The sequence below is a fragment of the Lactuca saligna genome, chromosome 5 (genome assembly GCF_052625555.1).
Source record: "Lactuca saligna cultivar CGN05327 chromosome 5, ASM5262555v1, whole genome shotgun sequence".
Taxonomy (NCBI): Eukaryota; Viridiplantae; Streptophyta; class Magnoliopsida; order Asterales; family Asteraceae; genus Lactuca; species Lactuca saligna.
In genome coordinates, this window is record NC_136421.1 from 67805855 (window position 1) to 67877943 (window position 72089).

The 72089-nt window shown below is 35.0% G+C and overlaps 2 protein-coding genes across 3 annotated transcripts; both read right to left on the minus strand.

Annotated features, from left to right (window-relative positions):
• Positions 1–10045: 10045 nt before the first annotated feature.
• LOC144997015 (receptor-like cytosolic serine/threonine-protein kinase RBK2) lies at positions 10046–14217 on the minus strand. 2 transcript variants are annotated; one of them, XM_078956830.1, is made up of 9 exons: positions 13903–14217; positions 12962–13059; positions 12515–12865; positions 11476–11730; positions 11235–11389; positions 11074–11153; positions 10831–10966; positions 10585–10734; positions 10046–10462 (listed from the first exon to the last, which is right to left on the minus strand). In XM_078956830.1, the coding sequence occupies exons 1-9, from the start codon at positions 13917–13919 to the stop codon at positions 10313–10315; spliced, it is 1392 nt and encodes a 463-aa protein (XP_078812956.1). In that variant the 5' UTR covers positions 13920–14217; the 3' UTR covers positions 10046–10312. The 2 variants fall into 2 exon arrangements, with proteins under 2 accessions (XP_078812956.1, XP_078812957.1); XM_078956831.1 differs by lacking the exon at positions 13903–14217 and having other exon boundaries at positions 12515–12869.
• Positions 14218–34678: 20461 nt separating this feature from the next.
• On the minus strand, positions 34679–42656 carry LOC144997529 (very-long-chain aldehyde decarbonylase CER3-like). Its single transcript, XM_078957427.1, has 11 exons — positions 42464–42656; positions 42124–42347; positions 41301–41533; positions 40983–41202; positions 40699–40826; positions 39361–39617; positions 38645–38752; positions 35555–35761; positions 35326–35436; positions 35025–35198; positions 34679–34890 (listed from the first exon to the last, which is right to left on the minus strand). The coding sequence occupies exons 1-11, from the start codon at positions 42593–42595 to the stop codon at positions 34735–34737; spliced, it is 1950 nt and encodes a 649-aa protein (XP_078813553.1). The 5' UTR covers positions 42596–42656; the 3' UTR covers positions 34679–34734.
• Positions 42657–72089: the final 29433 nt, after the last annotated feature.

Here is a 72089-nt window from a genome sequence, read left to right on the forward strand (position 1 = left end):
CTATGTCTAAAACCATTTAGACACTCTACACACTTATTCATGACAATCTTCATTCATACCTACTTCCAACATATGAACGATTGTGGACAATTTGAATAATTCGATTATTCCTAATAAACTCAATTATTCTGGAAGTCAAAACATGCAAAGTGAAACAATAGTTAAACAATTAACATAAGACAGTAACATTACTTATAAATAAAACTCCTTTATTTAATAATCAAATGTTAATTACATTTATCTATTACACGTTTCTAATACTATCTAATCTATGATAACATCATCCTTCAGCCTGATGCTCCTAGCATGCTGCAAGTGCTTAACCCTACTCAGTCCCTTCGTAAGCGGATCTGCTGGGTTATCTTCCGATGATATCCTCTTTACTACGAGTTGTCCTTCTTCTACATGATGTCTAATAAAGTGATATTTTATGCCGATATGTCTTGATCTACCATGATCCCTCAGTTGCTTGGTCAAGGCAACCGCTCCTTCGTTATCACAGAAAATCTCCATGGGCTCCTTTATGGCAGGTACAACTCCAAGATCTCCAATGAAGTTCTTTAGCCATATTGCCTCTTTCGACGCTTCGCTTTCTGCGATGTACTCTGATTCGCACGTTGAATCAGCTACGGTTTCCTGCTTAGAACTCTTCCATGTCACTGCTCCTCCATTTAGGGTAAAGACCCAGCCCGACTGCGAACGGTAGTTGTCCCTGTCGGTCTGAAAACTGGCGTCACTATACCCTCCCACCTTCAAGTCATCACTCCCTCCAAGGACTAAGAACCATTCCTTCGTCATCCGAAGGTACTTAAGGATATTCTTCACCGCAACCCAATGGGCTTTGCCAGGGTTCCCTTGATATCTACTAACCATGCTCAAAGCAAAGGCTACATCTAGGCGAGTACAAGTCATAGCGTACATGATTGAGCCAACTGCGGAAGCGTATGGAACTCAGCTCATATCAGCTATCTCAGCTTCGGTACTCGGACTTTGAGTCTTACTCAACTTGGCATTGCCTTGTATCGGTAATTCTCCCTTTTTCGAGTTTTCCATACTAAAACATTTTAGTACCTTCTCTAAGTAAGTGTTCTGACTAAGTCCTATCAGTCTCTTACTTCTTTCTCTTACTATCCTTATTCCCAAAATATAGGAAGCCTCTTCGAGGTCCTTCATAGTGAAGCACTTCTCGAGCCAGGACTTAACCTCCTACAGAGTTGGGACGTCATTTCCTATGAGTAATATGTCATCGACATATAGAACGAGAAAGCTTACTACACTCCCACTGGCTTTGACATATACACATGATTCATCTTCCCTTCGTACAAATCCAAACTCTTTGACTTTCTCATCGAAGCAAAGATTCCATCTGCGAGACGCTTGCTTAAGTCCATAAATGGACTTGTCAAGCTTACACACTCTATTCGGATGCTTCGGATCCACAAACCCCTCTGGCTGAGCCATGTAAACATCCTCAACCAACTTTCCGTTAAGGAAAGCGGTCTTGACATCCATTTGCCAAATCTCATAATCATGAAACGCGGCAATAGCTAGCATCACTCTAATAGATTTTATCTTCCAACTGGTGAGAAGGTCTCTTCATAGTCAACTCCGGGAGTTTGAGTAAAGCCCTTCGCAACTAGTCACGCTTTAAACATGTGTACCTTTCCATCCACGTCAGTCTTCTTCTTGAAGATCCATTTGCACCCAACGGTCTTACGTCCAGGCACATTATCAACCAAATTCCAAACTTGGTTATCATACATGGATTGGATCTCGCTATCCATTGCCTCCTTCCATTTTGCAGACTTCGGGCCTGCCATGGCTTCCTTATAGCTATTAGGTTCATCAAGATTTATTAGTGTACTATCACTAATATACGTGTCCCCTTCGGTAGTAATATGAAAACCATATAACTGGGGTTGAAACCTAACTCTCTCGGAACGTCTAAGAGGTAATGATATGTCAATTGGTTCAACCGGAGTTTCCTCCTCGGGTTGAGTGTCAGCGGTAGAGGTTCCTTCATTTATCGACTCTTGAATCTCTTCAAGATTGATTTGCCTCCCACTGTCTCCTTGGCCTATGAGTTCTCGTTCTCGGAAAACTCCTCTTCTCGCAACAAAGACAACATTGTCCTTCGGTCTATAGAAGAGATATCCAAAGGATTTCTGCGGGTAGCCGATGAAAATACATCGCTCACTACGAGGTTTGAGCTTGTCGTGAGTATCTCGTCTTACGAAAGCCTCGCAACCCCAAACCTTGATATGTGCTAACGAAGGAGCTTTCCCCGTCCACATCTCGCGAGGTGTTTTGGCAACCTTCTTAGTAGGGACTCGGTTAAGGATATGGGCGGCAGTCTCTAAGGCATACCCCCAAAAAGAGATAGATAGCGAAGCACGACTCATCATAGAGCGAACCATGTCCAACAAGGTTCGATTACGCCTTTCTGCCACACCATTCAATTGTGGTGTCCTAGGTGGCGTCAATTGTGAAACTATTCCACACTCCTTGAGATAACCGTAGAATTCAAGACTTAGGTACTCTCCTCCTCGATCGAATCGAAGCATCTTGATCTTCTTGCCCAATTGATTCTCCACTTCATTCTTAAATTCTTTGAACTTTTCAAAAGTTTCTGACTTTTGCTTGATTAAGTAGATATACCCATATCTACTATAGTCATCGGTAAAAGTCACGTAGAAGCGGTTTCCATCCTTCGTGGTAGATCTAAACGGCCCACATACATCGGTATGTATGAGATCCAATAGACCCTCACCCCTTTCGCACGAACCAGCGAAGGGTGACTTAGTCATCTTTCCAAGTAAACAAGACTCACATGTGTCATCTTCCCTAAGGTCGAATGACTCCAACACTCCATCCTTTTGGAGTTGGGCTATGCGTTTCTTGTTGACGTGTCCAAGACGACATTATATTAGTATAGGGTTGTATTTTAAACTTGTAAAATTCTAGGGTTTGAAATTTAAATTGTCTAAATAAAACTTTTAATCACAAAACATAAATTTCAAAACTTTGAGGACTAGTTTTAAACATTTAAAACATAAAGGATCAAATAACAAATAATCTAAATCACATAATTATCCATATTTAATTAATAATTATCATATAAGGAAATCAAATATTTTATTAGTTGATAATTATCTTCAATTAGATCAAAAATATAGTCATATATATCACAAAATCGGATTAGGGTTGATCTAATATGATTAGGGTAAGTTTCCACAAGATAAATATGAAAAAATCCCGTTTTTGGCTAATCCTGACGCTCGGACTCGCCGAGTACCCATACTGGACTCATCGAATCAGGTCAACTCGCCGAGTCCACTATGGGACTCGCCGAGTCCATAACTCAGAAACATAAAAAATCGAATTTTTCAGATTAGTTTCATACAAGCAACAATTCAATGAAAACCAAGCTAGGCTCTGATAACACTGATGGGTTTTAGCCATAAGAACTTTCCTATGTGCGCATGCAAAACCCTATTGCTCAGATCTAGGATTTCTAATCAAACATGCTTTGAATCCAAGACTTCTAATGACTATTTATATGTAAAAACAATATTGAAACAGATCTAGAATCATACCTCTTGATTCCTTGTTGATCTTGTTGTCATGGAGCTTCTAGAGTCACAATTATCACTCCTCTAATGGCTTACAAACACCAATAGCAAGGAGGATGATTTGGGAGAAAGGAGAGGGGAGGAATTCGGCCAGAGTGTCTCTACTTTAGATGGGATGTCGAATTCCCTCACCCATAGGGTCTATTTATACTTGTAGACTCCTTAAGGGTTACAGCTTAAACCCTAATTGGATAACTTAGACTTTAAGTTAATCCATATCCTTACCTTGATAACCCTATGGACGATTTTTGGCTTATCCAAGCCCTAGAAATCGTCCAACCTATCTTGGATAAGGATTTATAGTCTAAAGTGTAACTATCAAACAATTGACAGTTTATACCCTCTTATTTAATTAATCTCCTTAAGTCACCAAATTAATTCCAATTAATTCTATGACTTATATTAATCAAATAACTATATATTATTCTTTATATTATTCCCATAATATACGAATAATATTTACTCTCTCTTAATAAATCACCCTATCAAGTTGCTATGGTGAAGGCAACCCAAAAGGACCATGCACAACTGGGTCAAATACTTGCCTAATATAGTTGCAGCCTTAGACACTATTCCAACAGTCTCCCACTTGGATAAGTCTAGTAACTATAAGCGCAAGTACAATTCGGTTTGCTCGTATGTTCTTCAAATTCAGGCTCGGTATCGTATTCAGATTCGGTTTGGATGGATATTTGATCCAAGTGTTCAAGCTTGCTCTTGTTCTTTGAGGATGAACTTGACTCCCCCGATTTCTTTGAAAACACTAAGTTGAATTCTTGTAAGGGCGTCTTCTTCTTATGAATTGCAGACTCGGGATCTTCAAGTGGTATTACCAAAGGGGTGTTAGAGCCTCTAGTCATGGACTCTAGCAAATTAAACAACAAGGATAAAAACGTAAAACCGTACTAAGAAAATAAACTTAAAAAAAAAACCTAAAAATCACAGTTCTCACGTCGTGAATCTATATACTCACGTCGTGAGTTCTGTAAAAAAAACTAAGCAAATTAAAAATCGAAGACAGAGAATAAAAACTAATGCTAAAAAACTTTTGCTGGAAAATTAACTTTTTGCAGGTTTTGCCCACAAAAAAGGATCGATTAACCTAAAGCAAATAAATAATAAACTAAGTCGTTCCCCGACAACGGCGCCAAAAACTTGATGTGCATGGAAGTACCCATTAATTTTAATATTTATAACCTAACAAACTTAGACTAACTATGCACTTATATGCAGTGTACCTAGTCAGATTACAATATAGCTTAGGTAAGTCGGGTGTCGATCACAGGGAACGATGTTACTTTATTTACTACCAAATTAATCTAATTATTAACAAGCTAAAAGGGTTTTTATCTAATTTTGTAAGTTTAGATGAACTTAATTCTTTAACAATAACTTAATCAATAAACAAAACACTTCTATTAGTTCGAATCCACTTTCACTCAATGGTTATACATTAGCTATAACTATTACTGTTGGTGACCAATTAAGATAGTATTAGTAATTTAGTTCTAAATCTACTAATTATTAATCAATTCATGTAATTCTATCTATGTTCATACAATAGTTAACACAAAATCAATTATTAAATAAGATTGGAGCCATGAAAGATTGATTAATCAAAACACAATTACAGTCATAATATGAGTTCTCTAACACAGCTTAATTTAATTATTCAATTACTAATCTAAGATTGGTTTGATCTTAGCTCCAATAACTAGTGTTCACTATATTATTAGGTATTCAAGTTCATGCAGAATTGTGTTCACTAACTACACAGAACAAGGATTCAAAGCAATTAAATAACTAATTCAAGCATGCTAGATAAAAATCAATCAACACAAGCATATCACCAACAATTAAGGTTAAATCTAATGCATTAAAACCATGAGTTTCAGCTTCATCTAGCTAACAAAAGCAGCTAGGTTTAGTTGGACATCCTAGCAGCTAAACAAATAAAATCTATAATCAAAGCCATGGTTAAGTGTACCAAACTATGAATCAATTTATGTACTTCTACTTCCTTGGTGTTAAAATCAGCTTCCAGGTCTTCTTCCTCTCTGAATTTTCGTCTTCAGGAACCCCTATTAGCCACCAAAAGTCTTCCAAGTCGTAGGGTACATGGATATATATATATATATATATATATATATATATATATATATATATATATATATATATATATATATATATTCTGGAAAATCACGTTCCACATTGTGGCAGGAAGCTCCACGACGTGTCTTCAGGAACTATCCGTATTTGCCAAGGATTCTTTCTTCGCGTACTTATCTTCTGGAAGGATCGAGTCCACATCGTGGCCTTTACTCTCATGTCGTGGCTTCAGAATATTCTGTGAATTTCTTCATCTTTTGTGCTTCAAGTCTCCAATGTTCCATATATTGTCACTTTGACCCCTCTCTTCGAAAATGCTTTGTTTTGGCTGCAAATAACATTTTATCCTTTTAAGTATCATAATTCTATATAAATAACCAAAATAATAATAAAATGTAGATCAATATTGCCTAAAAATCTATATGAGTATGATAATATTATCTGCGTGACTCTGGCATGTGTTATGTACTTGTATGGCAGGGCCCAATGACCATATTTTATGATATGTATCTTTGTGATTATTGCATGTGTATGTGTTTATTTGATATAGTTATATGTATGCTGGACGGGGCCCGATCTGTATACCAAGTGGGCTTGATACCGGGCGGGCGGAGCCCATTATGATTTTATTATGTATGGTATGTGGCATTTTGGGAACTCACTAAGCTTTGTGTGCTTACGATTTTCAGTTCATGTTTTAGGTACTTCCAGTTCCAAAGGGAAGGGCTCGCGATAATTGCAGATCACACACCACCTCGTTCCGCGTTTTGTGATTACTTTGATTTGATATGATGTTTGCTACACTTGTTTTACCTCGATTGGATTGATGATGTTTTTGGAATACTAATTAAAAATAAAATTTTTGGGTCTTATTTTTGGGATGTTACACGTGCAACCTAATAAGGATCTAAGTCTTTTACATATTGGCAACATACTATGAACTATCATCCTATAAAGCTTTTCCTATGAAAATTGAATTCAAATGAATAAGAAACTTACCTTGAAGATTGTTATTGCAAACAACCTTGTATCATTCTTCAAATCTTTTGGTAGCTAGCACCACAAGCGCCGTGCCTTTGATGGCTCACACCCAAAACTAGGAACTAAGGATTATGGAGAGAGGAGGCAAATTCTAGAATTCTGTTAGGGTTCAAGTGGCCGAAATTTTCAATGCATAGGATCCTTTATATTGTGCAAGTAGGAAACCTTAGATAAGCCCCAAACCAATAAAATACCATTATCTTATTTTGGTAACTATCAAACTTCCTAATTATCCTCCAAGTATAATTCTTGATCTCCAAGAAACCCCTAGAAACCGTCCAAGCTTATAAGGAGGTTCTAGAATCCCTCTTGCTCAACTACTTGATAATTGTACTTTAGTCCCTGCACTTTTAATTAATTCTATTAATCCTAAAATTAATTCCAATCAATTTCTGATTAATTATTAATTAAATATTACTATTTATAATTATTATATTATTCTCATAATATATAAACAAATTATTTATTATAATTTATTATTCAAATAATAACTTAACTTTCTCTCCAAAATCATCCTGTCCAATTGTTAGGTTTGAGGGCAATCCAAAAAAACTGTGCTACCATCAATTCAAGTTTATACCATTTATAGTTATGGGTTTAGATACCTAATCCAACACCAAGTACCAAGGTCCTAGCATGAGACCACTAGGGCAATGGCCCGGGTCAGACACTAGGTCGGGTAGCAACAGTTAACTAGGTCGTCCTAAAGATAGCAGTTATGTTATCTTTAACATATTCCTAGAGGGATATATTAATAGCAACATTGATTATGCATAAGGTGGAATGAGAATCCGAGTCTTGGGTTAATTTTGGTGAAGATAAAGGAAAGAGTTAATGGGTGTGTTAATATGTCCAAAATACATATAAAAATGGTATTGGATGTGTATAAAAACCGATTCATATAAATAATAATTAGACCTAGTGTTCCAATTTCATTTTTTTTATGATAACACCAAATTGTACAAAAATTACTATATTTTGGATAACTATCACAAAGTCACCACATTTGTTATTTTAATTTCAACACCCATTGTCATCACTATCAAAGAATGTCATGTCTTTTCAATTTCAAAATCTATTGTCAAAGTCATCAAAGACTACCACGTCATCGTCACACCGTCATGTCACGTCGGTCGGCAACCGGGTAAGTGGTTAAACTTCAAAAGAAATTTACAAAACATAATGTTCCATTTATAGAATAAGCTCAAAATATTTTAAAAAGTATGAATGTCCACAATGTTTAAGTGGTTGAAACTTTGTAACCTTAAAAGACATTAGTTTAATGAAACAAAGAAAAACAGAAAGCCCAAAAAACATTAGTTTAATGAAAGCCCAATTTTATTGTTTTGCAATAAATTAGAAGTACCAAACTTGTTGTCACTGTTTATTCTTCCCAAGTCCCATTCCTTATTGTTCACAACTTCACGCAAATGTCTATTATTGTTGCTGAAGATATGCTGCTATCGATGGTTTTTTTCCGATGAACTCCCTCCTTTGGTCGTCTTGCACAATGAAACATGTAAGTTAATAAAAAAAAAACTTTATCCTATTATTTATCGTTAGGTTATTTTAAATTTTCATTTTGTCATTGTGTTGAAAAATTAGAAATTGACAATTACGTTTATTTAATTAGGGAGTTAGGGTTAATAATTAGTGATTATCTGTTGTTAAAATTGCGGGTTTTTTATTATATATTACATGAATTTTTTTGTGCTACCCTTTTACTTTGATACCGACTCTGCTACTATATTAACATGTTATACATTTATGTGACCTACTAATAGAAATATACACTGCTACAAATTTGTGTAATAGGCACTCATTTTTTTTTTTGTCACTTATTGAAACGTTTGATCTTTTTGTCAAGGGAAAATGGCTATTGAGAGTAACTAATTGTTGTGTTTGTTCTAATTTGATTTATTTCCTTTTTTTATACTCAATGTATCATCGAACTTGTTACTTGTGTTCATCATAATAACCCATCAAAGGGTTATGGTGAACACAAATAACAAGTTCGATGATATATTGAGTACAAAAAAAAAAGAAAAGGGACCAAAATGAGAACAAATGCAACAGTTGGTTATCCTCCTGATTCCTTTTCCCTTTACTCATTTACAACAAATCTCATATCATCTCCCGCTGATATTAATGACATTATGAGATTCATTATTGCTTCTCTTTAAAACATAACACGTGAAAGAACATTATTCATACATGTACAACTTTGTAATGCACTTTAATATTTATTAGGGGAATCTTGATTAAACATGTGCATTTCATGACTACATTTACAATTCCAATCAAATGATTTATCGTATCATGGATTCTAGACAAGTTTACAAACGAGTGGAATCACAAGTGCAATGATTTTCAGTTTACTTAGCTTTAAGATCAAATTCATGGGATAAGATACAACAACAATATGTACAATATCATGCAGCTTTTGCAAACACATCATAATATATATTGAGGTAAACGTTTATGCTGATAAATATACACATTCATATCCTTTTGCAGAGAGGTGTTGATAGCTAACCACAATAAACATAACATATACCATGTTTTAACGAAGTTACCCATCCGAAACACTTTTCATATACGTTATGGCTAAAGAAGGTTGCAGTCTTTGATAATTTTACAACTTTAATTTCATTTAACTTTCTGGGAAAAATGACTCAAGAGGGTACCAACTATTGAGTTTGTTCTCATTTGGTCCCTTTTTTTGTACTCAATATATCATCGAACTTGTTGTTTGTGTTCACCATAACCCTTTGATCAACTATCACAGGTCAAAAGGGTTATGGTGAACACAAACAACAAGTTCAATGGTATATTGAGTACAAAAAAAGGAAGGGACCAAATGAAAACAAACGCAACAGTTAGTTATCCTAAAGAGTCATTTTCCCTTTTGTCAATTACTAAAGGCGTTGTAAACGACAATTTACAATCGTGAAAAACTTATGTGTAATCATACAAAATTTGCACTTATAATTATTGGGAAAAAATGTACTTATATTTGCCGAAAATATAAAGTGTTATCCACACATCGATATGTAGACATCATTTTGTTACAACTGATTTCTTGATTCACAAGGATCACAACGCAAGGATCACAACAGTATTTTTGATTTTTCAAACACATATGTATTATCATGTACATCTAGATAACGATTTTATTTAGTTAAAGAATATCTTAGATTATAAATACTGTGTAATTAGTTTTTCATGGAAACTGTGCATGACAGAGGTTACACAATATTACAAAAAGAAAACAAATTAATAATATATGTTAACCTTCTGACGAATCATATCGTTTATATAAAGTAACTGAAATAATGTGTTTCCTATACAATGAGCAATAATAATAAGATGTACATATGTAACATGTTTACATTAGTAAACGCCCAAGATACTAGACTTAAGTTAAAAAAAATAATAATAATAATAACAAGAATCCGTATGTACAACTAAAGTCCCTAAAGATTATATGTTTTTCTTTCGTAAACCTCTTAAAATGAATATTTTTTTCTTCATATTCGAGGCATATTGTTAAGATGCTTTGTTACATTGTACTCTTGAGCATCCATGTGCTCTTCTGAATATGTTCTTTGAAATGCTCGTTTTTTCTGTTGTGGTGTTGAACCCTTGGGATTACAATCGTTTCTCAATAGCATCACAACCTAAATTAAAACATAACACCTCCATCGTTTAACATATAAATGTGTGTAAATGTCTTAAATACCCAAAGAGATACAACATGACAATACTTTTAATTTTAAAAAAAAAATTCAAAAAGACTTGCCTGACTCATACGAGGGCGAAGAACCGGAGTTAATTCAATACACAACGAAGCTGCTATAATTGCACGCTCCAATTCTTGTGGGTTGTAATCATCACCAAGACACGGATCAACTAATTCTCTAATTACATTATTTTCCATCAAAGGTTTTGCCTTCAAAAAAATTAATTTGTATCATAAATTAATAACTCAATTACACAAACATAATATATGAATCTATATTTAAAAATATGTTTATATATGTCTTACCCAAAGTACAAGACTTCTTTGTGAATCATCTAAAGCTTGTCGTCCTGTTATGATCTCCAAAACTAACACCCCAAAAGAAAACACATCGATTTTTTCATCCACTATGCCATGCATGAAATACTCGGGTGCAAAATAACTTCGTTCAAGAAAAAAAAAATGTTTAATTAATATAAAAGTTAAAACCTCCTCATTGTAATTTTCATAGATAGTAATACTAGAATTTTGATTTTACGTTTTGCATACCCAAATGTTCCTTCAAACTTTGATACATTATGGTGAGTCCATTCTTTTGGAAGCCATGTTGCAAGACCAAAATCACATATCTGAAAATTCAAAATTGAATTTTAGTCACGAAACGTGACTAACATCAACGAAACATAAATAATTTTTATTTTTTTAAGTACTTGTGGCTCAAAATTTTCTGTAAGAAGAATGTTATCGGCCTTGATATCTCTATGAATGATTCGTCTTTGACAATCCTCATGAAGATACAATAAACCATTTGCTGTTCCATGTATAATCTTGTATCTTGCATTCCAATCTAGTTTCTCCTTTGGACCTAAAAGCAGAAAATAATCATTGGTTTATGTTAAATGAAAAGAGAAGAAAGAAAAAAGAAAATTATGGGATGTTGAAAGTAGTTACCACTACGCAACAATGATCCTAAGCTTCCATGAGGAGATAACTCCATAACAAGATGTGTTCCACCTTCGATTCCATATCCAATCAATTTAGCAGTGTTTGGATGATCAACATGTGCTATGGTTCCAATTTCAGATAAAAATCCTATTATTTGCTCCTCCATTGTTCCTTTGTTGAGTCGTTTGATTGCCACTAGCTTCCCATCACATAAACAACCCTTGTACACATCCGCGTAACCACCTTTTCCAATCACATTCTCTAAAATTTAAGAAAATATAATCTTTAAGTAAACAAACCAACTTTATGTGCACAAATGAAATCTATCATCGTGGGAGGGAGCAAAATGTAATTTACTCTAAGACTATGTTTGGCGTGCTATAACTAACTTATTTTTCGAGTTTTTTTTTTTTTAATTGTTATATTTGGCGAACCAAAAAGTAGCTGATAAACCAGTTTTTTAAAAAGCTACTTTGAGTAGCTTTTTGAAAATTTCCCAATTATACTTTTAATTATTAAAAAATATATATATTCTTCTAAATGTCTTTTTATATCTTTTTGCTTGTTTATCGGCTAGTTTTTATCAAAGGTCTTTTTTGTCGGCTAGCTTATAAGCTACCAGCTATCTTTTCAGCTATCAGCTAGCTTTTCAGTTACCAGTTAGTTTTTTGATGCAGTCTTTCAAACATAGCCTAAAACTATGTTTGATTTTCTAGCTGAAAAGTTGGTTGTTAAATAATAAACTAGCTGATAAAAAATGGTGTTTGGTAAAAGTAACTGAAAAGCTAGCCGAAGGACATAAAATTACATAAAAGGGGATATAAAAGAATGTGTTTTTATAATTAATTAAGGACTATATTTGGAAATTTTTGAAAAAACTCCTTAAAAGCAGTCTAAGTGGCTTCTTAAAAAGCTAGCTTATAAGCTACTTTTTGGTTTGCCAAACATAACAACATAAAAAAGCTCGAAAATAAGCTAGCTGTGGTGCGCCAAACATAGCCTAAATATCAAAATATGAAAGATTCAAAGAGAATTAATTGCATACCTTCGCTAAAATTGTTGGTTGCAGCATTAAGTTCTGCAATGGATAGAACTTTCCATGAGGATTTGAAATGGCATAAATTAACATCCGGATGACTCTCTCTAACACTCATGGATTTTCTTCTAGAAGTTTTTGGTGCAGTGGGGGGTAAAGATGGAACTTTTTTAGAAAATCCTTTTTTCCACTTATTGAAGAATCTTAACCACCTTGAACGTGGGGGTGATACGCTTTCATTTATTTGGTTTTCTTCAGATGAATTTGAAGGGTCTTCAAAGCTTCTTACACATGCTTCCAAAACTCCTCTAGGAGAAGTTACATCTTCTTTCTCTTTTTCCATCTCAAAGAATCTCAAATCTGGCTAAAATTAATCATTTACTTATAAATAAAACACATTTAAATCAACAACACTAAATTGTATTTTTAGAAGTAATTGTAATTACTAATTAGTACCTTGTGCAGAAGCAGAAGACCAAAGTGTTTTATGTTCTGCGTGAGATTTACTTTCCAAGATTTTCTTTAGGACACGAGATAGGTGATGACCTTTTCTCCTGTAAAAAATAATTAATGAATACAAAGTATTTATACCTTATGAGAATATGAGAAGCCTAAATTGGCATTTGGAAAGAAACCACAAGTCAAACAAGTGATAAAATTTTCAAAGATAAAACAGTCAACACATAAGACACTAAACAACATAATCTAGCATAATATTCTTAATTTGAAATTTGAAATACATCTTGAATTTGATAAATTATTATAATCATACAACCAAACAACGTAATGGTATATCTTGAAAACTAATATACTAACTTTTATATAGGGAATAAAAGGAGAAAGAATCAAACAAAAATGTAACATTTGTCACATAATAACGAACAAGATATATTCCAAAACATGGCCTACAATCAATCATCATCAAACTTGAAGTAAAAAATCCGGAATGAACAGTGGACATCGAAGATGCTAAATGCTAGAAATTGATTCTATAATAAACAAATCAATATAAGAATGCCACAGAAACTAAACTCCTTTTTTTATAAAAAGTTTTGATCACACTTCGACTTTTTGGTCTACCTAAATTGGAGATGCAGAATCGAATGAATTCATGTATATTTTTAGGTCAGAAAACGTTGGTTCTAATGACGATAAAGCTCCAAATTTCCTTGAGAAAGTGATAATTACTCTAAGTATTAACCAAATTTCCTCAAAATCAACGAATAAAATAACATGCACAGCGTAATCATTAGGCCAAAATCTAGACTCTAGAGGAAGACCACATAATTCACATGATGAAGTCGTTATAGATTGAAACAAACTCGTAGGAAGTCGAAATTTCCGAAAAAAAAAATAGAAAGAAAAAAAAAAATAAAGCTCGAAAAGAAGAACGTTACGGTTCTTGACTAGCCATGAAGAAGACGATGATGGAGCTCCGTCTGTTATTCTAGAAAACAGCCCGATACCATAGAGTAACTGATTCAAAACCTCCTTTAATCGATAATATGATCAGAAACCTAAAGGCGCACTAAAGATTGGGGAAATTTTTTGCTATCGATTTGAGAATTCTTCCTTGAATTCAAATTTCATTTGTTTTCGCTGCAAATTCTCTCAATTTTTGGGAAAATTCTGCAACATTATTGAATCGCGTTTGAGAAATTTTTTGTAATTTTGAAATTCTTATGATTTTGTCCACGATGTCGAGCGGGAGCGTTTCGTTGCAAAAGCAAAATATGCTCAACTCCGACTTCTCCTCTCAGCCATAAACCTCCGTCGACTAGTTTCACATTATACTTTAGTCCCTAGACTATTAGCCCATTGTCACGTTTACCCCGTAACTAGACATTATATATGGTATATGTATGTATATTTGTTTTACCGGAACTGGAACCCAATGGAATCGGTCGGGCCGGGATCAGGACGATATTTTTGTGGATTTTTGGAACCGGTATAACCGGTAAAAAACCGAAACCGTATGTTGCTATTTCTTGAGGACCGGTTCTAACATTTGAAGACACGACAAGAATCTGTAGAATTCGGAACCGGTACAACCGTCTGTCCGGTTCGGTTCCTATTTTCCACCAAGTTCGGTTCCCGAGCCGGTTCCGGTTCGGACCGGTTCCAGCCTGGTCGGTTCATTTGCTCATCCCTAGCGTCATAAGTTACATGTCTATACATATTTATACATTTATACATGTCGTGTGTATCGTGTCTATACATCTATACGTGTATAAACATAAACAGGTTAGTTTGCATTTAGTTTGTATTTAATAGGTGTAAGACACGAAAACACGAATTTAGAATTTGTGTCAAAATGAAAAGACACGAAACACAAATTTCTAATATCCATATATGGAAAACTCATGTTGTGTCGATCATGGCGTATCTCAAATTGTCAGATGTATATTGTCTATCATGCTATGTAGATATAAGTGCTTATTTCCACTTAGGATGTGTTTCGTTCACTTAAAATTAAAGTGAATTGAGTTTCTCGCATTTTAAATGAAAATAAAAAATCATGATGAAAGATATAAAATTCAAATCAAATTATTTTTAAGTGGATGAATAAAAAACCTAAATGAAAATATCACCTCCCATTCATATATGTTTTTTGTGGTTAATTGCTAAAATGACAGTAAGAATTGGGTCTCAATCTGTTTTATCTCAAAATATCATTAATTAATTTCACAAAAAAACTAAAAAATATCATTTTATAAAGAAAAGAAGTTTAGCTTGTTTTATAGTGAATACCATTAATTGCTCAATATTATGAAAAGAATGTTTTTTTTATGATATTTAGATAATAAAATATAATAAAATTTAATGAATGATAGATATTATAAAAATCACATTATGTTATAAGACTACAGTTATACCATTTATACCTCCTACTTTGAGGACGTGAGGTTGATGTAACATTGGCATAGACCTCCCTTTGTGCGTGGTTGGTGTTTGGTGTGCCAAGATATGTCTTTCAAAAAGCTTGACCGATGGAAGCCTAAATGCTCTTGTTACTTTTTCAAAATTAACCTTGTACATAATATACATGTGAGGTGTTGAGAGGGGGGGGGGGGGATAGGGAAGGGGAAGGGGAAGTTTGTATAGGACCAAATTTTTTAGGGCCCTCATTTTTTATTATGTATTATATATATATATATATATATATATATATATATATATATATATATATATATATATATATATATATATATATATATATATATATAAGCGGAGCCGGAATTTTATAATAAGGGAGGCTTACATTATAATTAAATATGATGCAGTTCTAACCGGTAAAACTAAATCAATACAACTAAAAACAAACAAAATCAAAAACTAAAAGTGAAATTTGTACTAACTGTTACCTTTTGGTTTCTGAAGATCACAAGCAGGTTGTCCCACCTTGCTCTTACCCGACAACAGCTCTAAGCCCACATATGGGTCTTCTTGGTCCAGCTCCACGAGCCCAACAACACAATGCATCCCAAACTCATTTCTCGTCTGAGTACGGTCAAACTATGACCCCTACTCAACTCAATGCAGCTTTCCACACCATGCAAGTACACCCTCTAGACAATTCTTGGTACATAGACACTGGGTCCACTTCTCATCTCACTAATGAATCAGGTACTCTCTCCCACACTAACAAATTAAGTAAACCACATTCTATTCTATTCGGTAATGGTACTAATATTCCTATCTGCAGTCAAGGTTCCACCATTCTTTTGTTTCCTAATCGTTCTTACTCTCTCAAAAATGCCTATCATATTCCTCAATTTATCATGTTTGCTATAAGTTTTGTATTCAGGGGGTTAAGGCATGTAACATATGGCGATTAGGAAAAGTCCTGAAAAACCCTTTAGCGGAAATCTTTTAGTAATGGTTCGGTTAAAATGGTTTGGTTATATTGGTTAATTTGGTTATGGTTCGGTTTTTCAATTAATATGCTCACCCCTAATTAGAGGGATTCGATTATACATGTATATACATACAAATACAGAATGAATGAGAAGGCAAGGAAAATTCATATTATTTTATGGTATCAGAGCCATAAAGTTGTAGTCTTCTTCCATACGGTTCCTTCTTCCAGCCATACCCTACTCTTCTCATTCAATCTTTTTCATTCATGATGCCTACGACTAATGACTCTTCTTCTTCCAAAATCCTTCTTTCTTTTTGCCCTACTTTTGGTGTGAATAATATCAAAAATTTCATCCTAATCCGTTTGGATCACAATGATGGCCATTACACATCATGGATATAACTTTTTAAGATCCACGTGTGTGCATACAATGTCAGTGACCATATCAACCCCAGATCTCCAAAACCTACTGACATCGATGAATCTACTTGGCTTCATCTAGATGCCACTGTGAAACATTGGATTTTCGCTACCATCTATATTGAATTAACCCAAACAATAATGAAAACTGATGCCAGGGCTCAAGATCTTTGGGATCGTCTTGAACAGATCTTTCAAGACAACAAAGCCACAAGGGTTGTCTACCTCGAGGAGTAGTTTAATTCCACACGTTTGGCTTCCTTCTCAAATCTCAATACCTACTATAATCGTCTCAAAAGTCTCTCAGATCAATTGGCCAACGTAGGTAACCCTATCTCAGAAGTTAAAATGGTTATTCATTTAATCTATGGTCTCAAAAAAGGAGAATATGATATTGTTGCCACTCTTATCCAACAAACTGAGCCTCTACTTTCCTTCAACAAAGCGTGCTCTCAACTTCTCCTTGAAGAAAAATGCCAGACCAATCAGTCCGCTCATATACCCCAAGCTCTAGTCACTCAAAAAGCTTCAGACACCACTGCTGTCACCACCTCCCAACCATCTGATCTCACAAACACCAACTACACATTTCGTGGTAGTGGTCGGGGAGGCTATCAGGGTTCAAACTGTGGTTGAGGCAGTCGAGGACGGGGCTAAGGCCGTGGGCATCACAACAATTGTCGCAACAATACCTATCAATGGCCTTTTCCTTGGTATCAATCATCATAGTAGGTTGTCCCACCTTGCCCTTACCTGACAACAACTCTAAGCCCACATATGGGTCTTTTCGGTCCAGCTCCACGAGCCCAACAACAACACAATGCATCCCAAACTCATTTCTCGTCTGAGTACGGTCACTATGACCCCTACTCAACTTGATGCAGCTTTCTACGCCATGCAAGTACGTTACACCCCAAAACCAAGAACGGCGGAAATATTCTGGGGCGGAGGACGTCATGTACAGTATCACAACAACGAAAAGTAGTAAACAAGCAACAACATCATCCATTGCATTAATAATATAATTATTATACAAGTGTTCTGTCAAATTTTGATAAACACTAAATCATAAATCAAAATGAAAGATGAGTCTTGAACGAGCTCCATCTTCCTTTCTCCTTGCATCGGTACCTGTCTATGATGACCTGAGGATACAAGTAATTTTGAAAGCGAGTATTAGCTTTGAAGCTGGTGAGATCATAAGTATTTTAGTGTCTTAATTTGTATATAAGAATTTGTAAGTTTATGAAGTGTAAGTATAAAAATGTTTGTAAAACAACTGTAAACGTTTGAAAAACTCTAGAAATCCCTATGATTCCTACTATTATATAAGGGTGTCTTTTACCAAGACCTAACTGTTCTCAATGTAGTCTTCTACCAAGACTTAACTGTTCTAAATGTTCGTTTCATGTAAAAGTGTGTAATTTTCCCAAGTGTAACTATTATTAACAAAATATAGTTTTTACATTTAAAGTTTAAGTGAAAAGATCACTAAATATATGTACAGGGAAAATTAATGTAGTACTAAAATGTAGCGCTATAAGAACTACTGCTGTACTAACTACCTTAAACCGGATTTATATTAAGGCATCATGTGATTAATTGTACCATACTATTGACTGGTAATAACGATATAAGAATGGTCATAAAAAGAAATGACGCTTGGCACCCGCAAACCTGCAGGTCCGGCTGTAGCTAGCAGCAAGGTGTAGGATAGTCAATCCAGTATAGATCTATACGCAAACTCACGTTCTCCCTCCAAGAGACTCTGGCTACAACTCGGGCCATGACATTGAAGGCATGCTCCGATACAGTGGATCACAATTATTAACGTATTCATATATATGTAATGTAATGAACTGTTCTAGCAGTAATGTACGTGCTCTCTACCTAGCAAGTATAGTAATGTACTCGTTCTAGTATCGTTGTATATTTTCTCTTTCTAGTATAGTTGTATATGTTCTCTTTCTATTATAGTTGTATATGTTCTCTTTCTAGTATAGTTGTATATGTTATCTCCTAGTATAGTTGTATATGTTCTCTTTCTAGTATAGTTGTATATGTTATCTCCTAGTATAGTTGTATATGTTATCTTTCTAGTATGTTTTGACTCATGAATGAACTGACTCATGGTATGATATCACGTTCTAGTAATAGTTCTAGTATCTTCCTAAACTACCAAAATGGTAGTTTACTAGTAATCTATCTGGTACACATGGACATGGATGTATACCCTTTATACCCAAGGGCATGGGATGAACTGGTAGGGCCTTTATGACTATATATGTACATATGTTATATAACTAATATTTAAACGACCTTCGGATGAGTACCCGATATCCCACCTAGACCACATCTCAAGCGTGAAAAGGAAATAGGGTGGATAGCCTTCCTAAGTCTTTTAAACATTTCTTATATAACTATACATATAGAGGCATGCAATTTATAATATAAAAGCATAAATAAGTTTTGTAAAACCCTTGAACATAATTATTATCTTAAGAAAAGATCGACTTGATGTCAATCTATAAAACGGTTTGAAGGCATGGGTTTGATAGAACAACTTAGTATAAGGAAACATTTGTTTGAATCACAATTGTAAATAAGTTTGAAATGTAACATACAGAGTAAAATGAACAGATTAATAAGGAGTTTTAAACATATAAAATGTTTATGAAAACATTTGAAGGAAACTGTTTGGTAAAACGGATAATGAGTAGTAAATCGTTTAAATGCTCCTTATTAATCACATGTGATTGATATAATAAGTAGCATGATTCTACTTGTATCCCCCATAAAACATTTAAAATAGTTAAAACATTGATTAAGGGGTATGAACTCACCTGTAGATGGTGGTTTGGACACACTGAACGGTGTCGGATTGTTAGGTGTCAAGTGAGGACTTGTACACACACTATGATCGTAATGAACATATAATCATACATATATGCACCCAATTAGTATTAAATTACTAATTGTAAATGTTAAGACATCCTAGAACATGATAAACACTTTATATAAGTGTTATAAGCCCTAAGGATTGCATCTAAGTTGTTGTAGGACAAGGCAAATGGGTTTAGGGTTCCAAAGGACCTCATACTTGAGTTTACTCTCCATATAGTCCCACACATGGAGTTTACGGTCATAAACTCTTGAGTTTACGGTCGTGAACTCCTAAACTTGGTGTTATTTTGTGTTTTGAGGTTCTAAATGATCCCTAGAAGTATTCCAACTTGGTGGTTTAATTCTTGGAAGACTTTAGGGCATAGATACACTCCTTTGAGGAGTTTACGGCCCAAAGGCCAAATCCCTTTGAGTTTACTGCCGTAAACTCTTATGGAAGGGTGTTTTTGATGCTTCCAATTCTCATACACATGTAGGATAGGTTCTAGACTTTTACCTAAAGCAAATGAAGGCCTTAGGCACACTTTGGTGCCTTGATTTGATGTTCATGGCCCAAGCACAATCATACGGCCGTAAACTCTCAAAAGATGGGTTTTTGGATGTGTTTAAGTCCTTAATTTATGTAGGAGTAAACCTAGGTAATCGTCCAAAGGTTTAGGAGTGTTAAAATCACACTTTGGTCCAAGTTTTTGGAGTTCACAGTACAAGATCTTCTTGGTCCGTGAACACCCAATCTTTGGTGTTTCTTTGTTGTTTTCTTGTCCCAATTACACCTATACACGAGCCTATGGTAGTAACATATGACGGGGAAGGGCTAGGCATCATTTTGGGGAGTTTACCGCCCAAGAACACCTTGGGGAGTAAACTCCTAAATCTAGTTGTTTAGCTATCTAATCTATGTTATAAACACATTAAGAGCTATATAACACTACTAGAGAGAGGTACTCACGATTTGGGATGAAAACCCGAAGATCCGTGAGAGAGAAAATGGCTTTTCTCTAGTTGTAAAAGTGAATAATGAATGAAATTGGTTCAGAATTCTATTTATAGTCCTGAGATTTTTGGCAGAAAATATTTTATTCCTGGAATGAACTCTAATATAATAGAGTGTTGGAATAACAGAGTTGCACAAAACCCTAGTGCATCTACTCTCCTGATATCTCCTGATGTGTAAACCTTGAATTATTCAAACTTATACGGAAAAGTCTGGAATTTCACTGTAACTGTTCTAACTTCTATTGGCTTGATATTGTTTGTTCAGAATGGAAATTTCGGGTTGTCACAAAGTACACCCTCTAGAAAATTCTTGGTACATGGACACTAGGTCCACTTCTCATCTCACTAATGAATCAGGTACTCTCTCCCACACCAACAAATTAAGTAAACCGCATTCTATTCTATTCGGTAATGGTACTAATATTCCTACCTGCAGACAAGTTTCCACCATTCTTTTTTTTCCTAATCGTTCTTACTCTCTCAAAAATGTCTATCATGTTCCTCAATTTATTAAGAATTTGGTTTCTGAAGATCACAAGCAGGCTTGTGGTGTTTTCTCCCTAACCATAAACCAACAAAATCGATATTATTACTATAGCAAAAAATGCAGAAAACAACTTATAAAAAGAGATATTGATCTCTTCCTCTCTGTCGCAAAAGAAGAAAACCATATTTCTTCTTTTTCTCTTATATGTAAACGAAACGAAAGTAGCAAACGTTTATGGTGGAGTAGGTTGTGGAGAGTGAATGAGACCGGGAGAAAGAACAACTTTACTGAACAGTTCGATGGTGGGCAACGGCTGGGTATGCCGGTAATTATTTAGGGTTCTAACTTTTTACAGAATTAAGTTATCAAGATGTATAATAATATTTAGTTTGGGTTTTTGGATTTGTTTGCAAAAATTAATTAGTTTCCAAAAAAGTCTACGTGATTCAAAATTTCAAGGATTATATTGGTATTATTATATAACTATACCAATAAGAAGCCAAAAATAGGTAAAAATTAAAAGTTAACAAACTTGAGATGGGTTGTGGGCTTTAGTGATTTTCTTTGTGCTTGATATAAAGTATGTGCAATACACATATTAAGAGGGATAGGGGGCCGAACACCCGCCTGCCCCTCTACTGATATATATATATATATATATATATATATATATATATATATATATATATATATATATATATATATATATATATATATATATATATATATATATATATATATATATATATATATATATATATATATATATTCAATAGACAACCATAATTAACCAAAGAACCAATATTTTTTTCAACTTTTAGAGCTTAGTTTTTATCAAAAAAAAAAACTAAAATTACAGAAATTCATAACTTTTTATCATTTTTCCAATGATATCAAATTCGAAAAGAAAAAAAATCGTCAAATTCACAATATGAATCTTTGAAAATTCACAATATGAATCTAAATTCACACGGTGATCCGAAAAATATATTTAACATTTACAATGTTATGTTATAAATTTAGATATTTTTTGTTTTTTTTTTTTGGATAAAGAATAAGCTATAGAACTTGAAAAAAAAATTTAGTTCCTTGGAGAACCAATAAATATGGTTCTCTATTGAACTTTTCTATATATATATATAAAATAGCGATAAAGAATTTTTTTTTATAATTTATCCTGAGCATTTAAATCTTCAGGACCGGTCAATTTATATAACTTCCATGCAACCATTTTACATTTCTATTCTCATAAGTATTCTACAAAAACACTAATGAATTTTCTTTGGTTCATCTTCGTCTTTATTAAAAAATGAAATGTTTTTCCAAAATATTTATTTAAGTGGTAGGCACGAAGTTCAATCAAAAAGTAGAAAGTTTGCAACTACTAACAAATTTATTGTCTCTGATTACTTTGTGGATGGTTTCTTGTACAACCACGAGTCATTTACAAGAAACCATGAGTCATTTAAATGAAAGTTCCATCTCATTAGACAATTATTCCAACTTATAGCTAAAGATTTGGAAGGGAATTAGAAATTCTTTCAATTGAGATGTTATGCTAAATGTAGACGGGGTTTTACTACACTACAAAGTACACGACCACCATTCGGATTTTAACTACAACTTCACTACCGACGCATCAGATGAACACCTAAAGATATTTTAGAGAATAGGATGAGAATGTATGTATTTATTTTGTGAATATGTTATAAAGAGTAGTAATGTTGAATTTTTTTTTGATGGACATAAAGCAAACGGTTTCCCAAGATTGTTAGGAAGAATTGATTGTACTCATTAGACGTTTGTAATTGTCCCAATGTGTAACGTGGTCAATTCACACAAAATCATCACGGAATCTCGACGATAATACTAGAATTGGTGTTCTTAAAAGATTTATGGTTTAGATTTTAGATAATTATGGGACCACTTCATATATATGTAATGTTATCATTAAATCCGGTTATTATGGTAAAAATATAAATTGTTGATGAACCGATTTGTAGAATATTTACTTACTTTGTGGCTTGAGTTCCCGGTTTGACTCAAGACTCTCAAGATCCTCCCATCTATCACATCAGGGTATATCTCCATCTATATATACATGTGATGAGGAGTATATCATGACATACAAAATTACACTAAGAAATCCTCAGGTCTCAATAACATGGGATTTCAGAGAGAGTTTTGAGATCAACTGGGAAACCAACCCTAGTTCTTCAGATCCGAAGATCATAATGAAATCAGGTATGTAATCGTTCTTTAATGTGTAAGTTTTCTTTTAATAATATTTGAGATTAAGGATTCAAAGTTTATGCTTCCGCATTTATGTTTTGGTTATCAAAATAACCAACAATTGGTATCAGAGACAAATCGTATCTGTTACTAGAATATTATTATTATTATTATTATTATTATTATTATTAAAAATGTCCTAAGTTAGCAACAATAAACTTCATTTTTTTTTGTTAACTTTGCCCTTAATTTTCCAAATTGACAATTTGGTCCATTTACTTTCCATATTGTTATGTTTTTGGCATTGAGTATATTTTTCGTTCCTTGAAACTATTACCCTTCCGATTGTACGTATGTCGGTTGTCTTCCATGATAGTCCCTGGTCTCTTCCCAAGTCAATGCATGTTCCATTTACTTTCCACGTGTTCTTTGCCTCTGTTATGGATTTTTCCATTTTGACATGTTGTGCTCCTCCCACCGACTCACTGCCTCATCTTCCAATCAAACGCGGCCTATTCATCTTCCAATATCCCACCTCCTTCCTTCTTACTCCGATTTCCATCTGATCCTTTTTCTATCTACTCCCTTTTCCCAATGCATTCCATTCGGATTGCTCCAATGCCAGCTTCCAATAAAAAAAAATAGACGAAACTGGTGTAGAGCATCGATTCAGTCAAGTGAAGCCACACATATACCCCTTCAGTATCTCAATCCCCCACCGCCATTATTCCGTTTCCACTTGCTATTCCCACCGGTTTTTTTCTCTTTCTATTTGTTCCGATCCCGGTTCCAACCCGTGACGTTGACACAGGTGGAGAAGAACTAGGTACCTGCTCCACTTCCTTCCTGATTGTCGGTGCGACTACTCTACTTGATTAACTTCTTTCCCTTCCGATTATTGTTCTGTTTCATCGATCGATTGAATCGTTAAATAAAAGTTCTTCTTCGTCTGTTTGTGTCTTTAACTATATGTGTGTAATCTCCACCGGAAGTAAAAGCATTACCCACCCACGTGTTCAATTCTAATTAGCTTCAGTTGTAACGGTTAAGGTATCATCCCCGTTTTTTTTCATCTTTCTCTGCCTTTCCATGAGGATATGTTTGTAAACTTTGGTGGTTCTCATTTAAAGCTCACAAAGTTTAGGATTGGAGTTTGTTCATGGAGCGATACCAGGTATTGGAACAATTTGGAATGGTATGATAACTTTGATTACATGTTCAAACATTTTCCCTCCTGTTGTTTGATATAAGTTTTGTATTCAGGGGGTTAAGGCATGTAACATATGGCGATTAGGAAAAGTCTGAAAAACCCTTTAGCGGAAATCTTTTAGTAATGTTTCGGTTAAAATGGTTTGGTTATATTGATTAATTTGGTTATGGTTCGGTTTTTCGGTTATTATGCTCACCCCTAATTATAGGGATTCGATTGTACCTGTATATACATACAAATACAGAATGAATGAGAAGGCAAGGAAAATTCATATTATTTTATAGTATCAGAGCCATAAAACCGTAGTCTTCTTCCATACGGTTCCTTCTTCTAGCCATACCCTACTCTTCTCATTCAATCTTTTTCATTCACGATGCCTACGACTAATGACTCTTCTTCTTCCAAAATCCTTCTTTCTTTTTGCCCTGCTTTTGGTGTGAATAATATCAAAAATTTCATCCTAATCCGTTTGGATCACAATGATGGCCATTACACATCATGGATATAACTTTTTAAGATCCACGTGTGTGCATACAATGTCAGTGACCATATCAACCCCAGATCTCCAAAACCTACTGACATCGATGAATCTACTTGGCTTCATCTAGATGCCACTGTGAAACATTGGATTTTCGCTACCATCTCTATTGAATTAACCCAAACAATAATGAAAACTGATGCCAGGGCTCAAGATCTCTGGGATCGTCTTGAACAGATCTTTCAAGACAACAAAGCCACAAGGGTTGTCTACCTCGAGGAGTAGTTTAATTCCACACGTTTGGCTTCCTTCTCAAATCTCAATACCTACTGTAATCGTCTCAAAAGTCTCTCAGATCAATTGGCCAACATAGGTAACCTATCTCAAAAGTTAAAATGGTTCTTCATTTAAGCTCTGGTCTCACAAAAGGAGAATATGATATTGTTGCCACTCTTATCCAACAAACCGAGCCTCTACTTTCCTTCAACAAAGCGTTCTCTCAACTTCTCCTTGAAGAAAAATGCCAGACCAATCAGTCCGCTCATATACCCCAAGCTCTAGTCACTCAAAAAGCTTCAGACACCACTACTGTCATCACCTCCCAACCATCTGATCTCACAAACACCAACTACACATTTCGTGGTAGTGGTCGGGGAGGCTATCAGGGTTCAAACTGTGGTTGAGGCAGTCGAGGACGGGGCTAAGGCCGTGGGCATCACAACAATTGTCGCAACAATACCTATCAATGGCCTTTTCCTTGGTATCAATCATCATAGTAGGTTGTCCCACCTTGTCCTTACCCAACAACAGCTCTAAGCCCACATATGGGTCCTCTCGGTCCAGCTCCACGAGCCCAACAACAACACAATGCATCCCAAACTCATTTCTCGTCTAAGTACGGTCAAACTATGACCCCTACTCAACTCGATGCAGCTTTCCACACCATGCAAGTACACCCTCTAGACAATTCTTGGTACATGGACACTAGGTCCACTTCTCATCTCACCAATGAATCAGGTACTCTCTCCCACACTAGTAAACCGCATTCTATTCTATTCGGTAATGGTACTAATATTCCTACCTGCAGTCAAGGTTCCACCATTCTTTTTTTTCCTAATCGTTCTTACTCTCTCAAAAATGTCTATCATGTTCCTCAATTTATTAAGAATTTGGTTTCTGTTTGAAAATTTAGTTTGGATAATTGGGTATTAGTTGAATTTGACCCTTTCAGTTTCTTTGTGAAGGATTTTATAACGAAGATGATTCCTATTCGTCACAACAGTACCGGTGATCTCGACCCTTTCACTTCCACCCAAGACAAGTCTTACTCTATTGCACTCTATGCTACTTCATCGACAATTTAGCCCAACCGTTTTGGTCACCCTGGGTCTTTTGATTTTCAGTTACTTAAGTCTAGTTTACCAACTTCTAGTTTAAAATTCAATAATTTTTATAATGCCTATTCTTTAGGTAAACATTGTCATCTTCCATTTTCTTTATCTCAAACATTTACTAGTGCTCCTTTTGATATAATACATGCTGATTTATGGACTTCACTACTCGAATCTAAACTTGGTCATAAGTATTATTTAGTTTTGCTTGATGATTTCTCACAATTTATCTGGACATATCCATTACAAACCAAATCTCAAGTTTTTACAATATATCAACAATTTCACACTATCATTCAAACACAGTTCCAAAGGTTTATCAAAACACTCCAATGTGATAACAATCGATAATTTAATAATTCTATGTTTCACCAACTTTTCAACAACACCGATACACAATTCCGATTTACATATCCTTATACCTCACCCCAAAACGGTAAAACCGAAAGAATCATTTGTACCATTAATAACATGATTCATACAAAACATTCTTCATGCCTCTCTTCCACCCTCATATTGGCATCATGCATTAGCCTTTAATACTTACATGCTTAATATCTTACCATCTATCGCCATTAAAAACAAAACCCTAACCGGAATCCTCTACCTTTATAAACCCACCAACTCTCATCTAAGAACCTTTGGGTGCTTAGGTTATCGTAGCATATCTGCCATTACTCCAGACAAATTAACACCTTATTCCATACCTTCTATCTTTCTAGGATATCCACCTAACCATCATGGATATTTATGCCATACCATCTCAAATGAAAAACCTATAAATTCTCGTCATGTAACCTTCGACAAGCATACCTTCCAATATCAAAATCGCTTCTCTTATCCACCTTCTTCTCATGGATTTCTTGAAGATATTCCAATCCCCATATAACTCTTACCACTCATAAAACCCATGTATCACCAGTACCACCGGTTCCAATAACTCCTCGAACCCCTCCTTGCGAGTTCTCCACCGTCGCAACCTACCAGTCCTTGCCCTCCAACACCCCCTATCATCCCTCAAGTTTAAACTCCTCCAGACAGCCCTATCATCGTCAAACATCCAACTCCTCAACCGGTTATCATCCCACCTCCTCATCACCTGATGCATACTCGATCTCACAGTGACATTCATAAACCTAATCCAAATTATACACTACATTATGTTTCTATCTCTCCCCTAACTCACCAAAGTCAGCCCTCCTTGACCCCAATTGGAATACTTCTATGACAGCTGAATTTAATGCATTACTTAAACAGAACATGTGTGATTTGGTACCTAGGCCCATGGATACTAATATTTTTTGGTGTCATTGGATTTTTCGACATAAGTTTCATGTAGATGGGTCTCTTGACAGATATAAAGCACACCTGGTAGTTAATGGAAAATCTCAAGAAGTGGGAGTTGATTGTGATGAAACATTCAATCCAATGGTTAAACCTACCACTATACGTATAGTTCTCAATCTTGTGTTAAGTAAAAGGTGGTCGATTCAACAACTTGGTGTCAAAAATGCATTTCTCCATGAGAATCTTAAAGAAACTATATATATGCATCAACCACTAGGATTTGCAAACTCTTCTTGCCGCGTTTATGTTTGCAAGTTAAGAAAATCACTATATGGTTTGAAACAAGCCCCACGCGCTTAGTACCAAATGTTTTTTTCAATTCCTTCTTAGCATTAGGTTCGTCTGTAGCAAGAGTTATAATTCTCTATTTACCTTTCATTTAAATAACCAATATCCTTATCTACTTGTCTACGTCAACGATATTATTCTTACCGCTTTTTCTCCCCAACTCAAAGCTGAAATCATATCTTCACTTAAGACAAAATTTTATATGAATTACCTTGGGAAACTCACATATTTATTGGGTATTTCTATCATTTACTCATCGTGTGGTATGTTCCTATCTCAACAAAAATATACTACTGAAATCCTCAAAAGGGCTAAAATGGAGAATTACAAAACCGTTGCTACACCTACTGATACTAATCCCAAACTCAGAGTAACTGACGGTGATCTCGTTCAATGTGCATCATCTTATCGTCAATTGCTTGTTCAGTATTTAAATTTCACTCAACCTGATATAGCCTATGTTGTTTAATAAATTTGTTTGTTCATGCATGCACCCTGGGAACCACATTTGAATTCCTTAAAAATGATTATTTGGTATTTGAAAGGCACTCCAAATCGTGGTTTACACTTAAACAGATCCACACCTTCTCAACTCATTGCTTATACAGATGTCGATTGGGGTGGCTGTCCACACACACGTCATTCTACTTCAGGATATTATGTATTTTTAGGAGACAATTTGATCTCTTGGTCCGCTAAGCAACAACCAACTCTTTCTCGATCCGACGCTAAAGCAGAGTATCGGGGTGTGGCAAATGTTGTTGTTGAGGCTTGATGGTTGCATAATCTTCTTCTTGAGCTACATACTCCTTTTAAGACTGCTACATTGGTGTATTGTGACAATGTTTCAGTAGTCTATCTTTCGGTCAACACTGTTCAACATCAACGCACAAAATCTATTGAGATAGACATTGATTTTCTAAGAGACAAGGTGGATCTCGATCATGTTCAAGTTCTTCATGTTCCGTCCACCTATCAGTTCGTCGATATTTTCACTAAAGGGTTGCCTCGCCCACTGTTCTTGGATTTTAGATCCAGTTTGAGCATCTGTCCTCTTCGTGCTCTAACCGAGGGAGGCTATTAATTGATATTGTATAAATATTATTTGTATTTATCTTTGGAAGTTATTCTTCCCTTTCATTATAGGGATTCGATTGTACATGTATATATACAGATACAAAATGAATGAGAAGGAAAGGAAAATTCATATTATTTTATATAGCCCAACCAACTTACATGTTTTGGGGCTTAAATTTTATATTAACATGTTTATTAAGCATTATATCCGACTTTTGTTCAAAACTAATAAAAAAAGTCATTTTCATTAAATGATATGGCTGCCACATATCATTAGGCCTATATTACCAGTTTGGGGAGCAAATTGGTACTCTTGCTGCCCTTCTCCATATATCATGCTCTAGAATTCTATATCCCCCTCCACCCGATTTGGATTCAACTTATGTTTCTCAACCTTGGTAGATAAATAGGATCCATATACAATTGAGACGATGATGACTACGCCTAGGTCAATTGCCGACATTACTGCCCCATGGAGATAATCGGACCCAAGAGTGGCAGCGGAAGTGGGGAGGTTTTTAGTGGAGTTTCATGAGTTTCAAGCCAAGTCGAGGGGATCGGATATGAGAAGAAAAGGAAATGCCCTAAGCAACAAAGACATCAAGAAGATCAACCCGAGCAGTTTTATTGAGACATATGTGACTAAATATTTTTTCTTCTTCGTTTGCAAAAGATACATTCTTAGGATTTGGATTCATAACTGAAGTTGAATTGAAATTTGTGTGGTCTAGTTTTCTTAATACCCATATAAAGGTGGAAACACCGAATTAATCAATTTTTGGAACTACAGTAATCAATTTGTTGATTCTACTTTCATTTTGTTTGATTGTCATACGTCTTAATATTTGATTTGATCCTATTTTTATTTCATTTATTCTTATAAAGTTCATATATTGTAACATCATTCAAACCGAAATCAATTTGATTTTATTTCTTCAATTCATCATACTTGGTTTACCGATGTTGGTTGCTCGATTGGTTCTTATCATGAATTCTTGATTTATTTTATTGATAAAGAACAAGATGAATTTTTGATTGAATAATGTTGATTTGATCTAAAAAGATTTTAACTTGAAAATTTTGATGCTTGTTGAAGAATTGGAAAAGGATTAATTCCAAATTGGATATTATTGTTTTGATATGTTTAGTGATTACAAATGGGTCAGCGAGATCGAAACGATATGAAAGTCATTTTTCGTATTGTTGATAGTTAATTCAATTGAAAGTCAAACAATATTTAGCAAAATTTATGTTCCTTTAATTATGATACTAAAGTAGATGGTGAAATTCATATGGATTTGGAATCAAATATCCTAAATGATGAGGATTTAAAGTAAGGGTGGCAAATCGTGATATTGTTTCATGTTGACACGACATGATACGACAATGTTTTATGTAACACGAACACGACACGACACAAAGTTGTGTTTTTTTCTAACTAACACGAAAACGAACGAATTAGAAAAACGATAAACACGACATGACACGACACGAAAAATATAACATATACTAAAAACTAGTTTATTTAATGAATACTTTATCAAGTATAACATGACAAACATGAAAAACAAGATAAAGAACTACTAAATCATGTCAATTTCGTGTCGAATTTTGAACACGAACACGAATTCAAATTTCAGTTTCGTCCCAATTTCGTTTCGTTTCATGTATTTTTGTCGTGTCATGTTGTCACACCCCAAAACCAAGAACGGCGGAATCGTTCTGGGGCGGAGGACGTCATGTACAGTATCACAAAAATGAAAACTAGTAAACAAGCAACAACATCATCCATTGCATTAATAATATAATTTTAATACAAGTGTTCTGACAAATTATGATAGATACCAAAGTATAATCAAAATGAAAGATGAGTCTTGAACGAGCTCCATCTTCTCTAAACCTTGCGTCGGTACCTGTCTATTGATGACCTGAGGATACAAGTAATTTTGAAAGCGAGTATCAACTTTAAAGCTGGTGAGATCATAAGTATTTTAGTGTCTTAATTTGTATGTAAGTATTTGTATGTCTACGAATTGTAAGAATTGAAAATGTATATGAACTGTAAGTATAAAAATGTTTTGTAAAACAACTGTAAATGTTTGAAAAACCCTAGAAATCCCTATGATTCCTACTAGTATATAAGGGTGTATTCTACCAAGACCTAACTGCTCTGAATGTAGCCTTCTACCAAGACTTAACTGTTCTAAATGTCCGTTTCTTGTAAAAGTGTGTAATTTTCCCAAGTGTAACTATCATTAACAAAAATATAGTTTTTACATTTAATGTTTAAGTGAAAAGATCACTAAATATATGTAAAGGGGAAATTAATGTAGTATTGTAGCGTAGTGCTATAGGAACTACTGCTGTACTAACTACCTTAAACCGGATTTATATTAAGGCATCATGTGATTAATTGTACCATACTATTGACTGGGTAACAACGATAAATGTAGGTCGTAAAAAGGTATGACGATTGGCACCTGCAGACCTTAGGTCCAGCTGTAGCTAGCAGCAAGGTGTAGGATACTCAATCCAGTATAGATCTATATGCAAACTCACGCTCTCCCTCCAAGAGACTCTGGCTACAACTTGGGCCATGACATTGAAGGCATGCTCCGATACAGTGGATCATAATTATGTCAACGTATTCATGTATATGTAATGTACTGAAATGTTTTACGTGTGCTAGCTGTAATGTGTGTTCTCTCTCTATCTAGCAAGAATAGTAATGTACTATAATGTTCTAGCTGTAATGTATGTTCTCTCTATCTAGCACGTATTTACTCGTGAATGAATTGACTCATTGTATGTTATCGCGTTCTAGTAATAGTTCTAGTATCTTCCTAAACTACCCATATGGTAGTTTACTAATAATCTAACTGGTACATATGGAAATGGATGTATACCCTTGCTACCCAAGGGCATTGGATGAACTGGAAGGACCTTTATGACTATATATGTACATATGATATATAACTAATATTTAAACAACCTTCGGACGGATACCCGATGTCCCACCAGACCACATCTCAAGCACGAAAAGGAAATAGGGTGGATAGCCTTCCTAAGTCTTTTAAACATTTCTTATATAACTATACATATATAGGCATGCAATTTATAATATAAAATCATAAAATAAGTTTTGTAAAACCTTTGAACATAATTAATATCTAAGAAAAGATCGACTTGATGTCAATCTATAAAACGGGTTGGAAACATGGGTTTGATAAAACAGTTTAAGTATAAGGAAACATTTGTTTGAAACATAATTGTAAATGAGTTTGAAATGAAACATACAGAGTAAAATGTATAGTTTAATAAGGAGTTTTAAACATATAAAGTGTTTATGAAAAACACTTGAAGGAAACTGTTTGGTAAAACGGCTAATGAGTAGCCAATCATTTGAATGCTACTTACTAATCACATGTGATTGATATAGTAACTAACATGATTCTACTTGTATCCCCCCACAAAACATTTAAAAATAGTTAAAATGTTGATTAAGGGGTATGAACTCACCTGTTGTGAGTGGCACAGATAAACTGAAGAGGTAGGACTGCTAGGTGTCAAGTGAAGACTTTAGACACACACAATGGTCCTAATTACATATGAAGACATATGTATATAAACAATTAGTGATTATAACACTAATTAAACATGTATAAACATCCTAATGCAAGGAAAACACTTTGGTCAAGCGCTAGGAGGCTATTAGGTTGCAACAAAGTAGCGCAAGACCTCATACGGAATTTTATGGTACAAAGACCATGTGTGTTGGAGTTTACAGCCCAGGGGAGTAAACTCCTGGCCGTAAAATCTCTATTGAGTCACTAAATGAAGCTTAAAGATATTACAACTTAAGTGGTGAAGTGCTTCAAGACTTACTAGAGTGTTAGGGCTTCCTTTTAACTCATTTGAGGAGTTCACGGCCTTGGGACCATATCCCTTGGAGATTACGGCCGTAATCTCCCTTGGGAGGGTGTTTGTGGTGTTTTCAAGTCCCTAATATATCTAAGAATAAATCAAGGAAATTGTCCAAGGCTTTAGGAGTGATTAAAGCACCTTTTGGCCCTATTGTTTGGAGTTTTTGAGGAGTTCACGACCCTGAAGAGTTTACTGTCGTAAACTCATAGCCATTTATGTTTATGAGGGTCTTAAGGTCATAAGGAAGTATTCTAAATTCAAGCCTAAGCCTTAGGAAGTGTTTGTGGCATCAAAACACCCCTAACTTGAGTTTTCAGCCCATGTACCATTTAGTCATGTGTTTGCGGCCATGAACACCTATGGGTGTTGGTATTTTGATTGTTTTGGGTCCTAGACACATCAGGGTAATGTGCTATGCTAGTCTCTTGGCTCAATGAAGGCATTTAGGGCATTTTGGCACCTAAAAATGGAGTTCACGGCCCAAGAACTTCCTTGGCCGTGAACTCACTTTCAACCCTTGATTCTTAATGTTTTGGATGTCTAAACCAGTTATGGGTAGTCTCAAAGTTCATTTCCAAGGTTTGGAGGGACATTGGGCACACTTTGGCCCTTATAAAAGAGTTTACTCTCCAAGTGTTCTTGGGCGGTAAACTCTCAAATCTTGGGGTTTTGATCCGATTTTGATGTTATTAGGCACAATCTAAGCTATATATTACAACTAGATAGAAGTACTCACGATTTGGGATGAAAACCCGAAGATCCATGAGAGAGAAAATGGCTTTTCTCTAGTTGGAAATGTGACTAATGAATAAATATGGCTCATATTTCTATATATATAGTCCTGGGATTTTTGGCAGAAAATATTTTATTCCCGTAATGAACTCTAATATCACAGAGTTTTGGAATAACCGTGTTGCACAAAACCCTAGTGCATCCACTCTCCTGATATCTCCTTAAGTGTAAATCTTGAAAAACTGTCAAACTTATACCCAAGAGTCTGGAACTTAACTGTAACTATTCTATCTTCTATTGACTTGATATGGTTTGTACAGAATGTAAATTTCGAGTTGTCACACATGTCATAAATTGCCACCCCTAATTTAAAGTACTAGGCATTTTGTTGTGGTTCCAATTTACTCAAGAAATTAAATGATGTTGTTAGGAACTTGCTGAAATCAATGAATTGAAAAAAAAAAAGTCAATGATGGAAGTCAAATTGTACGAATTCGAGTATATGTGTTTGTTGTAGACCACGAGAGCTTGGACGACACTTTCTTTTTTGAGTATCTAAATTTATACTTCTGTATTCATGGAGCGTAATGAATCTAGTTATTCCAATCTTCATAACCAACACTAATTATTAAACTTGTGTGTTAGGAAGGGGTTTATCGGGTAACCCCTTCACAATTATCAAAGAGATCTTTTAAACAATAAAAACATAATTTGTATCCTTAGAATGCAGAAAAAACATGAGGGACTTATTAAACCAAAATATATAAATTGGTTGGGATACATTGACAATAAGCATACAATCAAAGATGCATATTTTTTGGGGGTTTGAATCACTTATTCTTAAGTCATAAGAAGACAACGATGGTTTTATAACATGACTTTCATACTGGCTTAAAACCATGTTTTAAAGCAGCTTCCCAAGCCAAATCAATATGGTCTACGTCAATCTCACCAACTTCATTGTGTTCCCAACCTTCAAGAAGATGAACAATCCCACCCGCATGACAAGCATGAACCACACCTCTTTCTAATGTGTACTGCTCAAACAATATGTATAAAACAAAAAATAAATGTCAATTTAAACTCCAAAACCCTCTAAATAAGCAATCATCAATTGATCAAAGAGAAGTTATCAGATGTGATAAGGCTAGATTTGTCTTTTTTACATTACCTCGCATATGCCTAGTCCCTGGACACCATCAGGAAGCTTCATAGCTGCAAGCTTACTATACTTGCAATCTCTTCGGAATTCACTTATAGGTGGAACCACAAACTGATGGAAATGTGTTCCTGGTGGTGCCCAATTTTGCTCAATTGGAGTGATCCATTTTCCCATAATCCAAGTCTAGTTAGTTTCACCAAAACATTACATTAGTAAATTACCTTTAATTAACACTTGACTACAAATTAACAATATATATATATATATATATATATATATATATATATATATATATATATATATATCTTACCTTGCACTGTTTAGCTGCTTGATAAGTTGTCACTTGAATCAAAAGGTTTTGATTAGCTAATGGAATTTCATTCTTAATGCTTATAAATCTTTCAGTGGATTGAGTAAGCATCTGCGCAAATATTTAGTTTCCTAAATCAATATCCAAGCAGACGAAATGAAAGAAATAAACAATAAGTTAAAGATCAACTTTCACAAAAAAAAAAAAAAAAAAAAAAAAAAGAAGTTACCAAGACTCTAACTTTACGACGAGCTAAGTAAATTGCAATGGCCCTTCCAAGCTTAGAAGTAGATGCTGTTAAGAACACTTCCTCAACATCTTGAGGAATTTCATTCAGAATAACAGCAGCAGTCAATGTGTTTCCATGAACTACTCGGACTTTAAGATCCGGATGTTTCATGACAAAAAGTTTCCCACCTCCATTCAACGCTTCATTCTGTCAATAAACAACAACAAATTCACTCAAAACTCTTCTTTTATTCTTCCGTTAACAAGGACAAATATATAAAAAGTTTAGGACTTGAAGAAACCCTTGTTTACAATATAAATATTTGACCTCTTCCATCAAATAAAAATTAAATAAAACCCTAGTTTTTAATATAAATAGTATAAAATGAGAAACTGAGAACACCAATTTATGTTATTAATCTACTTAGAATTTAGTATTTTACTAATAATATTATGAATATATATATATATATATATATATATATATATATATATATATATATATATATATATATATATATATATATATATATAGTTGGATTAAGGTGTCTAAGCCGGTAATTTAATTGATATATTTTTGCAATTAGAAATAAAGTCATTCTTTTGTTGCGCGATCAAAACTAGAACTTAGATAGAATGACAATTATAAAAAAATGATAATTTATTAGATTATTATATGATTAAAAAACTAATTGGAAATTGTAAGTAAATGATTTCTTAATATATTATACGATTAATATATAGATTGAAAATAGATAGTTGATTTATTAAATTATTATGGGATTAATAAACTAATATAAGATCAATTGTTAAAATAATTGATTTGTTAATTTATATGGTTAATAAATTAATATGACATCAATTAGAATTATTTAATTATTAATCAAAATTAATTTGAAATTAATTGATTAACTGGAACTAATTAATATGCAAGGGTTGAATTATAATTATTCAATAGTTAAATAAAAAGGCAATTCTAGAACCATCCTAGGGTAGACAGTTTTGAGAGCCTTTCTAAGGTTTCTAGAAGCCTCTTGGATATTAATAAGAAAATGATTTAAATTGGAATTAAATTCATTATTTAATTATTCAAATCTTACTTTGTGCCTAAGTTACCTAAACTATAAATAAGACTCATTGAACACTCAAATTCGTTGATACACTTACCTTAGAGGTGACAAATGAAATTTATACATCTTTCCTATCTCCTTAAGTGTCTTTTAGTTCTAGGGTTTGAGTATGAGCCTTTAGAAGCATAATCCTTTTGGTGCTAACTTTCCAAGCACTTCAAAGGAAGGATTGAAGTAACTTGTTTGTTACAACAATTTTGAGGTATGTAAACCCTTAATCTTAATTTATAGACTTCATAATTGCTAGAGTTGATGCTAGTTTTGTAATTCAAAGTATCTTGCCTTCAAAGTGAAAGACATAGATCCTTTTAAGTTGCATGTGCCCTTCTTAATTGTTAAGTGTTTTTTGGCATTATTCATATTGTTATAACCTAATAAACCCATATATATATATATATATATATATATATATATATATATATATATTCATTTTTATGTTATTATCCTACTATAAATTTTTATATGTATTGTACTTTAGTTGATTTTAGTGTGGATATTAAAGTGGGGTTATTCATATTTTCCTTGATGAATAATGACATAAAGTTGCATATACAAAATTCATAGTAGAACTATAACATAAAACTAGTGTTCTCATGTTATCACTTTATTTACTGTTCTAATTTGAATCATCCTTGATATATATATATATATATATATATATATATATATATATATATATATATATATATATATATATATATATATATATATATATAATATCTTAGATCTGACAAATATGTTCCACAAAATACCAATCAAATGAAATATATTGGTAACCAATATATTTTGTAGTTAACATCTTTGGTTGGTAGTACCATACCAATTGGGTTAATGTCACTGTTGGGTAACAAACTTTTATGAATTGGTTCAAATGGCCCCTTAGGTTTTTTCTTGCGTTTTAGGGGCACAAAGTGCATTTTGTCAGGTTTAAAAAGTCATTTTTTGTCGGGTAACCCAGTAACTCAAATGATGTGGTAGTTTAATTGGCAATATGGTCAACATATTGTTTATGTGGCAGTATGGTCAACACTCATTTGACTTTTCAAGACTTCACAAACCCTCATCCTATCATCATCTTCAAGAGTTCACTATGCTTCTTCTTCAGCAAATCCCAAACCCAAATCTTCATGTGCTTGTACTGGTCTTGCTTTGATATAGTTTTGGGTATTGGATTAAGCAATAAACATATCCATCTTGCTTATTGTGGAATCTAGTAATGGATTTTGAGTTCGATTTATGCATGAATTCATCGATTCTTATTTTCCGATATTATTTTAAGCTTTCAATATCTTCAACTTCTAAATCTTTTTTTTTTTGAATTAGAACTCGGTGCAATAAATATCTTCAACTTCTTCGTCTTACTTTGAATTGGAGGTTAGAGATCTATTTTATCATCTTCGAAAAGGGGTGGTGGTGTGGTGCAATAGTGGAGTGGTGGTTATGAAGATCTATTTTGAAATCGAACCCATATGCAATTGGAGGTGGTGTGGTGCAATAGTGGAGTGGTGGTTATGAAAGGCATTCTAAAGGGGTGATGGTGTGGTGTAATAGTGGAGTGGTGGTTATGAAAGGGCATTCTAAAGGGGCTTCAAAGATGATGATGAGAGGCCACGTCAATAGCTAGTTTTTAAGGGGATTTGGAGATGATGACTCAAAAAAATGTTATTGAAGCGCACGCATACGTGGTGGTATATACCATTATCAACAACCAAAATTATTGCTTGTCAAACAAGTTGCTACCAATTATACTTGGTATAATGGTTGTATAAAAAATTTGTAAAAACTATAATTGATAGGGTACACGGTTTTAAATCAAAAGTAACTGAAATAGTACCAATCCCACCACTAAGATATCTATTATATTCCTCTCAAAACGTGTATTGTTCTAATAGTTTGATAGAAAGTATCGAACATGCTTCCTTAATTCTAGTGCTATTATAAAAAACAGACATTCAACTCACCTTGTTCAAGGCAGCAAGGCTAAGGACCTTGACACCAATTCTATCGGCCTTCAGTATAGCTTCTTCGATTTGGCTATTTATGCCATCTTTTGCAGACGGTATAAAATACTGAAATAAAAAACCACTATATAACAAAACACACACACTCACACACTCACACACACACACACACACACACATATATATATATATATATATATATATATATATATATATATATATATATATATATATATATATATATAGACCTTAAAAACATTTTTAAAGTTTTTTTTCTTTTATTTAAACACTTTTGTATATATATTTAATACTGCATATAAGTTCATTTAAATGAAAAAGAACTTTAACGGTATTCTTTAAAGTATCAAAATATATTGAGACAATGAATAAATACATTTTAATATATATATATATATATATATATATATATATATATATATATATATATATATATATATATATATATATATATATAATAAGGTTTTTGTTTGTAGAAAAGTCTGAATATTTTGATTTAGTTTATAAAATAGTTATAAATTAATTTGTTATCGGTTATCCATAGAAAAAAGTCATAATGCAATATTTTGCTGGTTTTCAGGATTTTTTTTTTTTAAAATAACTTTAATTTTGTATTAAAAAGTTAACCACTAAAAAATTTGATGGAAGATTCCCATCCGGTTTTAGTTTATACTCTTTGAAAAGAAGATGCATAGTACCATGAACCCAAATCGTGGCACGACCCAATAATGAAACAACCGTCCTCTAAGATACCAGAAAGTGAACAAGAAAGTTTTAGATTTAGCCCACATCATCAGCATCACCAAGAAAGCTAACGGCCAATTTAGATAGAAGATAATATTTCTGGCAAATGGTAAAGAGCTGCACGATCTCAAAAAAAATGGAGCATGAATTATTGACATGATATCAACCATATGTGCAAGAAACACAAATTCTGGTGCTTTTTCTTTCGTTCCTACAAGAGCAAGAGAAACATGGTTCAGTTAGGAAATTAATGAATTCTTTTATATTGGTCCGAATGGATCTTGACCCGACCCTGTATTTGAGAGCACTATCCAAGATAGACATTCAACCAGCCAATAGAACCTTTGTTCAATAGAACCTTTGTGCCATATAAGCCAATAGAACCTTTGTTCAATAGGTTTGACTGTTTGACTTTTGAGGAAAAATGATAAATTTTCAAGATTTTTAAGTAATTGGTGATGTGGCTCGTTTATGCCATGACCCATGAGTGAGGAAAAAATGTTTTTTTTGGGGGTTAATGACAACAAATAGGAGGGTAATATATATATATATATATATATATATATATATATATATATATATATATATATATATATATATATATATATATATATATATATATATATATTTGAAATCGAACGAAAAATTATTCAAAGTACAGAAAAGTACAAAATAAAAAATATCATATTTTTTAGTAACACCCTCTCATGTAAACATATTATTTTTAATTTATTTCTAATGAATTTAATTTCTAATGTGTATATGTATTTGATTTTAATAAAATAAAATTTGTTTTCATATTTTTGCAAATTATTTATATTTTCGCATGAACCTACTTGTGTGTGTGTATATATATATATATATATATATATATATATATATATATATATATATATATATATATATATTTGTTTGTGCTTGTTAGTTTTTTCGACGTTTTTGACATGCGTTTATTTTAGACGGTGACTTTTAGGTCCAGTGGTATTGTTGGTTTGGAAAAAGTTTGGTGACTAATCATTTTTGTGACTAATCAAGTCATGGCTTCCTTTTTTATGAAACATATAGACTATGTGAAATTATTTTTGGAAATAGAACTCCCTAACAAGGGTTTCGGGGCCATGTTTCACTTACCGACTAATCCCCGGTGTTAAAATATTATTTGCCTCACAGTCACTACAACTTCCTAGGGCATATATAGGGGTTTATTTAATGTTAGGATTTGAACAAATGTTAATAAGTTACCCATCCAAGTCCCAACAACTCTTTAAAAGGATTAAAAGAATGGTATGTACCTTCATTTGAACTTATTTCTCTATGAAGATCCCATGAAATTTCGTTCATTGTCTTTCCAAAAACATCAAAAAGAGGCATAAAAAGGCAAAAATTCGTCTTCATGTCTTTGTGATGTAGAAAATGGTACCTAAATACAGCCATAAATACAAATAAACCATAATCATGCGTAAGTTCTTAAGACTTTCCTGATTCCAGAGTTCAAAATCTAACAGAACATAGCACAACGAAAACATAATGCATGGTCTTATACCGGGTTTGGTATGTATTACAGTACGAAACTTACGTTGGTGTATAAATAATGTATTTGACCATAGGCATGGTATCGAAGATGTGATGAGGAACAACTTCAATGTTACTATGCCCCATACATCTTAGGAAATCAAACACCAAAACATAGCCATAGAACATAATGATCGAACCATGTCCTATCAAAGTACTCCCAAGAATTGGAACTCCCATAATTACACAAAGTAATAAATGCTCCAAAAATGTCGCATGACCGGCTGCACCAAAAATGGTAAAAAAAAGAAAGATCAAATAGCTAGAGGGTGATGTTTTATAAATAAATGAATTTTGTGGGGTCGGTTTCATTATTTTTTACCTGTAAATGGATTGTTCACTGTAGAACTGTGGTGTAACCAATGATATCGTTGGAAGAAATATTCGGAATGTAATAATCTATGAAGCCAATAATATAGAGGTTCTGAGAGGCCAATATGGAAAATTACACAAGAAATAATCCCACTGGTTTTCCATACAGGCAGATTGGTCACTGATGGATTGATCAATAAGATTATTGAGGCTACAGATGCTTCAAGTATGATGAAATTATCCCTGTTAGTCAACGAGAAAAAGATGCATGAGTTTCATCAAAACATTGTAAATTAAGATAATCATATAAACGGGTGTTTGAACGTACTTTTAATCATAATCATGTTACAAGATATATAGACATATAGTGATATCATTTTTTATGGTGTTGACTGTTGAGTGGTTTGAAAAATATATTTTGTAATTAATTAAAATTATAACTAAAAAAAAGATTTGTGTAATTAAAAATTACGTGATATATAAATATTGGTTTTATTGCGATTTTTTATGTCATTCGTTATCTAAATTAATAAAATAAACTAAAAAATTAATAAAATGGAAAACAATCGATTTCAACAAAAATCATGGACGTGACAAATAACTTTTTTGTTATTTCAATGGAACGAACTTCATTTTTACCTATAGCATAGTACAAAAACAGTACCGATATACAAGTAATTTTATAAACAGATTATCCAAAACTAATTATCCATAAATCAGTAGATATTGGGTCGTTATCGAAACATCATAATCACTTTCAAAAGTCAATTCAAACACCAGAATATAATCATATAATCATGATATTATAGGTCAATGATATATATTATTATTACCAATGCCATTCTTTGTCAATTTGATCAAAACCAATGGCTTTTTCAGATAACCGATGATTTCGATTAAGATAATGCGTGTTGTTATAGGAACTCCATAGCTGGTGCACAAGTCCTCGTAGTGAAGACAATATTAGAATATGCAAACACCAACTATACTCACTGTGCTTCTTTTCATAGATTCTTGAATAGATTAACTCAGCAAGAAGTGGCCCAAACAACAAATACTGTTCCAAACAAGAATTTAAAGCTATATTAAACACAAAAAAAATGCAAAATCCAACATCAAATCACATAAATATTTTCAAGAATCAAAAAAGGAAAAATCAGAAATTATATATACCTTGAAATTTGACAGATTCTGCCATGGCCAACCAAACAATATTGGAGCTCTCTTTTTCCCTGAAGAACAAACACTCTTCTCATCTGAACATGTTTCCGCTTCTACAAGCATAATTTCGTTTTGGGTTTCCATTTTCTTGAAGAAAATGAAGCAAAATACACTTTTCTCTTTTTCTCTTTTTGCTTTTTTTGTCCTTCTATAAGACTTGAAAAGCTTGTTGTTCTTCTTGGAGGACAGCTGAGGACTATATATATAGCCTGATTAGTATACGTATATGTGTACATATATACATATACATATACTGATATACATAAATATAACATTCACGTGATATGGATAGGTTAATAGGTAGGTACACGTGTGACTGTTTATGAAATGAATGAAATATGACGATAGAAGTTAAGTCATCAATCAAGTAATTAAGAATAATTGGAAGTAGGGTGCAATATAGACACCCCATGCATAATTCTAGTCAAAATCCAACTTTTTTATATATTTTTTTTTGGGTATTAATGTTATATTTGTTTCCGTGAAAAAAACTTATTAAAAAATAATCAATAATTATTTTTGGTTTTCTTTTTTAATTCTATTTTATTACTATTATTATTTAAATATTATGTATTTTAATAATATTAGTTTTTTTTTATTATTATCTTATTTTTAACATGTTCAATATAAATTAAATTGTATTTTTTTTCTTAAATCAAATTTTAGTACGTTCTTTTCTCAATAAAAATTATTATACTAGAAAAATATATATTTTATTTTTAGGCAAATGTTTTCTTTACGCCCACTTTCCCTCCACATTATCCATTATCACTTATTTACTTGTTTATTTTTTGTTAGTATTGATCTAATGATAGAAAATTATAACTTTTTAATATAAGTTGCAATATAAACTATAAATCTATACAAATGAATGGTAGTGATTTGCTAGATGAGATCATGCCAAATGAATGTAAGAGCATCCTCATGGGTGTAAGGGGTACTATCTTGCAGATGAGTATCAACTCACCATCATTTTATCATTTTTTTGGAAAAAAAAAAGTTAATTGGAAAGAAAAATTAATTTTTGGAAAAAGAAATTAATAGGAAATAAAGTTTTTTTTTATTAAAATATTGATACTATTAAATATTTGCAAGTCTTGCAAAGTACACATACCATTATTAAATATTTGCAAGTCTTGCAAAATACACATAGCATTTGACTTTTGTGATGTTGCATTCCATATTAGTTTTACAATAGCTCTTGTGGAAGGTCTATAAAGTTTTGTAGTTCTAAAAGAAACTAAATGGGTTTTAAGAGATTAAATGAAATGAGTTTTTTAAAATATAAATTTTTTAAAAAGAGTTGACAAATAATTTTTAAATAACAGTTTAAATATATACTATTTTTTTATAAAGAAATATGTGTTATTTAATATTTAATAATTAAAAGTAAAAAATATTAAATTATTAATGATGTTTGTTAATCATTAATTAATTATTGAAATTGTCTTTTTTTTTTTTTTTAATAATAAAGATGGTCAAAAGTAATAATTAGGTTGTTTTTTTATCAAAATGAGGCGGTGGTATTTAGTTGATCAAAATTGTAGGCCTTAATTTTTGTATTTTTGGAAGTTTCGTCATTAATCAACTTATTATGCTGGCCAATACGGTTACTGGTGTTAATGTTATACAGGTCATTTAGGAAAACTTTCCATTTCAAAGTCAAAACGAATCACATGCAAAAGTGACTAAACTAAGCCGAAAACAGAATTTCAGATTAGTTTAACTTAATTTTAAAATGAAAAACCATGTGTTATAATTTGTATCTATAAATTACAATATTGATTTTATACTAGAATCCACAAGAACACAGATGAATGGTTTAATTAGTGCCTTCTTTGGGTAAAGAACTTTGTCTTTGGAAAACAAATGAAAGCAACAAAAATGGGGGGATTTTTGTGTTTATTAGCTAAGATTATCACTAGCATGCAATGATTTTACAACCGTCAATTTTTGATCAAGTCAAAGTCAAATAAAGTCAACGGGTCAAACCGGTCAACTCATCTAACCCTTGTATATTAGGGTTTTCTTTATGCTTAAAGTTGTTCAACTCGCTATTTTAATAAGAAGTTATCACTTGGAAAGTTCGTATATTCGGAAATTCTAAACCCTAATCAGGGCCAGTTATGGATCTATTCGATAAAACCTTATTCTTTAACCCTCGGGGGCATATAACAATCATAATGAGAATTAACGGGATGTACCAACCTTGCGTTGCGAAGCCAAACACTTAAAAAGGTCACAAACAAAATCTCTCCCAAATCCCTCCAAGCATGTGAAATCTCTCCCAAATCTCTCTCTCTGAATGAGAAATCTCTCCAAGTATGTGAAATCTCTCCCAAATCCCTCCAAGCATGTGAAATATCTCCCAAATCTCCCCAAGTATGTGAAATCTCTCCCAAATCTCTCCAAGCATGTGAAATCTCTCCCAAATCTCTCTCTGAATGAGAAATCTCTCCCAAATCTCTCTATGAATAAGAAATCACTCCAAGCATGTGAAATCTCTCCCAAATCTCTCTCTGAATGAGAAATCTCTCCAAGCATGTGAAATCTCTCCTAAATCTCTCTCTGAATGAGAAATCTCCCCAAGCATGTGAAATCTCTCCCAAATCTCTCTTAACTTCTTATAATCACTCGGGGCATCCCGACCCTTAACTTGGTCAGAAATCACTCGAAAATGGAATTTTACACGAAAAATAGCTCTTAGGGGCCGAACCCTCCTAGGAGCCGAACCCCTCCTGAACCGAGCCTCCCCTGGAACCGAGAAGCAGCCAAAGTCGAACCTCGCAGAAGAAGCCAAAGCCGAACCTCACATGAGTCACCGAGACCGAGCCTCGCACTCTCGGTCCCTCCCCTCGCACCTTCGGTCCCCTTCTCTCCATTTCGGTTCTTTCCTTCCCTTCTCTCGGTTCTCACTCTCTTAGAGCCGAACCTCGCAGGTTCGGTCCAGATTTCCGGTTTTTTTACCCAAACTTCATTTTAAGCTCGTTTTTCGTGATTTTAACGCAGGATTTTCACCCAAACTCGTATTTTAACATAATAAACCATACATATTCATATTTTAATTATATTTTGGGGAAAATCATTGCCTAAGAATAAAATCGGGTAGGTAAGATTTATTGGTGGAGTGTTGACTTTACCTTAGTGTGTAGCACAAGCAACCTCCCCCATACCTCCATAGTACAACCCTCTATCACTATTTCCCCTACCTAGTCAACTATTTGTTCTTTAACACCCCTCCTCCAGTTGTAAAGGTTCACCAAAGGTTGAAAATCTCCTCTCTCCTCACATTTCTCTCATTTTCCACCAAAGAATAAACTTCATTCTCTCTCACTTTCTCTCTCTAAATTTCGAGATTCAAGGTTATTCTCCAAGATTTTCTTCTACTTTTGGTAAGTACTATCATCCTCCATATTATTATTTCACTCCTTTCTACTCAAATCATAGGTTTCTTACACAAACTTCATCATATTTGTGTTAGAACTTCGGATCTTCAAGCATCATCTAAGTGATCTTGAGTTGAGCACTTCTTTTCTTCATCATCCATCCACTAAAATCACAAAAGGTGAGTTGATACCCCTATATTTTCATGTTTTCTCAAGTTTTAGGGGGGGGGGGGGGGGGGGGAATACAAGTTAAAACACCAAGAACATAACTAACCCCATCCAACTGCTTTCATCAGAAAAGTTTAACTCCATTCACGGACTGTTTTGGTCAACTTAAACATTTTAGTTTTCAAAACTGTATTATATTCAAATAGTTAAGGTTTATACCTTTAAAATGAGTACTTTCACAAGTCTATACGATTTTTCTACAATTTATGGCGATTTTTACAAAACAACATATCACTGTAGCTACGAATTCGGACCAGTCTGTGGGTATGGACATTTTCAAACAAGTTAGAGACATCTAAAAATCATAATAAAATTTATGAACAAACTAGACACATTTTCTAATCTCTCAGAGTTTACGGATTCAATTTTTGACTTCGTATGATTTTTTCGTGATTTTTCCAAAAGAGTGCAGAAATGTTAAAAACAAGTTAACAGCTTACAACTTTCATCACACTTTGTAACATGTTGAGCAAAGTGTTAATCTTTGATGATTTTATATTTTACTTGTGTTTTCCATTGTGGTATAATTATATAATAGAAATTACCCACTGATTTGTAAGAATCCTTTGTCATTATAAATAATACAAGATAAGGCATGATAAACATAGTTATGTTTTTGCTATACATTCGACTCACATAAAATGGGGTTCATTTGCATTACAAATGTTTTGGATAAACTATAATAGGTATAGTTTATGTTTTATATACATTACAAACAGTACTATTAAACTACAATAGGTGTAGTTTATGTTTCAATTACATTTCAAACTCATTACCAAAGGTTTTCAGTCATATAAACGGGGTGCGAACACAAAGTACTGGGTTTATACAAAAAGGGGTTTTTAGTTCAGTTCATGTAAATCTGTTAATGAATAAATTTGTGAGACATTCGCTTCGCGTTACATTTAAAGTAATGAAATCAAAAGCCCTGTAAATTGTAACCAGAGTCTCTTGTAGGGAGAACGTCATAGTTGTGTATAGATCTATAGTGGGTCTGACAAACCCACACCCGAGTTGCATGCAACAGCTAGACCGGCAGGTCTAGGGTGACAAGTGTCATTTAACTAGCGATGCCTGAAGAACATTGTGACAACCCGATATTTCAACTCTTTGTAATGGCCTAATAGGTCAGGTATTGTAAACATTTTTGAGTTAATAAAATTAACTTTGATAATAAAATGTCCAAAAAGTTTCTATTTAAATTCTTCTATGTTTAAATCTCATTAAACCATGATCGTACGTAAAAAGAACGCCCAAATCCAACTTCGTATATTGAAGTTATGATTTTTCCAAGTTCAGCTTAGCAACAGACAGCTAAAAACTCGAAACGGAGATCGAGCGACATTTGGCCGGGATGACCTAAACGAGAATCGAAGATCTCGACAATAGTATTTCAACGGTAAAAAGTCTGGCAAAAACCGACGTCAGATAAAGAAGTTATGAATTTTTAAAGAATTTCCTTAATCACGTCATTTTAATAAATAAATAATAAAAATAATTTCAGAATTTGCCAACGGAATCTAAACGAAAGTTGTAGATCGTAGTCTCACCTTCGCGGGGATATAAAGAACGTCGAAAACGGAGTTCGTATGAAGGAGATATGAATTTTTTAAGTTTGATAAATAATTTATATATAATTTTTATTAAAAATTCGGTATTATCCGAAGAGGAGTCAGCCTAGGGCCGAGGTACGCGCCGCGTACCCTCGTACGCCCCGCGTACTCGAGGGCACGGCCTCGGATCGTCCACGTCGCCCTATGCGAAGCTACCCGACCCGCCGTCCCATCCGACCCGTTCCATCCGAAATACGTAAGCGATGACGTACGGGTACGCGCTGCGTATGCCCGTACGCCCCGCGTTCGGAGGCGATTCAGCACCCCTATAAAAGGGATGCGAGCCTTTCCGAAAAAGTTGTTCATTTTCTCTCTTTCTCTCACGATCTTGCCTCGATTTCCGTGCCCGTTCAAACCCGAAACTCTGGTCTTTTTGCTCAAGTCCCGAGGGTCGATTTTACTCCCTAGATTCCCGAGAATCCCGAGAAAAATCCGTTTCCCGAGACGAAACTCTACCCGGTTTTCGATCTCGCTATCTTCAAGCTTCCAAGTGAGTTCATACCCCTTTATTCAACCTTTAAAATGATTTTAAATGTTTTAAATACTTTATGGGGGGGATACAAGTTAAACACTTATAGTTATTGCTTCGATCACATGTGATTGCATTAATCACATGTGATTAATAACTAGGAAACCAATGATTTTATCACTGTTCAAACTGTTTTACTTCAAAATGTTTTACAAACTCTTTTACTTATCAAATGCTTTATTGTAAACTTTGTTTTATTACCTATAAATTTGCATGCCCATATATGTATAGTTGTATAAACAATGTTTAAAGGCCTTAGGAAAGCCACCTGTCCTATTTCCTTTTCCTCGATTTGGATGTGGTCTGGTGGAATTTCGGGTGACCATCCGAGGGTCGTTTCAATATTAGTTATATATCATATATACATGTATTGACATAAAAGTACTTCCATATTCATACTTATCAGCACATCATTAGTAAGTTACCATCGGGGTAACACAGGATCATACTACTACAATTTCTAGATCAACGAGTCAGTTCATTCAGGAGTCAATACTTATTACTAATAGAACATATACAACGATACTAGAACAAGTAACATTATATTGCATATACACGAATACGTTAACAACTATGATCCACTGTATGGGAGCATGTCTTAATTGTCATGACCCGAGTTGTAGCCAGAGTCTCTTGGAGGGAGAGCATGAGTTTGCGTATAGATCTATACTTGATTGACTATCCTACACCTCGCTGCTAGCTACAGTGGGACCGACAGGTCTGTGGGTGCCAAATGTCATACCTTATTTTTCGACTATACGTTGTCGATGTTACCAGTCGATAGTATGGTGCAATTTATCACACGATACCTTAATATAAACCCGGTTTAAGGTAGTTAGTATAGCAGTAGTTCATATAAAACAAAACTACCGTACTACAATAATTTACCCATTACATTTTGGTGATAACCTCACTTAAACTTTAATGTACAAACTATATTTTGTTAAATGATAGTTACACTTGGGAAATTACACACTTTTACATCAAACGAGCATACAAAACAGTTAAGCCTTGGTAGAGGGCTACTTTAACAGGAAATATAGGTTTTTCTGAGAGATTTAAACTTTTACAAACACTTACATACATTTACAACTCATACTTGCGACAGGTTCAAACGTTTTGATAACGAACCTCGACACTAAAATACTTATGAATTCACCAGCTTAATGCTGATAAACTCTTTCAAAATAACTTGTATTCTCAGGTCATCAGTAGTCAGGTACCGATGCTAGCTTTTGAGAAGATGGAGCGCATTCAAGACTCATCATATTATTTTGATTTAAATTATATCTTTGGTGTCTAAAACTGTACGGAACACGCTTGTATTAAAATTTTATATTTAATGCAATGGATGATGTTGTTTGCTTATTTACATTTACTGTGTTGTGATACTTTACATGACGTCCTCCGCCCCAGAACGTTTCCGCCATTCTTGGTTTTTGGGTGTGACAAACATCGTATTACGAGGCCGACTGGGTCATAGTATGGTTATAATAACTCACGTGGGGTATTAACAAAACATAAGATTTACGGGTTTTTACTTTTAAATTTAATGAGTTTAGGTCGATTTAAACTTGCATAAAATTACTTTAAGTATGGAAAAATACTTGTACATTTCGGTCTTAAATTTTAAGACTACAATTCATTTTATAAGGGAAATATTGGATTTTTCTTGAACAAACATCACTTTTACAAAGAAAATGATTTTAGCATCACATTCAAAAGCTTATGAACTCACCAACTTAATTGTTAACACTTTTTTCAAAAATACTTGTATTCTCAGGAAATCAACGAAATCAAGTAACCACAAGCTTTTGAGGATGGAACGCTATGGCGTTGAACATCTATTTTATTATCATGTTGTAACCAATCATTGAAATATGTAACACTTGAAACCATGTAATTCTTTTTCGATTATATTTATGATTGGTTGTATTGCTTTGATCACTATTATACCTGTTGTTATGATACTATACATGAAGTCCGCCACCCCTAGACGTTTCAGCCATCCTTGGTTTGGGGGTCTGACAAATGAAATGAGATTTGTAAACAGGAGGAAAGAGAGTCTGATTTCGAGTTTTTCCTCTTAGTGTGTATATTTATTTATGTCGTATTTATTTGTATAGCCCATTTTAGTTGGTTAGACTCTCTTGTATTTAGTCCATATACATATTCACAACCCATATTGAATTCAGTGTATTTATTGTAATGCAAATGGCATTATGCCGACTATGGAAACTACGCGTAATAACATGGTATCAAGCTTCCTTCCGGTAAAATCCTAGTATGCTAATCCTGCATCCTGCTAGTCCCTGCTGTTTGTCGTTCTCCTCCATCTTCTGCTTCTTTTGCCCATCGTTCATCTTCATCATCATCAAGCCGTACTCAAGTACTTCCACTCCTTCCTTCAATCCCACCGACAAAATTTACATTATCACTAACATCAAGTTTTATGTTCCACTTTGACTAGACCTTGATCATTTGAACTATGATGCTTGGAATGAACTTTTCAAAACACAATATGTGACATCCCCAAAATCACGGCCAGAAAAGACCGATTTTTGTTTATGCTTTATGAAAAACAGAGTACTTCATTTTATAAAAAGGTTGTGGAATTTGTTCCCAAAAAAAACATGGTAAATACGTTATTAAAACATTTTCGAGGAAACGTATTTATTTCATTTTAAAACGTTTGGGATGTCATCGTTAATACCGAAACATAAGCATAAACAGAATTTACAATGATTTACACTAGTGATCTACATCTCTTTAAATCTCTCAGTGTAATGTCACTTCACTTCGTCACCTGTGATATACATAAACTGAGTGGGACAGGTTGGAAAACCTGGTGAGTACATAGGGTTTCAACCCACAATAATATAATTATTATGTTCAATCAAAGAATCAACCCAATTACCCATCACCGTCATCTTCTTTACTCTTAAGGATTTAACCTAAGAGTCGTCTATCCTACATTCGTTTATTCCGAAGTCCCTTACTTCCAGGGTCATAGGACTGACACTAAATCCATAGCTGCCAATGTTCGTTCGTAAAGCACTAATTCCATAGCTGCTATATCTTACTCATCGGGTACTAAATCCATAGCTACCAGTGCTCAACAGGTACTAAGTCCATAGCTACCAATTTCTACAGGTACTAAATCCATAGCTACCAGTGTCTAACTAATAGGTACTAAGTCCATAGCTACCAACTCCTAACAGGTACTAAATCCATAGCTACCAACGTCTGACATGTACTAAGTCCATAGCTACCGGTGTTTGTCCCATAGGCACTAAGTCTATAGCTGCCAATGTATACTCACGTCATCTTCTATCTCTCATCATTCATCTACCCATCTCATACCCAACATATTCGTAAAAATACATATACAGTTTAAATTCTTTAAAATATGTATAAAACGTTCATCCAACATAGACAGCAAGTATTCAGATAATCTGCACACATAGCACGTAGTTTATATTAAATACTTCATATCTATGTGTAAGATGAAAGGGACTATGCACTCACCTGATAGGTGGTGACTCAACACTTGGACAGCGCTTCGATACTCTCAAAACAACCTTCCTTCGATAAAACCTAGTATCAACACCACTAGGGTTTAGTCTACCGATATTCGCGACAAATTAATAGTCTGACTATTATTATTATTATATAAGCGTTAAATAACACTCAATATAACTCATAATAATAGCCCAAATAATTATTTTAAGGTCCTAATAATGTTACTATAATTAATTAGGAGCTATATTAAAACTAGCGTAGGCGTAGCTCGCTTACAACGGGTTTTTCGCAAAACTGGGTTTCGTTGGAGCAGTGTTTCCCGAGCCGAAAGGCTCTTTTCTCGGAGCCGTCAGGCACTCCGGGGGCTTCCACCTCGTGCTAGGGAGTTACCCTAGGCTTTAGGGGGTTAGGGAGGCTTAGAGAGAGAGTTTAGAGAGAGAAAGAAGGTTTGGAAGGTGTGAGAATGAATGGAACCCGGCACCTCTATTTATAGTGGAAAAACCTGATGGACTCGCCGAGTCTGAGTCATGACTCACCGAGTTGGTGCATGTGGTGGCCTTCTGGTGGTGCCACGTGTCCACTTCTGGTGGTGTCACGTCACCCCCTATCGCGTATCAGCCTTCAAACTTAGAAAAATCATAACTTTCGCATACGAGCTCCGTTTTCGACGTTCTTTATATCCACGCATAGGTAAAATCAAGATATACAAATTTCGTTTAGACTTCGTTGGCTAATTCTCGACCGATCTCAAATTTAACAGTAGGAGGCGTTTAGACTGTTAAATGACCGCAAAGAATTCATAACTCCTTCATACGGACTCCGTTTTCGTCTGTCTTTTTACCGTTGAGTTCCTATTAATGAGATCTTCAACTTTAATTTAGGTCGCGTAAGCCAAAAACCGCTCGAACTAAAATTCGAGTTTCGGGTCGTGCACTGCTAAGTCGAATCTTAGAAAAATCATAACTTCCTCATACGAAGTCAAATTTGGGCGTTCTTTTTATGGACGCTCTTAGTTTAACATATTCTAAGAATTTCATTTAGATCAATAAGGCTAAAAAGTCCTCCATCGTAAATTCACTATTTACGCTTCCCGGTGCCGTGCCGGTTCCGTCGCGAAACTTCGACGGGCCATAACTTCTTCGTTATAACTCGGATTTCGGCATTCTTTATATGTACAGAAACCTTGTGACATATTCTACAACTTGGTTAAGATTATTTATTCTAAATAATCTTTTGTCGAAAAGTCATTTTCGACCCCTATTGCCTCTAAATTGACTAGCCCGGATCTGCAGGCGTTACACAATATATTGGATATTCTGTGTATAATCATCTCACTGCTACACCTTCATCAAAATGTACTCAAAGTCCGAACTGGGAAACGGTTGATAATATTTTCAAACAATGGATATACGAGTCTCTCACCAAATCCATTCTTCAATCGTTATTACAAATGACTCGACTGCTGCCAACGTTTGGAAACCTACTGAAGATCTCTTCATGGAAACAAAGAAAGCAAAACCATGGATCTTGATGATTGGTTACGTTCTCTCAACTTTGGAGACTCGTCCGTTATGGAATATTGTACCAGGATCAAATCCATATCCAATGTCCTTACAAATATTGGTTCTCCATTTGTGGAACAGAATCTTGTAATCTATGCTCTCAATGGTTTGTCTCCAAAGTTTCCTCACATTGTCATTAGCATTCGCCACTAAAAATCATTTCCAAAATTCTTGGAGATGAGGTTCATGTTCACCCTTAAGGAATGGTCTATGATTAAAGAGCAAAAACACATTGTTCAAATACCGCATCTTGATACACCTTTTATCCAACGATCCTTAACACCAAACATCAAAAACGGGGGTCCAACTCTAATTATGGAAATCATAATGGAGGAAAAGGTGGTGGTCTTAACCATTGTGGTCGACGAGGTGGCTGCTCCGGTGGTCGGAATAGTGGCGGAAGTAGTGCTCGGTTCTTTAATGATGGTGACACTCATCAACAATAGCAATCGACTACTTAGGGAGGATTCTATGCTTTCCCCATGCCCTACCCTCCTCAACGTCGACTCCTTTCACTACCTCCTGCATCAGCGTAATGGCAGCCTCCATTAGGCCCACAGTCTCACTGTCTTCCTTCTACTTGGGCTACTGTTGCTCCATCCTAACAGCAAGAGTTGATGATCTCAACTCAGTCCACTGTCGGACAACCCATGTACCATCCTAATGGATGGCAATTTTTCAACACCCGCCTGCTCTCGATTAACTATCCACATTACCTCAAGCATATAACACTATGATAATTCAAGATTTGGGAAAAAATGATTAGTACATGGACACCAAGGCCACTATACATCTCAACAATAACATAGGTACTCTTAATTCCTTTTTGTAACAAGTACTATAATTTCTCTATTATTGTTAAGAAGTAAAGTGGATAACTAGCAAAACTATAAGCACATAATACACAATATTTATGTGGTTTGGTCAAGGTGACCTACGTCCACGGGTAGGAGGGGAGTATTCTTTATTTAAAAACTCTCAAAAAGAGGTTACAAGTATAATTTTCATAGAGACTTGCCTAACACTTTAGAATTCAAGATACAAAATGACCTAACATGCATTCATATTTATACTTGAGGGATCGGACCTAAAACCTTAATGGCCCAAGCGTAATGACCCATAGGCACATCAAAGGTGTCAATCAATCTGCCATGCAACATCTTCTGGAACATTCTTCCATGTCATACAACCCATGAGCATCAACAACACATATGATGGACCACATTGACCATAGTGGAGCATCATGATGCATACGTGGCGTATCATGAACACTAATGGTCCACCATCCATCATGGTGGCATAACATTATGTATTTCTTGAGGATGATCATCTTCTAGGAAAATGTGGATCAACACAGCACAACAAAGGAATCAAGATGACACATCTGTTGGATTAGATATCTAAGCCCATAACTATTATTGGTACGTACTTGACCCGAGAGTAGCATGGTCCATTTGGGTTGCATATCATCAGGACAATTTGTTAGGATGGACTTTTGAGAGAAGGTTATTTATGGTTTATTAATATATTATGAGTTATAATATATTAATATGAAATCATATGTTTTAATTAGTATCGATCAAGAATTAATTTGGAATTAATTTAGTGATCAAAAGAGACTAATTAAATCTATGGGGACTAATTATGAAAATTAGTTATATTTATATGTGTTGGGCTTATGATCCATGTTGGACCAAGTTTATGTATGGATACATAAAGAGTTGGGCCACATGAACCATGGATCATAAAACCCATGGGTATGGATTATGGGTTATACCCATGACCCTTGGAATCCTACATATAAATAGGTTACTCCATAGCCAAAATCACCACTTCTTTTCTTAGAGAAATATGGAGGTGTTTTGGTGCATGGAATTCTCTCTCAAGAGCCACCTTTGTCCTAGGTGTGTTGTGATTCCATTTGACTCATTTCATACTATTGGTGCTAAGCTCTTAAGGCTAAATACATCAAGACTTCAAGCCACATAAAAGGTATGTTTCCTTAACTAGTATATTATATGGTTTATGTCGAATGCATGCTAGTTATAGGTTTAATGCCTTGGAAACCATTTGCATGTATAATTAGTGAAAACATAGATCCAAGGTATTTAGGGTTGTATGTGCACCATAGGATGTTGTATTATACCAAAACCTAACAACATCATGTACCCAAATGGTCCATGATGGCACAACATTTTCTCCATGGCACAATATCTCATGAGGATGGCGTAACTTATCCTCAAGATGGCACAACATCCTTCTTTTGGTGCACTTTCATACCCTCATGGCGAAACATCTCATAGATGTGGCATCACATCTCCTTCTTGGCTTCCTTGTGGCATAACATCTCTTATGTGTGGCTCAACATTCATTCCTTTGGCATAACTCCTTTCCCTTTGGCCCAACATCTTCCTGGATGGTGAAAGAAGCCTCAATATGGTGCAACATCCCAAGGGATGGCGCAAAATCAATCATCATGGTGCAACATGTTGCTCCAAGTTGGTCTAAGTGCTCCAAGTTTCTCCAAGACATTCCATGTTGCTCCAAACCACCTTTTGGGAAATCCTTTTCTTTGTTACTTGATTCATTCCTTTGTCTAGTGATCCATTCCTTTCTCAAAAGATTCATTCCTTTGTCACATGCTCCATGAACCCCAATCTCAAACTCATTCTTTAGGGTTGCCTTCAACTCACTTATTCCAGCCATGTCCTCGGCTGAGATAAGCATATCATCAACATATAGAAACAAATATATGTAGGAATCTAGTGATAATTTCTTAGAGTAGACATAATTGTCGAAATGGTTCCGAGTGTAACCATACGAGATCATGAATGAATCAAATCTCTTGTACCATTATCGTGGAGACTGCTTCAAACCGTATATGGATTTCTTCAGCAAACATACATGATCCTTCTTAGAATCAAGGAACCCTTCTGGCTAGGACATATAAATATTCTCTTCTAAGTTCCCATGAAGAAATGTAGTTTTCACTTCAATTTTTTCAAGATCCATATCAAATGCACTCACCATGTCCAAAAGAACCCAAATTGTCTTGTGCTTCATGACCGGTGAGAACACCTCGTGATAATCAATTCCTTATTTCTGAGAAAACCATTTCTCCACCAACCATTCCTTGAACCTAGTTGGTTGAAACCCTGGTATCCATTCCTTCTTCTTAAAGATCTATTTGCATCCCACTTGATTTTTCCCCTTTGGTAATGGAATAAGATCCCATGTTTCATTCTTCTCTAAAGATTGCATTTATTCATTCATGGCCATCAACCATTCAATTGCTTCTTTACTCGCCACAACCTCTTTGTATGGTTGAGGCTCCTCAATTTCAATGTCTTCTCCAGTTGCTAAAGAAAAATAAATGGAGTCAAGTGATGGGTTTTATGCATAAGAAACAATCCTATGTGCTCATAAAAACCCTAATGCTCGGATCTAGGTTTCTCTATTGTACATGCTTTGAATCCAAGACTTACAAACCTAGATCTATCATATATAATTCGAAATTATCATAAAGAAAACATATCCAAGTGTTTTACCTCTTTCAAGTAGCTTGAAATCCTTGTAATCTTCTTGATCTTGAGCTTAGAGTCACAATTGTAACTCCTCTAATGGTTCACAAACCCCACAAGCAAGAAGGTAATTTGAGAGAAGGAGAGGGGTGCTAAAATCGGCCCTAGGATTCTCTTAGAAGCATGTGTAGCCGATCTCTATAGCCTAGGGGTCTTATTTATACTTGCAGGCTGCTAGGGTTTCAGTCTAAACCCTAATGGATAGCTTAACCACCAAACAGCCCAAGGAACCTTTTGGAATAGGTCCTTGGTCAAAAATATGATGGATCCCCATCATAATTTCGTTCCCCCTTAAGTCCATAAGGCTTCCTTAGCCCAAAACTTAACTATCATACATTTGACAGTTTATACCCCTCTATTTAATTAATCTCTTTTAGTCACCAAATTAATTCCTAATTAATTTATGACCAACACTAATTAAATAAGTATGATTTCTCCTTTAATATATTGTTCTTATAATATATTTATAAACCATAATATTCTCTCTTTCTCCTTAAATTACCTTGTCTACTTGCTTTGGTGAAGGCAACCCAAAAGGACCATGCACAACCGGGTCAAGTACATACCAAATATAGTTACGGGCTTAGATACTATTCCAACATCAAGTTCACTTAAATTCACACATCCTACATATCTATATGGTTGTCGAATAACCCTCTTTGATCTTTTCTTTGCTATAGATTCAGACCAATCATCCTTCCCGATGTCTGATAAAATGGTATTTTTTATCGATATGTCGAGATCTACCATGATCTCTTGGTTCCTTGGTCAAGGAAACCGTTCCTTCATTATCACAGAAATTTTCCATCGGCTCCTTTATGGATGGCATAAGTCCAAGGTCTCCAATGAAGTTCTTCAACCATATAGCCTCCTTCGACGCTTCGCTTGCCACAATGTACTCTGATTCGCATGTTGAATCAACCACGGTCTCCTGCTTGGAACTTTTCCAAGTCACTGCTCCTCCATTTAGGGTAAAGACCCAGCTCAACTGCGATTGCTAACTATCCCGATCCGTCTGAAAACTAGCGTCACTATACCCTCGTACCCTCAAGTTATCACTCCCACCAAGGACTAGAAACCAATCCTTGGTCCTTCGTAGGTACTTAAGAATATTCTTTACCGCAATCTAATGAGCTCTACCTAGGTTCCCCTGATATCTGCCGACCATGATCAAAGTGAAGGCCACATCAGGGATAGTACAAGTCATAGCGTACATGATAGATCCTACTGCGGAAGTGTAAGGTACTCGGCTCATATCAGCTATCTCTGCCTCTGTACTCGGGCTTTGACTCTTAGTCAACTTGGTATTGCTTTGAATTGGCAACTCCCCTTTCTTGGAATTTTCCATACTAAAACACTTTAGTACCTTATCCAAGTATGTATCCCGACTGAGTCCTATCAGTCTCTTTTCCCTGTTTCTTACTATCCTTATTCCTAGAATATAAGCAGCCTCTCCGAGGTCCTTCATAGTGAAACATTTCCCAAGCCAGGACTTGACCTCCTGCAAGGTTGGGACGTCATTTCCTATGAGTAGTATGTCATCGACATACAATACGAGGACGCTCACTATACTCCCACCGGCTTTGACATATATACAAGATTCATCTTCGCTTTGCAGAAAGCCAAACTCTTTAACCTTCTCGTCAAAACAAAGATTCCATCTGTGAGATGCTTGTTTCAATCCATAAATGGATTTCTCAAGCTTACACACTCTATTTGGATGCTTCGCATCGACAAAACCCTCTGGCTTATTCATATACACATCGGGCATAGACAGAAAAACGATTCCTTTTTAATAAGGAGAAATAAAGTAAAGCATCTACTACTGCTGATGGTCATCCCTTTGGTGAACTCTCAGTTCAGCCATTTGACGTTCCATTTCAAGCAGGTATCTTTCGTATACCCTCTGATGTACTCGGAGCTCAATGACTTCGGCTCGAGTTTCAGATAGTGCTTGCAGCAGGGTTTTTGGTCTCTCTTAGATGTCTCACGAGTATGTTCAAGGCAATTGGTGCGAAGTATATGCATCCCTCCATTGGTGTCAACTTCCGCAATACGATGTAGAGTTGTCGTGCCCTGAATTTCGTTTCGGGCAACTCTACGAATCAGGATTGGTAGAACTCTATCTGTTGTGCTCCCTTCATTTACGTTGTAGAAGCTTCGGTCTCCGTTAAATAGTATAGGTTGATCCTGATCTTCGTTCCATGCTTCCAAACATTCAACCCATGGAGGCGTCGGGCCATGAAAATCCGAAAGAGGGTTAGGAATTGGAACGGGAGCTGTCTGGGGTAGGTTCTCAACCTCAGGTTCAGAGTTAGCACCATCCGAAAGGTCTTCATCATGGTGATAATTCAAAGGAATTGGATGATCATTCTCTGGTTCTTCTCCAAACCATCCAGCAATGACTTCGTTCGGAAGGTACTGGTTGTCGTGGGGATGGAGTCCAGCCATGTTATCTACGCGAGAATTGGGGTAAGAAAATAATTATTAGACGAAACTATCTAGATAATTATTTAGAAAATATTCATTAGTTACATCGCTATTTGTGAAGTGCATACCAGTTATATGTAATCGAAACAGGATAGGCCCTTGAATAAGTGACATTAACTCCAAATTCACACAGAATAGGGGTAAAGTAAAATTTTTCACAGATTCTAAGTCTATAACATCCTAATTACATATAGCCTTAGTGTATCCACTTAGCAACTATCAACTTAGTAATGAAGATCCCGTTTTAGTTCTCAAGTATAAAGTACTTATAGTAACACCAAATACTCCTATAGTATTTTAAGTTTAATGTTATGTTCTACTGTTCTCATTGTTGTAGGGTTGGTAAGATTTTAGACTTGTTTCAACCACACAACTACACTTAGGCACATGCTAGTCAACCCTCGGATAATATAGGTGATCAGGCTATATCTTCCCAGTTTTGACTATATGTCTCTAAGTCCACCTGTGTTGCCCAACAATCGTAATTCTTTTGTACTATCCTAGTGACACTGATTTTAGTATGAATGCAGGCACGTATACTTAATTAAATATTTTATTATTTAAAGTATAAACTCTTGTTCAGAGTATTTTTAATCCCATTGTATTTATAGTTAGTATATCTTTTATGGGTTGATATACTTAATTCACTATAAACAATGCTCTGATACCAATCTGTCACACCCCAAAACCAAGAACGGCGGAAACGTTTTGGGGCGGAGAACGTCATGTACAGTATCACAACAATCAAAAGTAGTAAACAAGCAACAACATCATACATTGCATTAATAATATAATTTTAATACAAGTGTTATCTGTCAAATTATAATAGACACTAAAGTATAAACAAAATGAAAGATGAGTCTTGAACGAGCTCCATCTTCTCTAAGCCTTACATCAGTACCTGTCTATGGTTGACCTGAGGATACAAGTTATTTTGAAAGAGAGTATCAACTTTAAAGCTGGTGAGATCATAAGTATTTTAGTATCTTAATTTGTATGTAAGTATTTGTATGTATATGAACTGTAAGTATTGAAAATGTATATGAACTGTAAGTATTGAAAATGTATATGAACTGTAAGTATAAAAATGCTTTGTAAAACAACTGTAAATGTTTGAAAAGCCCTAGAAATCTCTATGATTCCTACTAGTATATAAGGGTGTCTTCTACCAAGACCTAACTGCTCTGAATGTAGCCTTCTACCAAGTGTAACTATCATTAACAAAATATAGTTTTTACATTTAATGTTTAAGTGAAAAGATCACTAAGTATATGTAAAAGGAAAATTAATGTAGTACTATAATGTAGTGCTATAAGGACTATTGTTGTACTAACTACCTTAAATCGGATTTATATTAAGGCATCATGTGATTAATTGTACCATACTATCGACTGGGTAACAACGACAAATGTAGGTCGTAAAAAGGTATGACGTTTGGCACCCGCAGATCTGCAGGTCCGGCTGTAGATAGCAGCAAGGTGTAAGATAGTCAATCCAGTATAGATCTATACGCAAACTCACGCTCTCCCTCCAAGAGACTCTGGCTACAACTTGGGCCATGCCATTGAAGGCGTGCTCCGATACAGTGGATCACAATTATGTCAACGTATTCATGTATATGTAATGTACTGAAATGTTCTATGCGTGCTAGCTATAACGTGTGTTCTCTCTCTATCTAGCATGAATAGTAATGTATTGTAACGTTCTAACTGTAATGTATGTTCTCTCTATCTAGCAAGTATTGACTCACGAATGAACTGACTCATTGTATGATATCGCGTTCTAGTATCTTCCTAAACTACCCCTATGGTTGTTTACTAGTAATCTAACTGGTACGTATGGACATGGATGTATACCCTTGCTACCCAAGGGCATTGATTGAACTGGAAGGGCCTTTATGACTATATATGTACATATGATATATAATTAATATTTAAACGACCTTCGGACGGATACCCGATATCCCACCAGACCACATCTCAAGCGCGAAAAGGAAATAGGGTGGATAGCCTTCCTAATTCTTTTAAACATTCCTCATATAACTATACATATATAGGCATGAAATTTATAATATAAAAGCATAAAGTAAGTTTTGTAAAACCTTTGAACATAATTAATATTTAAGAAAAGATCGACTTGATGTCAATCTATAAAACGGGTTGGAAACATGGGTTTGATAAAACAGTTTAAGTATAAGGAAACATTTATTTGAAACACAATTGTAAATGAGTTTGAAATGAAACATACAGAGTAATATGCACAGTGTAATAAGGAGTTTTAAACACATAAAATGTTTATGAAAAACATTTGAAGTAAACTGTGTGGTAAAACGGCTAATGAGTAGCCAATCATTTGAATGCTATTTACTAATCACATGTGATTGATACAGTAACTAACACGATTCTACTTGTATCCCCCCCCCCTAAAACATTTAAAAACAGTTAAAACATTGATTAAGGGGTATGAACTCACCGGTTTTGGGTGATACGGATGAACTGAAGAGGTAGGACTGCTAGGTGTCAAGTGAAGACTTTAGACACACACAATGGTCCTAATTACATATGAAGACATATGTATATAAACAATTAATGGTTATAACACTAATTAAACATGTATCAACATCCTAATGCAAGGAAAACACTTTGGTTAAGTGCTAGGAGGCTAATGGGTTGCAACAAAGGAGTGCAAGACATCATACGGAAGTTTATGGTCAAAAGACCATGTGTGTTGGAGTTTACGGCCCATGGGAGTAAACTCCTGGCCGTAAACTCTATATTGGGTCTCTAAATGAAGCTAAAAGCTATTACAACTTAAGTGGTGAAGTGCTTCAAGGCTTACTAGGGTGTTAGGGCTTCCTTTTAACTCCTTTGAGGAGTTCACGGCCTTGGGACCATATCCCTTGGAGATTACGGCCGTAATCTCCCTTGGGAGGGTGTTTGTGGTGTTTTCAAGTCCCTAATTTAACTAGGAACTAAACTATGCTAGTATACAAGGCTTTAGAAGAGTTTATAGCACCATTTGGCACTATTGTTTGAAGTTCACGGCCCTGGAACTTCTTGGGCCGTGAACACCTTACTCTTGGTGTTCTAATGGTGTTTGCTAGTCCTAAACTCATTAGGTTACATGTCTAAATTCAAGCCTAAGCCTTAGGAAGTGTTTGTGGCATCAAAACACCCCTAACTTGAGTTTTCGGCCCATGGACCATTTGGTCATGTGTTTGCGGCCGTGAACACCTATGGGTGTTGGTATTTTGATTGTTTTGGGTCGTAGACATATCAAGGTAATGTGTTATGCTAGTCTCTTGGCTCAATGAAGGCATTTAGGGCATTTTGGCAACCTAAAATGGAGTTCACGGCCCAAGAACTTCCTTGGTCGTGAACTCACTTTCAACCCTTGATTCTTAATGATTTTGTGGCCTAAACATGTCATGGTAGTTCCTAGGTTGAGTTCCAAGGTTTAGAGGGACAATGGGGCACATCTTGGCCCTTATAAAAGAGTTTACTCTCCAAGTGTTCTGGGGCGGTAAACTCTCAAATCTTGGGGTTTTGATCCGATTTTGATGTTATTAGGCACAATCTAAGCTATATATTACAACTAGATAGGAGTACACACGATTTGGGATGAAAATCCGAAGATCCGTGAGAGAGAATTTGGCTTTTCTCTAGTTGGAAATGTAACTAATGAAATAACTATGGTTCAGAATTCTATATATAGTCCTGGGATTTTTGGCAAAAAATATTTTTATTCCGGAATCGAACCCTAATATCCTAGAGTTTTGGAGTAACAGTGTTGCACAAAACCCTAGTGCATCCACTCTCCTGATATTTCCTTAAGTGTAAATCCTGAAGAACTGTCAAACTTATACTCACGAGTCTGGAACTTAACTGTAACTGTTCTAACTTCTATTTACTTGATATGGTTTGTACAGAATGGAAATTTCGGGTTGTCACAAATGGCTTCTAAAATGGCATCCTAGGTTCATTTCCTCCAAGAAACAACATAAAGCAGGTTAGATAATGCTCTCTGGACCTCTAAAGGTCCAGATCCAGAGTCTCACACTCAAAGGGACAACATATGCATCAATTCAAGCCAATAAAGGGGTATAGAAAACCCTAGATTTAAGGATTTGTACAAAACAGAAGAAGTGATCGATTTTCTACCTCAATAATGAAGACCCAAGATTGAAAACCACGGAATCACAATCCCCTTGACCTTCTCTTGCTGGAAACACATTCTTCTTTGCAAAGCCACAACAAAAAGGATCAAAATAGCTCTCTCTCTCTCACACAACTCGCTCAAGCTTTCTAGGGTTTCTTTCTCTAGACCAATAGCCGCAAATGAGGGCTATAAGGTCCCTTAAATAGGGCACAAGCCCGAAGATTTAGTGTTTTCGACCTCAGCGCGGACTCGTCGAGTCCACCCATTGACTCGTCGAGTCCGTTCATTAATCCAGTCAGCAATCGCGATCCTACTTGACGAGTCTAAGCGTCAACTCGTCGAGTCCCTCCTCATAACTCAAAATAAATAATTAAAATATGATACCTGCAAATCCGGATGTTACACTTTATTTTTTTTTTCTATAACAAAACAATTTAATTATTTAAAACTTATATATATATATATATATATATATATATATATATATATATATATATATATATATATATAAAGTAATTAGTATTTACATAGAAAAAAAAATTAATTAGACATATTACCTTTTATACAAAAATTTTATATATATATATATATATATATATATATATATATATATATATATATATATATATATATATTATAGATCATATTAGTTATACCCTGAAATTTAAGAGGTATAAGATAAAAATCTTTTTATACAAATCAATTATGCATAAAAAATAATTAGTACTTACCAAAAGTTTAAAAACTTGAATTAAAAAAGGTTATTAAAAATTTAATTTAGAGAAAATTGATAGTTATAAAATATTAAATTCACGCATATAAATTAATTTAGATTTCTTAAACTACACACCGATATTAATTAATTATATCAAATATATACACAGTCAATATAAATATAAGGTCTAAACGTAAATATTTTTTTTAGAAGTGATAATTTTTTATTACATAACTAATAATTATTTCCCCGTAAAAAAACTATTTGTTGAAAGAACTATTTGTCATCGTCGTTTTGCACGAACACAGGTCTAATGTGTGTTTGTTTGTGTGTGTGTGTGTGTGTGTGTGTATATATATATATATATATATAGAGAGAGAGAGAGAGAGAGATTCTTTCATAAATACATTGCTACAAATTTTTGGATTTGTAAAATATCAATTTTAGATTTACTATTGTTTAATATATATATATATATATATATATATATATATATATATATATATATATATATATATATATTGTTAGAACAATATTCTATCAGGATCGTATGATTCTAAGCAGAATATAAATAAGAACGTAAATAAGAACACAAGTATTGCAAAGAATATGTCGAATGATTAATGCAAAATACCCCAGAAGAGCTCGATTAAGAACTTCAATCTGTAGAGGTAAATATTAGGGTTACAAGAATCAACGTGAACGACTATTCTATTATATACGCATACATGCATGCATATATTTATAACAAAACCCTAACAACTTATCTAGATAAAGGAAACTATTCTAGATAACTACGGATGGATAAGCCCAATCCGATTACAAATCAAAAAGCCCAAGACGCAACAGTAAAATATTCAACAATCCCCCTCTTTGCGTCTTTGGAGTAGAAACTCTATTCTCTTTTCACACCAGTGGGCTTCTTCACCGTTTCAAATATCCTCGGTATAATGGCCAGAACGTGTTGTCTAAACGTTATATACCACCGAAGCATATCTGTAAAATTCTTCTTGTCTGATGGTGAGTTCTGCTTGCATCGATGAATGATGTTGATAATATGCTCCAAACAATCTGTTGAAAACAGATGCTTGTCAACCAATGCAAACAGAAACTTATGTCTGTCACCCTTTGTGAACATGACAGTCAAGTTGGTTGAATCAATCTGCCCCAACTTCATTTTATTTACATCACCGGGCTTAGATGTTGGCTTGACTGTCGGCTTCTTATTCATCACTCTTGCTATCTCCTGATCCATTGTGGCAAGCTCATGGATATAGGAGGCCAACATTCTTTTAAGATGTTTCAAAATCGGCTCATACTCTCTTTGATTTGAGAGCAAAATGTTGTATAGCAAAATCCAATCATGAGGATTAAGATTGGGAAGATCTGCCAGAGAGATGAAATATTCCGTGTTTGCAGTACCACGGTTAATCTTGAAGTGTACATTCATAAATCTCCCAACAAGTGATGATTTCAGTACCTTGACTCTTGTAATCTTTTGTGCACTCCAAGTCAAGTACTGCGGTTGACTGTTCTTCAGATAAAAATCGACTAACTCCCTGTCAACCTTCAAATTGGGAAAAGGAACCTCAGCAGTGACCTCAAAGCAATGATAAGTAAATGCTCTTTTAGTGATTGGCATGTCAAACTGCGAGTCCTTTGAGTTTTTACATTCAAAAGAAGCAATCGGTTCCAACCAATACATGGAAGGAAATTCAATCGCTTGGGTGATAAGAGTATCTCTGTCCCACTCGGGAAACAGAGTCATTTTGCACTGTAAGATCTCCTCTTCTTCTTTACTCTTTTTATCCTTCTCTTCAGCCTCTTTTTCCACCTTCAGAGTATCATCAAGCTCTCTGTCTCGTTTCTTTCTCTTGAGAGCTTCGACAATAGTCTCTTCAGGATCAGAGTCACTGTCGTCTAGAATTTTCTTTCCAGAAACCGAAGCTACATTAACCTTCGGTTTTGTTTTGACTTTACTCTCCTCTCCCCCTTGTTTCGGAAGAAAGACTTTCTCCGAGACACCTTTCATTTCACTAAGAAGAGAAATGGTAGGAAGAAGTTTAGTTTGGAGATGCTTCCGAATAGTCAAAGTTAGAATCGGATCATGGGCTTTGAGAAGAGCAGTCAACATATTCTTCACATCACCAGCACAACTTTGAAAGACAGCCCGTTGAGTCTTGAGCAGAGAGATCTCCTTTTCAGCCTGGGCCAGGTGTACTTTCTGTAGCTCAATAGTTGCCTGGTGTTTGATCAAATCCTCCTTCAATGTGCTTTCTGCAGTTAAAGTAGCAAAACGAGAATCCAAGGATTAAAGAAAAGATGTGGATTCTGTTTTGAGATCAGCACGAAGGGCATCAAACTTGGTAGTTTATTCTTGAAGAGTGTGGGAAAAGGAGTCCACAGAAGCTTGATATTTTGCTGCATTAGTATCAGCATGAGCTTTGAGAGAATCAAGGAAAATCTGAGTTGTATGAACAACCTCAGTAACCTTCTCTGTGGCCTGGGAACATGAAGTTGTGGACTTGTTAACTGCAGCAGTAGATTGGTCAATGGCTTCAGTATATTGCTGAACAGCAGTCTCCACAAAAGCTTTCATGACAACCCCGCTATAAGCTTTACTGTCTGCAAGCAGTCGGTCAAGCTTTTCGTTAATGTCTTGAAGTTGTTGATTATTGGCAGGAGCATCAGCATCAGTATCAGTTGGAATCCGGTAAGGAATAAAGTATAATGAATCATACTATTCGTCATCTCCTCCTAAAGTAGCACCAGAGTTAGAAGATGGAGTGGGAGATGGTGGTTTAGAAACAGGTGGATCAATCACAGTAGTAGTCCCTGTATCAGATACATTGACTTCTACTGGGATTTGGGGAATGGTGGTGGTGATGGATTCTGTTGCAAGAGGAGTTGAGATGGGTGTAGTAGAGATAGGAACAGAGATATGGGTAGTTGAAGTTGGTAGAGAAGAAGTTTCAATGGGAAGGGTTGGTATATCTGTGGGAACAGAAAGTGGAGCTTTCTGTTTTGGTGATTGGGTTGGAGTGGAAATTTTTGTGGGTTAAGGAGATGGAAGTCTAGTAGTTTCGGGAGAGACTGGTGGAGTAGGAATGTGAGTATCTTTAGGAGATGGAGGTGGGGTTGTAGATCTCGGTGGTGTAGGCTCTCTGGTGAAGATTGGAGGATTCTCAGTTTCTGCTTCTTGATCTTCAATGGTTTCAGGTTCAGGAGACAAATTTCTCTTGGGCCTTTTAGCCATCTTTTTAATCTTCTTCGGCTTTGTTTGAGAAGAAGCTTCCTCACCAGCCTTTCTCTTTGAAATTTTCGGCTTTTTCTCCTTTGCTTCTTCTTTCTCTGTTTTCACCACCCGCTTGCCTCTAGAAGCAGGTTGTTCCAAAGCATCTAGTGCAGCTTGTTGTTTTGCAGACAAGACCCTCGGACCAACTGGAGACAATTTTCTGTAATCTTCCATCACCGTGCTCTATGCTGTGACACACCTGTACATTGATTCAGGAATTGATCCATAATGAGGAAACTTACGTGGATCAGATAAAATAATCTTCGTGGTGTGAAATGAAGCGATAGAGGCAAGAAGAGCGTCTTTCATAACCGGAATCTCCAAAGAATCCATGGATTTTCTTGTAATCACAGTCCAGAAATGGCCACATGAAATCTCTGAGTGACGGGTTGTGGTATTCAAACTCTGCACCACTTGGGACCAGATTATCATGCCATCATCAAGATTGATCCCGTTATATATACCATAGAGAATGGTGAGAAAGCCTTTTCTTGTGGTATCAGAACCACCACTTCTTTCCGCCAAACCCTTGATGAGCAGGGTCAGCAACCCATTCCACTGCGATGGTAAGCAGGACTTCTTGACCTTCGCCATCGATATAAGTACGTCGGTGTACCCCATCTCGTACAGCATTGTGAAGATTTGGGTTATTGTGATGAAGTCTGGTGAGATGGTGGAGGAATCAACTGCGAGCCCTAAAAGGGAACAAAACTTCGTCTTTGAAATCGAGGATTTCTTATCATGAATACTGAAGTAGATGCGATCCTTATTCTTGTCATACGTCGCTGATGAGTACACTTGAGATAGTAGCGACATCGGAACTCCTTCGACTAGGGTTAGGGCCATTACCAGAGGTGAATACTTAAGACACTCCACCACATGCAACATATATGAGTCATATGCGAATGGACTCATTTCGATTATCAGATTTTGGTTGGGTCGGATTGTAAGCAAGGAGGATGTTGCAGTTTGATCATGCGCGGAGATGAGGTCGACATTGATGAACGAAGAAGAAGATGAACAGTTTAATATTTGTATGAGAGAAATAATCTGAGACTTGGTAAATGACAAATAAAACGATCACCCCTATTTATACGGTTGCCTGGAGAGAGAAATCGTGATGATGAGATTGCTAAAACGTCGCCTGAAAAAGCGCGATTTCACAGTGTGGTTAATCCCAGTAAAATGTAAGCATGCGTGGGTTTGAAACAGATCAAATTCACGCGCCCAAATCTTATCTTCGAACCGTTTGAAATTCCCTGTTACCCCGTGTTTGGTTACAACGGATAACCAAAACTTATACCAATCAGTATTTAGAATGTTGGAAAATATTAATTTTCGTGCATAAGAGTGTGAAAGATAAAGAAATAAAACAAGTATGTATTGGATGTGAGTGATGTTCTTTTAGAGGACAGAAAGCAGAGGATTCCGGGCAAGAATCACTTCCTTCAAAGTCAAGAGATACTTGAAGTGCTTGTGCGGTTTCCTGAAAATACGATCAACTGTTTGTTAATAAACAATGAAAGGCTTCTTTTGATCATATGCATTGGGTGGCTTTCCTCCAACCGATCATCGAGTTTTAACATAAAACCGATCGTTGGTAGAGGTACCTGTGAGACCGATGTGATCTATTGAACAGGTAGGTGGGATATATTATGTTTATGACTTATAGGAAACAGAAATCTAAAAAAAAAAAATTGGATCTCTTTGGAAAGAAATGTCTTAGCTGTAGACGATTTCGTAAAAGATCATGCAAAATAAAAAGAGATTTCCTTAGGTAACCAGTTAATGCTTGAGTATTTCACTCACCATCAATTCATTTTTGGTGTCGGATTTTGGGTTTCACTTCGAACGTGGTAATCGTATCTAAGATCATTAACACAGATGTTGTGTAACCATAAACCTCAGTGGTAAGGACCGAGAGTCTCAAGGGTTACATTAGTGAACCGAAGGTAGATGGAGAATATAAGGAGGTGGTTAAGGAACCGAATGTACCTTCTGCTAGATAAGCGTGACATAGCAGAGAAACTCTTCACTTAAATGAGAAGAGTAAGGTAGCTCTAGACCGAGTGAGTTAAAATAGCCTGATTTGGAAGAAACGATGGGTATCACTCGAATCATTAAGGCTTACTCGAGATCGTAGAGGCTTTATGACAACATACAGCAGCATGCTTCTAGGGAAACTTAGCTAAGTTGTATAAAAGTGAAATCATACTTGCTTGAGATTTTTCGATGGTTATTCTTGTGTTTACCTATTAATAACAGACACCAAACAAAACAAACAAGCAACAAATAAAAGATAAAAATATATATATTTGGATTTTTGGATATTTTCAAAAAAAAATTAAAAACAAAAAGATAAAATATTTTTGGATTTTTAGAGATTTTCTGAAAAAAAAAAAAAAAACAAAAAGATAAAATATTTTTAGATTTTTGGAGATTTTCTGAATAAAAAACAGAAAGATAAAATATTTTTGGATTTTTGGAGATTTTCTGAAAAAAATAAAAACAGAAAGATAATAAATATATATAACCAAAACCTTGTCTTATTAATGAGAGTAGACAGAGCGAAGCCGAGATTTACGGAGCCGAGATATACAGAGCGGTCTGTTTATTTCCAAAAATCTAGAGCAGAGATAGACCGAGCGCTCTGTCTATCTTTGTCGTCTTTATTTTAAGGAGAAAAATGAGGATTCTGTACCAACTCTCCTTCCATCATACCCAAGCCTTGTAAGATTTTATTGAAGGTTGTTTGTGGTAAGGCTTTAGTAAAGATGTCGGCCAGTTGATCAGCAGAACGAACAAAATGTACTTCTACGTTCCCGTCTTCTACGTGATCCTTGATGAAATGATACCTTAGTGCTATGTGCTTGGTTTTCGAATGTTGCACTGGATTATGACAAATCCTGATTGCACTTTCAGAGTCACAGTAGAGAGGGATTTTTTTCATACTCAGCCCATAATCTCTCAACTGACTTTGAATCCAAACAACCTGAGAGGTACATGATGTGGTAGCGATGTATTCTGCTTCTGCTGTGGACAAGGAAACACAGGTTTGCTTCTCTGATTGCCAACTGACAAGTTTTCCGTCAAGGAATTGACATCCTCCGGTAGTGCTTTTCCTGTCCAATCCACATCCTCCAAGATCAGCATCTGAAAAGGCTTGTATGAAGAATCCAGATCTTGCAGGATACTAGAGACCGAGAGTTGATGTCTTCTTCAGATATCGAAAAATATTCTTTACAGCAGTCATGTGGGGTTCTCTTGGATTAGCTTGAAACCTGGCACAATAACAGACAGAGAACATGATATCTGGTCTACTAGCTGTTAGATACATAAGGGATCCTATCATTTGTCGATAAAGAGTTATGTCTACAGCCGATTTCTCCAGAGATGGGGTCAGATTGGTACCGAATGCCATTGGAACCTTTACTTTTGAATCACCCTTCATTCCAAATTTAGTCAGCAGATTTTTGGTGTATGCTTCCTGGTTTATAAAGATGCCCTCTGGTCCTTGTCTAATATTCAAACCAAGGAAAAAGTTAATCGGACCCATTGTGCTCATTTCAAATTTAGTCTCCATCAGCTTTCTGAATTCAGCGGTTAAGCTAGGATTCATAGAGCCGAAGATGATATCATCGACATAAATCTGAACAATCATTAGATGTTCACCTTCCTTCTTTCGAAAGAAGGTTGGGTCAACCGAACCTTGTTTAAACTTTGACATTTTTAGAAAGCGAGTAAGAGTTTCATACCAGGCTCTTGGTGCTTGCTTTAGCCCATAGACAGCTTTATCCAGTACGTAGCAATGATCCGGGTACTTTTCATTCACAAAACCAGGTGGTTGCTCAACATAGACGGTTTCTTCTAATTCTCCATTCAAGAATGCACATTTGACATCCATTTGGAAAACTTCGAAGTTCTTGTGAGCGGCATATGCTAGAAAAATTCGAACATACTCTAACCGTGCCACAGGAGCAAACGTTTCTTCATAATCAATCCCTTCTTCTTGACAGTAGCCTTTTACAACCAACCGAGCCTTGTTACGAATGACATTTCCTTCTTTATCCAGCTTATTTCTAAATACCCATTTCAAGCCAACAACAGAGGCATCTTTCGGTGTAGGAATCAATCTCCAAACTCTGTTTCTTTCAAATTCATTGAGCTCATCATGCATTGCTTGAACCCAATCAGAATGATCGAGTGCAACATTTACGGTTTTCAGCTCTATTTTGGAGATAAAAGAGTTAAACATACAAAATTCCACTTTGGAGAATAATGTTGTTTGTTTTGCCTTCAGTTGAGATCTAGTAAGAACACTTTCAGACGATTCACCAATAATTTTCTCTTTGGGATGGTCTTTTGTCCATTTTACTAGCGGAAGATAGCTTGGATCATATTCTGGATTTAGTTCTCCTTCAACTTCAATTTCAACATTTGACTTATCCCCTTCACCTTCGTTAGTTGAACTATCACTTGTTCTCACCTTCTCCCCCTCG

What these genes read in the sequence shown, in the direction of transcription:
- LOC144997015 (XM_078956830.1), bottom strand. An exon ending in GTCTTCTGCTTCTGCACAAG is followed by an intron (nt 12,866 to 12,961) that starts GTACTAATTAGT and finishes AATTTTAGCCAG; the next exon opens with ATTTGAGATTCTTTGAGATG. An exon ending in CAGAAAATTTTGAGCCACAA is followed by an intron (nt 11,154 to 11,234) that starts GTACTTAAAAAA and finishes TTGAATTTTCAG; the next exon opens with ATATGTGATTTTGGTCTTGC.
- LOC144997529 (XM_078957427.1), bottom strand. Translation starts at nt 42,595, where the DNA reads ATGGAAACCCAAAACGAAATTATGCTTGTAGAAGCGGAAACATGTTCA. An exon ending in AGAATCTGTCAAATTTCAAG is followed by an intron (nt 42,348 to 42,463) that starts GTATATATAATT and finishes TGTTTGGAACAG; the next exon opens with TATTTGTTGTTTGGGCCACT. An exon ending in AAGCAGCTAAACAGTGCAAG is followed by an intron (nt 35,199 to 35,325) that starts GTAAGATATATA and finishes GAAACTAACTAG; the next exon opens with ACTTGGATTATGGGAAAATG.